The sequence below is a fragment of the Carassius auratus genome, chromosome 44, assembly GCF_003368295.1.
Source record: "Carassius auratus strain Wakin chromosome 44, ASM336829v1, whole genome shotgun sequence".
NCBI classification, from domain to species: Eukaryota; Metazoa; Chordata; class Actinopteri; order Cypriniformes; family Cyprinidae; genus Carassius; species Carassius auratus.
Genome location: NC_039286.1, coordinates 14,075,034 through 14,147,122, shown reverse-complemented (window position 1 = coordinate 14,147,122; position 72,089 = coordinate 14,075,034). Strand labels below are relative to the sequence as shown.

The 72,089-nt window shown below is 37.1% G+C and overlaps 4 protein-coding genes and 1 pseudogene across 10 annotated transcripts in view; 2 read left to right on the top strand and 3 right to left on the bottom strand.

Moving 5' to 3' along the window:
• Positions 1 to 16,178, bottom strand: part of LOC113062611 (dolichyl-diphosphooligosaccharide--protein glycosyltransferase subunit STT3B-like) — a 20,427-nt gene extending 4,249 nt beyond the window's left edge. Inside the window, exons 1-10 of the mRNA XM_026232584.1 lie at positions 15,744 to 16,178; positions 3,959 to 4,067; positions 3,591 to 3,878; positions 3,449 to 3,514; positions 1,767 to 1,866; positions 1,582 to 1,680; positions 1,341 to 1,487; positions 1,209 to 1,257; positions 440 to 594; positions 148 to 359 (exon numbers count right to left, since the gene is read on the bottom strand). Of these exons, the coding sequence (XP_026088369.1) occupies positions 148 to 359; positions 440 to 594; positions 1,209 to 1,257; positions 1,341 to 1,487; positions 1,582 to 1,680; positions 1,767 to 1,866; positions 3,449 to 3,514; positions 3,591 to 3,878; positions 3,959 to 4,067; positions 15,744 to 15,973 (1,455 nt within the window). The 5' untranslated portion in view covers positions 15,974 to 16,178. The remainder of the gene's footprint in view (positions 1 to 147; positions 360 to 439; positions 595 to 1,208; positions 1,258 to 1,340; positions 1,488 to 1,581; positions 1,681 to 1,766; positions 1,867 to 3,448; positions 3,515 to 3,590; positions 3,879 to 3,958; positions 4,068 to 15,743) is intronic.
• Positions 16,179 to 26,626: 10,448 nt separating this feature from the next.
• Positions 26,627 to 27,524, bottom strand: LOC113062015 (coiled-coil domain-containing protein 127-like; annotated as a pseudogene).
• Positions 27,525 to 34,578: 7,054 nt separating this feature from the next.
• ccdc127b (coiled-coil domain containing 127b) lies at positions 34,579 to 36,105 on the bottom strand. The gene is made up of 3 exons (XM_026232583.1): positions 35,891 to 36,105; positions 35,430 to 35,564; positions 34,579 to 35,336 (listed from the first exon to the last, which is right to left on the bottom strand). Exons 2-3 carry the CDS (start codon positions 35,551 to 35,553, stop codon positions 34,639 to 34,641), a joined length of 822 nt encoding a protein of 273 aa, XP_026088368.1. The 5' UTR covers positions 35,554 to 35,564; positions 35,891 to 36,105; the 3' UTR covers positions 34,579 to 34,638.
• A 450-nt stretch (positions 36,106 to 36,555) lies between these two features.
• On the top strand, positions 36,556 to 45,335 carry sdha (succinate dehydrogenase complex, subunit A, flavoprotein (Fp)). Its single transcript, XM_026232582.1, has 15 exons — positions 36,556 to 36,667; positions 37,503 to 37,586; positions 37,776 to 37,937; positions 38,295 to 38,438; positions 38,552 to 38,716; positions 38,856 to 39,004; positions 39,940 to 40,064; positions 40,355 to 40,523; positions 40,828 to 41,023; positions 42,427 to 42,598; positions 42,709 to 42,827; positions 42,916 to 43,027; positions 43,629 to 43,759; positions 44,461 to 44,574; positions 44,724 to 45,335. Exons 1-15 carry the CDS (start codon positions 36,608 to 36,610, stop codon positions 44,808 to 44,810), a joined length of 1,989 nt encoding a protein of 662 aa, XP_026088367.1. The 5' UTR covers positions 36,556 to 36,607; the 3' UTR covers positions 44,811 to 45,335.
• Positions 45,336 to 45,987: 652 nt separating this feature from the next.
• On the top strand, positions 45,988 to 67,717 carry rxrba (retinoid x receptor, beta a). Of its 7 annotated transcripts, XM_026232574.1 has the most exons (14): positions 45,988 to 46,145; positions 46,707 to 46,841; positions 47,793 to 48,022; positions 48,847 to 48,873; positions 49,339 to 49,492; positions 50,060 to 50,239; positions 53,299 to 53,322; positions 55,519 to 55,679; positions 57,301 to 57,430; positions 57,584 to 57,716; positions 60,459 to 60,500; positions 61,309 to 61,400; positions 63,745 to 63,850; positions 64,013 to 67,717. In XM_026232574.1, the coding sequence occupies exons 2-14, from the start codon at positions 46,826 to 46,828 to the stop codon at positions 64,158 to 64,160; spliced, it is 1,443 nt and encodes a 480-aa protein (XP_026088359.1). In that variant the 5' UTR covers positions 45,988 to 46,145; positions 46,707 to 46,825; the 3' UTR covers positions 64,161 to 67,717. The 7 variants fall into 7 exon arrangements, with proteins under 7 accessions (XP_026088359.1, XP_026088362.1, XP_026088360.1 ...); XM_026232577.1 differs by lacking the exon at positions 48,847 to 48,873; XM_026232575.1 differs by lacking the exon at positions 53,299 to 53,322.
• The last annotated feature ends 4,372 nt before the right edge of the window (positions 67,718 to 72,089 follow it).

The following is a 72,089-nucleotide window of genomic DNA, read 5'->3' as shown; positions in this document are numbered from 1 at the left end:
CACTCAAACAAATGAGACATCTACAAAATTCATGTTAAAGTTGTTTTTGCTGATCTGAAGTGTTTCAGATGTTCTCAAATATTTCTTGAATGTTTGTCTGTAGTGAATCATTGATCTTCTGTAGATTCATGCAGGTTCTTGTCGCACCTTATCATAGAGACTCCCAGGGTTCCTCCTGTCGTCCTCGTCAGAGGTGTCTTCAGCCGGAGGATCGTCCTGCTTGAGCTCGTCGCTCAGATAGCGTTCAAACACGCTGGAGAAACACACGGCCGACAGAACGCACACCACAGGCGTCAGAGTCAGCATGAGCCGCACCATCACACCGGCGAAATACACCGCGCTGATGCCATACAGAACCACTGCAGGACAAACACAGACACACACACCTGAGACACGCAGCACTGGACCTGAAGGAAAGCACTCACAGCACGGCACGTACCGAACACGCGCTCGGCGTTGATGTTTCTGATGCAGAACCACAGGCCTGCTGGGAAGGTGCAGACCAGGATGTGAAGATCAAAGAAGAAGGAAACCCAGGTGGTCGGCTGGTGCTCCGACACCGATGCGATGATCGGAATATGAATCTTAGCATAGCTGCACAAAAAATATCAGACGGCGTGAAAATATCTCCTGAAATTAACACAAACTCTGATTTAAAATGACATTTTTGTGTTGTTTGCCTGTAAAGAAAAGGCCAAAAAGAGCTGCTGTGCAGATGTTAGGGTTTCAGTTGCAAGGGTGTTTTGAGTGGAGTTTAGCTTGTTGCTAAAACATGAGTTTTTGAATGTAAATGATGTACCATATTTTCCAGACTATAGGACTTATTTATAGTCCCACCTGAGTTTAAGTCACATCAGTCAAAAAATACGTCATGACGATTAAAAAAACATATACAAGTCGCACTGGACTATAAGTTGCATTTATTTAGAACCAAGAGAAAACATTACCGTCTACAGCCACGAGAGGGCGCTCTATGCTGCCAGAGATGCTGCTCAGTGCTCCTGTAGTCTACACTGAGCAGCATAGAGCGCCCTCTCGTGGCTGTAGACGGTAATGTTTTCTCTTGGTTCTAAATAAATGCAACTTATAGTCCAGGGCGACTTGTATATGTTTTTTTCCTCGTCATGACGTATTTTTTGACTGATGTGACTTAAACTCAGGTGCGACTTATAGTCTGAAAAACACAGTAATTGTCAGTGTATTTTTACCCCGTGTCCCAGAGTGAATAAAAGCGTCCGCTCCACGGAGCGATCCAACCTGAACACACAAACATACACCAACATGAACAGACGCTCATGTCATCATATATATCACATGATCATGTACCGCGGTAAACTGACCGATGCAGCTGAGGTAAACAACACACACAAACAGCAGCAGCGCAGCGACACAAACGCAGACAGAAAACAGAGTCTGTTTGTCCTGCCGCGTCAGTCTGTCCCGCAGGAACTGCAGGAACGAGTAGAGCTGCACGAGCACGAACACACCTGCACACACACACACACACACTGAATCAACATTAAATCAACACTCAATCAACGTTTGTGTTTGTGACTCAGTAGCCAATGAGGAGAGACTCACCAGCTGCTGCCATGTGTTCGCTGGTTCTGATTGGCTGAAACCCAACGAAAGGAATCTGCATAGACAGAATCAGACCAATGATGTAGAACGTGCTGTACGCTGAGAGAGAGAGAGACGGCCAATCAGAATCAACGCTGGAATGAATCAAAGGGCAGCTTCTGCTGTGAATCTTGACTGAGACTCACCGATGTAAACTCTCTTACTGAAGCGGCGCATCAACAGCAGAACGAACACGTGAAGAGGAATCAGATTAATGATGAAGACGTAACCGCCCCACGCCGACACCTCAAACACAAACACACACACAAACACTCTGTACGTCCGAAGTCATTTCTAGATTATTTCCTATTTGGTCAAAAAACAAAACAACAACATTAATTTCCCCCTGTGAGAAAAACTCTGATTGTCTGAATCGTTTTTACTGTGAGCAGAAACACAGAATCGATCAGCTTTAACAGTTCAGAAGAAAAACAGACTGAATGTGATGAACACATTTGTGAACGAACAAAGAGATTTAGTCTTGTTATTTGAGAGTGTTTGTTATCAGATCTCACTAATGTGATGGAAACACCTCCAATACCCTTAATAAAAAGAATTACATTTTAACATACTTAGTAAGGAAATAGTATACTTAAGAATTTACGGGTGAGGAAAGGTTCATATTTTGGTTTTGGGAGTCCCCAACAATAGGTTGACACTTTCATTGTCTTATAATATGCATTTATTTTTACCTTACACGCACAACTACTTCCAAACTATTTGTATAATGATGAATTTTTCCAAACCCCTCCTTTGCGTGATGCTAATCTGCGGTGATTGGTCTGATTTTCATTACATCATGCCTGTAACGCCTGATAAAGCAGTGTTTGTGAGCGCAGTGCTGCTTTGTGTACAGTGTTAAAAGAAGCACCTAGTGGCAAAGAATGAATTTGCTTTTTCATTCAGACCAATGCGAAAAGACCAACATGTGGGTGGGAAATATGCTAATATTTAATGTTGACGTCAACATGAAACGGCCTGGGATTCGGTTTAAAAATGACTTGTTTCGACTCTTTCTTTGAGAGACACTACCTTTACACTTTGCAGGATGTTTTCATTCAGAGCTGTGTTACTCACTGCATAAAATGTCATTTTCAACAATCTGCAGTGATTGGTCTGATTTTCATTACATCATGCCTGTAATGCCTGATAAAGCAGTGTTTGTGAGCACAGTGCTGCTTTGTTTACAGTGTTACCGGGGAAACCAATATTTTTACTGTTCCGACAGAAGCACCTAGTGGCAAAGAATGAATTTGCTTTTTCATTCAAACAAACGCAAAAAGACCAACAAGTGGGTGGGAAATATGCTAATATTTCATCCTGTCGTCAACATAAAACAGATTTTTATTCTTTTTTAAAAATGACTTGTTTCAATGATTCAGAGTCTACTCTTTCTTTGAGAGGCAATAACTTTATACAAGGTGCACTTTCAGATTTAAAACTTTGCAGGATGCTTTCATTCACTTAGAGCTGTGTTACACACTGCATGAAAGGTCATTTTTCAAAAATCCATAATAGAGGCACTTAGGAAATGGTAGCAATGGTTTCACTTAAATCCATGTTATTTGCAATTAAATAAAAATGTATTATAGTTCACTTTTATATTAAATACCACTAGTTTTTTCAACCCACTTAAAGAGGACTTAAGTTTTTTTATATGAAGTTTCATAATTAATGTCTTTGAAATAAGTGTACTGTCCAATGTACTAACAAGCATTTATGCAAGTATTTAAAAAATGCATAGTACAAGTTAACATTCAGTACACTTAATGCATCTCTTCTTCCCTATAGATATACAGTCTGAATTGAGTAAATTTTTAACACTCACCATGTAGAAGTACGAGAGGCAACATCCGACGGTCCAGAACACTGATCCAGTTTTGATTGACTTCACCTGAACGAACACAGAAAACTCACTTCCAGTTCAATTCAAAAAGCCAAGCCAAACTTCCTCCAGAGCTTCCTCTTACCCACAGGAAGTAGGTGAACTGCAGGGCGAATATGGCGATGGCCTCGTTATCGAAGGATCCAGCCACCGAGCGTGAGATGTATCCGGGCACGATGGCCATGAAGCAGGCGGACAGAAGCCCCGCCCCCTGATTCCACAGCTCACGTGTCAGCAGGAAGGTGGCCACGGCCGTCAGAGCGCTGAAGACGGGTGCCAGGAACACGCAGACGTCCCGGATGTGGACGGTCAGGTGGACGAGGTTCAAGATGTAGTGAATCAGACCTGCAGTCACCATCAGACCAGGATAGACCTGCAGGAACACAGAAACCGGTCTGAAGCTCCTCAGATGAATCAAGTTTTCATACGTGAATGAACTGAATCTCGACTCACTGTTCCTCCAACGATTCGCCCCAGAGGATACCAGGCTCTCTCATCAAACCAGTTGAGGAACTCGTAGAAACCGTTGGTGGTCAGATGATGGGTGGATCTGTAGTTAAACCTGTTCATAAACACACATGAATATTCACAGACTGCTGCATATGCAAATGAGACTCAGCAGAGGTTGTGCTGATGTCCAACATGAACGTAACGTCATTTGTGCGGTGTGTTGTTTCTGCCCTTCTTTACAGAACAGCTGAACTGGAATCAGTCCACCATCACATTTGTGACCCTGGAGCACAAAAACAGTTTTAAGTCACTGGGGTATATTTGTAGCAATAGCCAAAAAAACATTTTATGGGTGAAAATTATAGATTTTTCTTTTATGCCAAAAATCATTATGATAAAAAGTCAAGATACATGAAGATATCTTCCATGAAGATATTATGTAAATTTCCTACCGTAAATATATTGAAACGTATTTTTTGATAAGTAATATGCATTGCTAAGAAATTCATTTGGACAATTTTAAAGGTGATTTGCTCAAAATTTTGACTTTTTTTTTTTTTTTTTTCACCCTCAGATTCCAGATTTTCAAATAATTTCTTGGCCAAATATTGTCCTATCATAACAAACCATACATCAATGGAAATCTTATCTATTCCGCTTTCAGATGATGCATAAATATAAATTTTGAAAAATGTACCCTTATGACTGGTTTTGTGGTCTAGGGTCACATATATATGCTATGAATTATGACAGACTTTACATTCTGATGATGAAGCTATAACAAGCTCACAACATAAACAAATAAACAACGTGCTCATGACATATAAATGATAAATAAATAAATAAAATGAGCTCATGACAAATACATAAATGAATAAAGACAGAGAGTGAAGAAAGTACATGTAAAGCATCATTCAGTTCCAGATGAATGAAAATACAAATAAATGTTTGAAATAAATAGATGAACTTGTGACAAATAAATACATAAATAAATGAAGACAGTCGAAAGACAGAAAGTTAAGCAAAGAGTCCAGAGTCCAGACGAATGCATGCATGAATGAAAAATAAACTGCTTATAAATAAATAAATAACAAGCAATAGCAAAACAAATATAAATATACTGTATGAATCTTCTGAAGGTATGAGCTGTAAACAATGACACTGAGCTTCCTCAGACTCTGAGTGAACATGAACATCATCTGCATCTGTCTGTCTGGATCAGACCAGCATCTGTGAGCACAATATGAGAGAAACTCACACACACACACACACACATCCAAACACACAACAGACAGTCTGAGCGGATGACAGGCTGAATGTGTATGTGAGCTGATCTCAGAGAACCCATATTTCTCTGCTCTAGAGGTCGTGAAGCCAGTGCTGGTAATCCATCAAAGATGACACACACACACACACACACACACACACACACACAGAGAGAGAGAGAGACATTGTTTTAGGAAAGTCAGTCCTCAATAATCAGTTTTCTCCAGTTTTCTGTGTTTATGACAGATTCTGTTGTACAGTTAAAAGTATTGGAATTTGACTCTATACAAGAACACAATCTGAATTAAAAATCAAAGTGATATTGATGACAAACACACCTGATCTGATTTTTTTTTTTTTTAAAGAACTGAACTTCTTTAAAACACAATTCATCTGAATTGAAAACAAACAGATATGATGATTTAAAACGCAAATGACATTACTTAAAAATCCCATGGATTAAACATGGATTAAAAACACAACAGGTCTGAATATCAAAACCAAATTAAAATACAAAATAAAAAACTGATCTGAAATAAAATGTCAACATTAATGGATTACAAACAGTTTACATGAATTAAAAGCAGAACCAAATTTATCGAAATACAATTGATCTCAACTAATAATTAAACTGAAATAGATTGCAATCACAACTGATCTGAATTCAAACGAGAACCAAATGTATTAAATAAACACAATTGATCTGAATTAAAAACATAACTGATGAGTAAATCAAGAAGGTTTATTTTGAGAATAAATACTGAGAGATGACTGTAAGTGTTTTATTTCTAAATGCAGAATATCCAGATCAGACCAAGTTCACATTTTCATATTTATTCCACATATTCAATATCACCTGAACTAAATGCCATTATGGACAAACCACAAGCAACAACCACAATAAAAATGACTGATCTGATCTCTGTGACAAACCCTAGTCAAACATCAGCAGCTCGTAACAATATTCATCGCAATCTCAGGATTACCCAACTCAGATTGAGTGTTTGTTTACACACGTGAAGCTCAAAATCAAAAGGTAACACTGAAACAGGAGACTGAAGGAGGAGGAGGAGGAGGAAGAGGAAGAGTCATGCGATTACAGAACAGAAGAAAAGTGGTCATGTTGTCTCCAACACTGGATGGATGAAGGTTTACAGACAGATGTTTCCAGCTCAGCATGAGTCCTCTCACTTCACACACAAAAACTCACAAAGAACAGAGTTTAGAGAGACATAGGAGCCTGAATTCACCATCAACAAAGAGAAAAATGAAAGAGAGACAGACAAAGAGAGAGAGAGACAGGTGGAGGTGAAATAAATGTGATGGATAACAGCTTCTTTTTTTGGGACAATGGACAACATACACACATAAAGAGTGACCCATTTCTACCTTCTGGCCAGCTCTGAATCTAGAATTACAATGAACAAAAACCTCAATAACTCACCAACCCAAAAACATGTTAATCTGGCATGGATTTCATCATAAATGACAGTATTTAAGCTATTGTTTAGGTTTAAGAACGACCGACAGACAGACATCAATAAGACATGAAAGTGTCTCTGAGAAGAAGAGTCTATCACAAACGACTCCAGGACGGTTGATCCATTCAAAACTCAATAAAACACCAGTGAAAGATCGACGGCAGAACAGAGAACAAACACAGACGTCTGGCTGAATCTCCTGCGTCTCAGATGTACAAAGACCCCTGTAATCACACACGTCTCCTCATCGTTTGAGTCAGCTAAGCTTTAACGACTCTAGATCAACAAACACAAACCTGCCATGACTAAATGAGCTTTGGATTCATTCAAATGATTAAAAGCGGCCACGCATTGAAACATCCTGATCACAGTTTCTGTATTCAGACTCTGATCAGATCAGACGTTTCATGAGGATTTACATGAAAATAAAGCAGGTGGAGCATTACCAGAGCTTCATGCTGAAGATAACCACCATCTGTTAGAGAATAATCTGATTCGTCTGACGTGGAGAGATTCAATGATGGAGCGGGATCTCTGCTCACTTCATGGCACGATCAGAAGAAAACAGCACCGGTTTCATCCTGATCAGAGATTCAGAGCTGGTCTGAGATCAGTCAGAAACCATTCAGATCTCACAGGGAAATGCTTCGGCTCTTATTAGACTCCAAAAAGATTCAATTCATCCAGTTTGATTCATTTTACAGTCAAACATGACCTGATCTTACACGTCCAGAGCACTGAACACACTACATCAATATCAGGAATTATTTAGGTTTATTAAGGGACAATATTTCCCCCCTAGAATTAAATTCTGACAATCATTTATGTTTCTTAATGGGGGCATGTTCTTCCTACCAAATAAACACAGAGAAAATGCTGTCTATGCAAAAACTAATGTATTAATATGAATTGCCAATCTGAACAGTTATGTCAATACATCTTACCAGATCCTAAATGAAAACTACAGTCAGAATGAACTTGAATTTAAGGATGCAAGCTCATTATTTCACATGTAACATCCCTCAAGCACATGAACTCGTAAACCGCACACAATGACCCCTCGTATCACAACAGACACACAAGAAAAAAAATGCTGTTTTCAGCCAGGGAAAAATAATCAGTGACACCATTTTATTGTGCAATGCAGTAAAACCCAAGGACGAAAGAGCCGTTTAGTGCATTATTATATGTTTAAAACAGAATAATTTGTGCATGCCAGTGAACAAATGAAGCAGAAATCATATTTAAAAATCACATCATACTTCAGAGCAGAAATATTAATCAAGCTGAGGCTTGAAACAAGAGCTATAGGATTACTGTGGAATCAGTCAATACAGCTAATACAACTATTAAATTGACTCAATGTGAACCCAACAAGCTCTCTGCAAACAGCTGATGTTGGATCTTGTCTTTTGTGCATTTATAGATCATAAAAACTGTCAAGGTCGAGTTCAAACTTTATATTAGAAGATATATATGTGGACTAGGAGGTGTGAGACGCTGGTGTTGGATAACTGTACATCACAAGGTCACAGACAGACGTATAAAACTCTATAGATGAGCTTGAGTTTACAAGAAAACAGAGACATTGTAAAAAACAGCCTTTAAATCAAACTAAATTACTGTGATATGGGAGAAGTCACAAGTTACGAGTCTGAACAGGCACTCTAAAGAATCTGATCTATCTTCAGTAGAATTCAACCTTTAGAACAAAATCAACAGAAAAAAAACATTCATTATTTTTCTGCATGGGAAAAACAAACATACACTTTTTTAGGACTACGTAAGTGATCGTGAAATCTAACTTGGTTTACTTTCTCAGTTGCATGCACATCAATAGGAAGTGGTGATAGCGACAATAGGAAGTTCAGGGCTGCTGAAAAGAAATGTAGGATATCGATTGTCTTTTGAGAAATGGCCTCCAGAACAGAGAGTCAAGGACAAACTGAGAGTGCAAAATAAACGAGCTCTCATTTATTACCGACCGCACAGAGAAAAAGAGAAAAACAGAGAGTGAAGAGAGAGGAGAAGAGATAAAACATACTACTATACATATAAAAATAAAAAACAAACATGAAAATGAATATATAAAACAGTGCACAGAACATATCATGGCACGTGTGAGTGGTGTGTAGATAACATCTCAGCAATACGTTATTTAGCAGTTTAGGTTTTGGGTAAAAATGTCTTTTGACAGTTCGACAATGAGTCACAGAAAATGATGAAGATGATTTGATAATGGAAAAAAGAAGAAAAGACTAAAATTGTGGATCATAATTGCTTCTGATTCACTTGGGCATTTACAAAGATGCACAAAAAGGAAATGTATTTATTTATTTGCATGCATGCATGTATTATCATTTGCAGAAATGCTATTTGGCAAACTAAATATTAGTAAAAAATATATATATATATAATAATAACAATAAAATTTCACTAAATAAAGATAATTATAGACAATACTTTAACAGCAACATTTTTCTTACAACAACATAAAAAATACAGACATTATATAAACTCTTCCACTTTGATATTTGACAGAAAAGCTTATAATTTTCCCAGTACAAACTCTTTCTGAAAATATTACTTTCCATTATTGATTGTCTTTTTTTTATTTTTTTTATAAAATCCTTGTCTAATACAATTTAAATCAGAACATTCAAATAAAATATGCTGTATAGTCTGTCATATTCTCAAAGCAGAGCATGAAATGAAGACTATTGTCAAATCAATATGTGTGTGATGATGATTGCTCAGGACCTAAAGCCAGTTAGAAGATGACATGACAGCATTTGAAGTCATCGCAAGCAAGCAAGCGTCCAATGCGAATGGCCGGGCAGTTATATCATGCTCCCTGTGCAGACAGCTCACTACACACCTAACAAACGTTCTTTATTGGAATCAATGGTTCCATGAAGACCATTTAAGATCCATGGAACCCTTGCATTCCACAAAAGGTTCTTTCTAAAAGGTTCTTTAGATCAACACAATGAAAAAAAAATGTACACTTAAAGGTTATCAGGGATACAAAAAAAGGTTTATTCCATGGCATTGCTGAGAAAAAAAAGGGTTATTTTTAATATTGTGGGTTTGGAGACAGCTACTGTCTTACCAGCACCTCCCTGACACAAATGCATGCAACAAACCACCGCAAGACAGAAAGAGAGAGAGAGAGAACTGCAAAACAACATGAACATGCCAGAGGCGATCACAAATGAAGAAATGAACAACAGCGGGAGAAGAAGAAAGCGAGAGAAAGGAGGAATACTCGGACTGAATTTCACCTCACTGATGATCTTCAGCGGCTGAAGGAGAATGTGAAATACTGAAACACCTGCAAAACAAACCCAGGTGAAGACAAACTTCTAATGCAGCGGCTTTAGCTATTGATTTCCTGTATCAGATGTAACACAAAACCTCTGGACACAGTCATTACCTGATTCCTTTAGAGCCCAACACAGATATAACATCAAATATTGATTATAGTTGAAAACAGGAAGAGTGAAAGTAGACATGAGACTCAATTATACAGTGAGACACAAATATTTAGCCTCAAAATAATACTATCAACGTCGAGTATTCTAAAGAGATACGTAATTATTAGTGTCAATGACTAGGAATGGCATTATATTAAAATAATTAAAATAATTGTTATAATTAAACTGATTAAATTCTTTAATTCCAGTTTCTTTAAAAACTGAACTTTTTTTTTTATCAAGTTATTTTATTAAATAATTTTTACTCACAAATAGTAATTTACACTCAGTCAATTATAATGTACGAAGTCCCACACATCGCAGGAAAAAATTAGTAGGCATGATTTTGTGCGCATGATTTACTATTTTGTTCCCTTAGTAATTAGTAAATTCTGCGCACAGTTTAGCAAATTGAGGGAATGAATTGAGTGAAGAAATTAGTAAATCGTGCACATGATTTATTAATTTTTTCTTGCATGTCATGTACACGGTTCCATTATTTTAACACTTGACATAACTAGCAAAATTTGAATAGGTTATAAAAAACTTTGAGGATTTAAGATTTTATTGACTTTTCAAAGTCTACAAATCAGACTTTTAAAATGACCTTATTCATCTACGTTTTACAAGACCCTGGTTCTTGGCGGTTTTTGAGGGAATTAATTAAAATAATAAATATTTTATTTATTTTTTTAGCTTACTTAAATGTTTTTTTTTTTTTTTATTGTTGTTGTTATTATTTAAGTTGAGAACATTTGAATTGAGTGAGATATGTTGAGATTTATTTGCTGGAGAACATTGCACATTATGTATTCTCACCGAGTCGCTCAAGTTAGAAAGAAAAAACTTCAAAGAGCTTCTGTGACATTAAGTGATTTACAGTGAAATCTCTTCAAAACGTCTGAATATGCCGACTAAATAGATCCTTTGAAATGTATGCATCTGAAAACCTGAGGAATGACAAATGAGTTAGCGTGTGGTGATGCTCTAAAATAATACTTCTCAAAGCATTTCCCATTGCATGAGGAAAACGCTTTCAGCGATTCCTTTTAGCGCTTCTTCTTAGAGAGAAAAAGAGTCATTGAATCTCTTCAGATGCCCTCTGCTGTCATGATCAGTCTCTAAGCATTTACATTCATGCACTCACCAGACTGCATTCCAGACATGATTGCATTCAAGGTTGATAATTTGAACAGGTTATACATTCACATCCATGACCTTGTCATCAGGACACCATGATCATACAGGAAATATGTCTTCCATCCATGCATTCATCATCAATGAATTATAAAATAAAATCAACAGTAAACACTTTTTTATCATATGTTAAAAACCATGATTTACATTAATGAGATTTCATTGGACCCTCCATTCTGTTCTCCATCAGCAATCATCCATTCCAACTCAGCATGCACTGACTGACTTTACTCCAGGAATCTCCACTGTCTGTTTTCTTGTTTGTGCGGATCTGATCCGGCTCTGTGTCTGACTGACAGTCTGCCAACCAGCAACACATGGCACTGACAAAACACACAGTGTGTGAGCCACCAGAGATGAGGATGATGATGTCATTATAGTCACAAACCCACACACACTCACCAGAGCATCATCGATATAAAAAGTGCCAGCCGCCTGACTTAGACGAGTGTTTATGCCAGAAAAAAGACTAATGTCTCTGCCAAAGAGAGACAAACAAACGCTCACAAAACATAGAAAATCTAGTTTATGACTTAATTCTTTCTCCTGGACAGCAATGAGATTAAATGGAGAGCAAATGTAGAAAAGACTCCAGTAATCTCACACGAAGCTCCTCTAGAGTCTCAACTCTCTTCAAATGAGCTGAGCTGCTCAACATGTTCCTTTTATAGCTCTAGACTCTCTCATTTGTGGATGTTTTAACAGACAATGATACTTGACCTGATGACTTTTATGCTGTTGTTTGTTTCAGCAAATACAAACATAAGAGGATTCAGTCAAAGAGTGATTCATTTCCCTGCAGAATGAGCGACCGGCTCTTCAGACACACTTGAGAAGCTCTGGAGGAGTGAATCCATCGCTGAAGCACCGGAGGGTTTCTGTTAACAGAGACTAATGAAGCTGTTTATCATCCACTCACAGACAAACAAACACGAGGGTTTTACCCTCAGTGTGAGTCTACACGCTCCAAACCCTTTAAAAGAAGCTGCTCACAATACAACAGAGCAGCAGATGATTTCTGAGAGATTGACTTCTGCTGGAACTTTGGAATTCTGGATCCGGAATTTAAATCTGAGTTAGATCCAGAATTCCAAAGTCAAACTCTAATTTTTTACATTTCAAACTCAGTTTAAATTAAAATTGTGATGTTGAAAGAGGGCAGTAAACAAGTCTGTTTCTGAATGGTAATTAATTTCCAATGTTATTTTTGTATATTCAGTGATGTAATAATGATTGTGTCATTTTTTTTTTTTTTTTTTTTTTTTTAATCAAAATATTTTTTTTATACCATGCACAAAAAAGCAACTTCTGTGAAAAGAAAAAGGTACATTATATTTTTAAAAATTTAATGAAATTGACATAAAAAATTAGATTTGTTTTTAATTTGTATTAAATTGTGCGTGTATATTTTTTTCAAACATGAAAAACTATGCACTGCTCAGATTCTAAAAACTGCTGAATAATAAAACTAATTCATGAAGCACTCAGCAAAAAAACAAAACAGTGATCTAATAAATATTTATATTTTCATCAAATAATATGCACTGGATTATGCAAGAACACTGTGTGCTGTTTTGAAGGAGCCAAAACAACAAACAAACAGACTTGAGGTGCGCTGTCAATCACGACCCACGTCCCATGATGCATAGTGCAAGATCGCACAATCAGAATGAGTTTTAGACTACAGTCTGTACTGCCATTAACGGTCTATACCTCACAATAAACCTGTTTTAGTTTGTCATAAAAGAGCCGCCGGGATCGTAACGGTTAGATGTTTCTATAAAGACCGTGACAAGACATAATTCATCTTTTGTGCACCACACCTGCTCCATGATGAAACCTCATTTATGAAATGCAGCCAAAACAAGTGCTTATTCTATTACTGAGGAGAAACATGCACTAAATACTTCGACAATTATACACAAAAATGTATCTTATAAACAGGTCTTTTACATTCTGACCTGATTTATTTTATTAATCAACTATTTGAATTGAATCCAACCACTCACTGGATTAAATGATGGAGAAAATCCATATGTGTGTGTTATCAGGCAGAGCAGACCGCACCGCTGTTTCTAACAGCTACTTAATCAATACTGCTTAACTATCTGTGTCTCGCCGAGCAGCAGGAGGAACTGGATGTTTGGCAAACAAACCACAAGATCGAGCCAGAGCGCTTTCTCCATCTGTCTACGTCTCGTTCTGTCTCCTCTACTCGTGTGTGAACACAAACACCAGAATCTGACCAGAATTCGTTTTCCTCTCAGTCAATCATGATCATTAGGTGCGAGATGAATGCAGTAATGATGCACCATTTTTGAGAAAGATAAGATGCTCCAAAAAGCCAACATGATATCAGACTTACACTCTTAATGCATGTTCCTGGAATTATTGCAAATGATTCAATGCCTTCTTTGATCGAATTGTAATAACTTTTCAGCTCTGAGACACTGAACACCTTCAATTAGTTTAGACAATAACAGCAGACAATCTGTTCCACTTCACTTCATCTCATTACAGGATCTATTAAGAACATCTGGTAATGAATATGAGCTCAATCAGACTGAATTTTAAAAGATGTAAACATTAAAATGAACATGTAAATCCTCTCTAGATATACACAGATATGAGCAGACGTCTGGTGTGCTGCAGCATAAATATAAATAAATACATTTATCAGTTATCATCTCTCAGTATTTCAAGCAAAACACCGGCTACGGTTTCTTAGTTAACATTACCTAAAATCCCATGTGAAAAAAAAATGATTTAGTAAATCCATCAAATCATTTTCAGAGTGCATGTATGATGAACAGAAAGACAAGATCTCTCCATCCTGACAGACGGATGCTGAATCTGACATGAACCTGATCACCAGCCCATGGAAGCTTATTATGAGTTTACATCTCGCAACGTTGACCTTTTTTGCTCAGAATTAGGAGTTTACATCGTGAAATATTAACTTTTTCCTTAGAATTCTATTTACGTCTCACAATTCAATTAAAAATATATATAAAAAGGTCTGCAACTTTCTATCTAATAAATCTAATGCGAGTTTATATCTTACAATAGCTAGATTTTGAAAAACTACAATTTCTTTTACGTGCACACACACACACACACACACACACACACATATATATATATATAGTTTATATATGTGTGACCCTGGAGCACAAAAGCAGTCTTATATTTTTAGCAATAGCCAAAAAACACTTTATGGTGTATGGGTCAACATTATCAATTGTCTTTTATGCCCAAAATCATTAGGATATTAAGTGAAGATCATGTTCCTATCGTAAAATACATACAAGCTTATTTTTGGATTAGTAATATGCATTGCAAGAACTTAATTTGGACAATTTTAAAGGTGATTTTCTCAGTATTTCTATTTTTTTTTTTTTTTTTTTTTGCACCCTCAGATTCCAGATTTTCAAGTAGATGTATCTCAGTCAAATATTGTCCGATCCTAATAGACCTATTTCAATTAAATTAAATTCAAGTTTATTTGTATATCGCTTTTAACGATACAAATCATTACAAAGCAACTTTATAGAAAATTATGTTTCTACAATATTTAGTAGTAGCTTATAAGTTGCGACTGTCAGTTTGTGCATGTATGACAGGATTTCTCTGAAAAATGAATACAAGATGTAGTCAGCCAGACGATGAACATTATTAACAGCAATTATTATATGATGCAATCACACTTCTAGCAATGCATCAATGTAAAGCTTATTTATTCAGCTTTCAGATTACGTATAAATTTCAATTTCCATGTCCTTCCACACAAACCATGTCAACATCTCCTCAACTAGTTCACCTGCTAAGATTACATCCGACGTACAAATAAATAAATCAGTAAAACCACAAAATAAAATAAAACCTTTACTAAGAAATTATGTGATATTAATAGCTGACATTTTCAATGTTGGGAAAAACATCTTTAAAACATCCAGAATGCCCTGTGCTTCAAACACACCTGAGACCTCAGGTACACCTGCAGAAAACTGCCATTTTTGTGTGTGTTGCAGGTCAACTCAGAAAAGCTGATATCACATAATCAGAGATCACAAGACAAAAATAACGTCTTGGAAGAGCTTACACTCAAAACTGTAAGTCATGGGCAGAGAGACAGCCACTGCTCTCTGAAAGCTGCTGAACTAAAACTAAAAGAGCTGTTTGTTTTAATGTGCTGCTCTGAAACATCAGCTGTCTGGATCTGTGGCAGAAACAGAGTTCGTCTCTAAACACTCTCTGTACTGCAGCTCTGACAGTTAAAGCAAGATGTCAAACACAAGATGACTTTCACAGTTATCAAGAGATTTAAGTGCGTTTAAAGCGATCAAGTCAAGGCGGAAAGTTCCTCACCACGGATCAAACTCATGAATGAGGCTCTCGAAGCGGATCACCGCGAACAGTCTGGAGATGAATCCACACACACACGCCAGGAACAGGATGGTGAAGGACAGCAGACAGCGCCATCCAGCCGGCTGAGATAATCCGCCTTTTCTTCCACCTCCACCCGCGGCGCTGGAGCGGCTGATCCCGGGCGGAGAGCCTCCGGTACCGGCTGAGGATCTGCGACGACGCTCCATCATAATCTGTCAAGATGATAGTCTGATTAATAGCTAATATTCACCAGTCTGTCCGGTGAATCGGTTCATCATCGGATCCTCACATCATCTTCATCCCGCACCTGCAGACTGTCAGAGCGAATCGGCTCCGAATGAGAACAAGATACGCATCCAGCTTGTGATGTCCAGAACGAATCGTTCATTTGAACCGGTTCTTTATAATGATTCAGTTCAACCGACTCGCATTTCCCCATTTAAATCCATCCGTTAATTCCAAAAGCATATAGTCTAGACAATCAAATTTCATGTAAAGGATAAAAAATTACAGTAACATTTTACTGTATTTAGAGGAGTGAGTGCATTCTTAATTCCTGATTACAGTTTTTTTATTTAGAAATGTAAGATGTCTTTATAATCTTAAAAAAAAAAAAATTGGCCATATATACATGCTTGTTTTCGTAGAGTTTAATTTGCACATTTGTTTAGAGGACGACATTGGACAGGATGTGGGAGTTTTATTTATTTATTTCTTATACAATTATAATTTAACCTAATCTCACGCCTTCTGTCATAGGACAATACTTATCACCAACAATAAGACCCTATATGGACAACAAAGCATTTATTATATCATGTTGGAGTATTCAAGGTCTGAGATCATCTAGCTTTGGCCTCAAAGGCAGAAAGCCAGACTTCAACTCAGAAATCAAAAATTCAGACATCATGTCCTACAGGAGACACGAAGCAGAAGGTGTTGCCAGAGACCTCATCATCCCATCCATTAAACTGGAAGCAAGCTGATTCAGCCTTCTCTAGTTATTTATTTTATTATTTAATACTTATTTGAGTTAACTGCTTCTTGTAAATATGCATTCATTAGATTATTTTATTAAGTGCATTTGTATATTGTTGTTTTTGTATATAGTTAATGCAATATCAAGCAGCCCTAGTTCCAGAAATAAATCACTCTGCTTCTAAAATGAGTGACGGTGCTCTAGTCTTAATGCACATTTTCACATATTTTGTCCAATCCATTGCTATAGTTATCATGATGTCAATCACTGCTATGTCAAGAGTAAATCCTGCATAAATATGAAAATGTCATTCCCAAAACTTTGCAACGTGCATGTGTCCGAAAACAAAAGTTGTGCATTTTGAATGGATATGCAATCAATCTATTATTTACATTGTGTATACACTCTGTATGTTATAATGAGAGGATTTGACTGCATGGAAGATACTGTGGAACTGAATTGTGGTTATATCTTCCACTCCTAGTGTGATATTTGCCTGTCTGTGAATATCTTTTAAAGAAATCTTAAGATGATTTAGGCTTATGTCAGTACACCTACTCTAGCATGAAAACAGCTCATGAGAAATCAGTTGGATTGATCTCTGTTTTGTAATCTTTGAGAAGTCGAGTAGCGTCAGAAATAGACACACAGCACTCATTGATCATTTTGTCTGAGCTCTGCACAGATTCCACTTCATTAGATGCACCAAAGAGAACAAGAACGAAACCTCTGATGAAAACATTCGTTAAATTGAACTCTATTAAAGAATTCATTAAAGGTCTCTGAGGACAACAATCACAAACTACTGAGGTCTGAAACCCAAATATTAAATATCAAATATTAAATGGGAGGTGAATGATGTTTCACAATGTTTTGTGATATCTATAGTGTGGAGTAAATACTCTTTGCTATTTTATTCTTAAATAAACAGTGGTTCTTTGATTCAACACCTTTCTGCATATCTATTGAAAGCTCAATTTCATTTTATTTATTTATTTCTCTGACGAACACATGAGCTGAGAAAAAATCTGATATCAGTGAAGATCTTTTATGCCCAAACATCATGCCAAATATTTAAAAACGAAAACATAAAACATTTATTTTGTACAGTGCAAATTGTCCAAAATGCTACAAAGAGGCATATTTGTGCAGCTCCTATAGACACTTTAATTATGCATTCATGTTATACATTCTATCCCCTAATCCTCCCAAAATCAAATACATTGGAGAAAACTAAATATTGTAATTCAACATAGAACATTATTCATAACAATACAATTATTACATTATAATTGTTTAGTACAAATGTGACTCCCAATTGATTTCACAATGTTGACAGCTTCAGTGAGTTTTTTGAGTACACTGTAATAACGACAACTCAAAATTGTTCTCCTTACTAAGACAGGGTTTCCAAGGATTTTCCCAGGAGCTCCCTTCGAAAGATTGAAAGTTTGCGTCCACCATCTTGTCACGATGCCATCGGGAACTTTCCCTGACGTCTTTGTCAAAGAGAAACATTTCTTCTAATTCTAGTTCAGATGATTCGGAAAGTTCAGATAATTTGGCTGTTTCAGCCGAGGATTTTCCCATTTCTGAATTAATACTTAGGCACCATACAACTGTTTATTGGTCATCTTTGGCAATACTGCATTATTTAAGGTCTCAACGTAAACTCACGCTGAAGTCAGTAATAATGTTCTTCGATAATGTAAAGGTTCTTTTGCTATCTTTCTGTTTATAATATATCTTGTTTGAATCGAAAGCATTATAATTAGTAACTTACCATATTTTTATTAAATTGTGATCAACTTAAATACAATTAATTTGCATTAAAAATTATTTTGTGACATGACACCATTGGCTAAAAAGATGTTTTTCATTGTGTTTACACTGACATCACAATCACATTTAAACACAGTACCACTATTATTAATGCACTACTTTCCACAGTCTGATAATATTCATTTGAACAAGAAGCCTCTTCATAATTTATTTGTGATTCCCACATGAGAGACCACAGCTTATCTTATGTGAGTACAATCCACTTACAGACTCCTACACACAGTCAGATACACACGTTTCAAACAGTCGACAACAGTGGAATAACTTCTGCTATATGTTTTTATTGCCTATACTTGATATTCTGATTAATAGAATCCCTATATAAAAATCACTTTCCCACTTTTCTTATGATCTGTTACACACACACACACACACACAAGTAAACAACAAGAACAACAACATTTCTAGTTAATAGCACTGTGATCATTATCACATTAAAATTAATTTGTTTTGGTATATTTATAACAGGAAAGCCCTTGTCTGAACCCTACGGGAGCCACACAAGGAAAGAAAAACTGCTTTGGTAAATAATTTCAATAATTCAATAATTCAATAATTAAATTCAATCATTTCCTTTTGTCATTAATTTCAACTGTGTATCTCATAATTGACTTCTATTTACACTTTGTGCCTCATAATCTTTTTGATATCACATAAGAGCTGTTAATCCCAAGATTCTGCTGCTCTTTTAGAACCAACAAGGAATGGATCTACTGGATCTACCCCAGTTGGCAGCAACGAATTAAAGGTTATGGCCAATTTGAAAATTTACAAGAGCGAATCTTTCGTGATTCTTGATCCCGCTCCGAACTCCTGAACTGATTCAAATGATTTGCGATCCCCAAACTGACTCAAATGATTCGCGAACTCGCTTTGAATTCCCGAACTGACTCAAACGATTCGCGAACCCGCTATGAACTCCCGAACTGATTCAAATGATTCGTGATCCCGCTCCGAACTCCCGAACTGATTCAAATGATTTGCGATCCCCAAACTGACTCAAATGATTCGCGAACCCGCTTTGAACTCCCGAACTGATTCAAATGATTCGCGATCCCGCTCCGAACTCCCGAAATGACTCAAATGATTCGCGAACCCGCTCCGAACTCTCGAAATGATTCAAATGATTCGCGATCCCCATAACTGATTCAAATGATTCGCGATCCCGCTACGAACACCCGAACTGACTCAAATGATTCGCGATCCCCATAACTGATTCAAATGATTCGCGATCCCGCTACGAACACCCGAATTGATTCAAATGATTCGCGATCCCGCTCCGAACTCCCAAACTGACTCAAATGATTTGCGATCCCCATAACTAATTCAAATGATTCGCGATCCCGCTCCAAACTCCCAAACTGACTCAAATGATTCGCGATCCCCATAACTGATTCAAATGGTTCGCGATCCCGCTACGAACACCCGAACTGATTCAAATGATTCGCGATCCCCAAACTGACTCAAATGATTCGCGAACCCGCTTTGAACTCCCGAACTGATTCAAATGGTTTGCGATCCCCAAACTGACTCAAATGATTCGCGAACCCGCTTTGAACTCTCGAACTGACTCAAATGATTCGCGATCCCGCTCCGAACTCCCAAACTGACTCAAATGATTCGCGATCCCCATAACTGACTCAAATGATTCGCGATCCCACTACGAACTCCCGAACTGATTCAAATGATTTGCCATCCCTAAACTCTAATAATTAACAAAAGTATTAATATACTGAAATATTTTTTTGTTGTTGTTGTTGCTATAAAAACAAACCTAAGCCATCAATAGCCTTTTGCATTATATAAAAAATAATGATGCAATAATGATTGGTTAATAATAACACTGTTAAAATACATAATGTAGGCAAATACAAAATAAACAATTTATGTACATGTTATTAGGCTACAAATGTCATGTGATTGCTGCTGTTACACTAACAGGACAATCAAATCCTTGTTTAGGCTACTGACCAAACATTTCATTCAAATATTCACTTAATCTTTCATTTTTGGCCACCTTTTTGCTATAGATGACAAAGGCTTTATAATTTCTTCAACAAAAAAAACTTGCATATCACAACCCTTACAAAAATAATCCATGGTTTTATCATAGTAAAACTGCTTAATTTCCTTTTGCATGATTTCTGAATGCTTGAGACTATAAATTAGAGAAAATAAATTAGAGTCATAATAAAGTTATAGCCATAGGTAAATGTCGAGAGCTACAATTGTGATTTGTAAATAATATAATTTATTCATTTAGTTTTTTATTTGATTAAAGTTATTTTTTCACCCCAATAGTAGGTGTTTTTTTCATAATCATATTTGAGGAAGGGGGACACAACAATAAATTCTGCTTATGGGAACCCTTAAGGTGTAGTTATACACATCTCTGGGAATGTGTGCTCTACTACACACACACACACACACACACACACTGAAGCACGCGTGGTGTTTTCGGCTCTTCACATTGTCACATGATGTATGCTACACATGTGCACGTCAGCGCGCTATGAGAGGATTTCACCATTTCATTTGTTAAAACTATCGTCATTCATTCGTATCGTATATACACAGACTGACAGAAACTGCAATGTCTTTATGACAACCTGTCAGAATAAAATTTCGGTATAACTTGGAGAAATTTAAACAGAAATATAGTACTATTGCACAGTAGAGTATGCTATACTTCAAGTAGGCCTAATAGCTAATAATAATAGTTTATTAAAAAACACAGAAACTCTGTCTACAACTCACTAAAATAAAAGTTTGGTCTAACTCGAAGAAATTATGTAAGAAATTGCTTAGTAAAATATACTTAAAAAAGATATACTAAAACATTATTTTAAAGGAATATCAAAAAAGCTTTCATAGAAGTTTTAATTTAAACTTGCCAAAACAATAACACCATATTTTTCAAAAACAATTTCTAAAAGTACATTTGTATTTGTGCCTATAATGTTTATTTGTTTATTATTAATGTCAGCTAATAAAACCTATGCTTCAGGGACAGTGATGGGAATAACGGCGTTATAAATAACGGCGTTACTAACGGCATTACTTTTTCCAGTAACGAGTAATCTAATTGATTACTCTTCTCATCTTAATAACGCCGTTACCGTTACTGCCAAAAAAATGCGGCGCGTTACTATAACTGATGATGAAGCTGTTTTTTTTTTTTTCATCAGACCAACTAGATCTCTGAGCGAGAGGCAAATACTTTTTTTTACCGTTCTTCCTTGGTTAGTGGGCAGAGCACGAGACAAGAGCATAAATGCTGACGATTGGCTGAGGTAGAGTAAAATTTCATTGTAAGCCAATCAGAGGTAGAGTTGGGCGGGTTTTCGAAAGCACGCATAGTAGTGATGGGAATTCGGCTCTTTTAACTCAGCTCACTGAAAAGAGCCGGCTCTTTGGCTCACAAACGGCTCTTTAAATGACTTTGACTATAATATTTCAATTTTTATTACATAATTATTTAATTTCTATAGGCTAAATTTGAAAAAATAGAGTTGGCTCTTCAGATATGCGAGCCAGCTCCCGAAGTTCAACTAAAAAAGCCGGCTCTTAGAGTCGGCTCATTCGCGAATCGCGAACGACTCATCAAAAGCTCATTCGCGAACGAGTCGATCCATCATCACTAACGCTCATTCGCGAACGACCCATCATCGGACAGGACAGGACACACAACGAACAACACAAGCCAGTCAGTCAACGAGAGACAGGTATGGCGACGAGCCCAAATAATCCAAAAGTAGCCTTCTCTAAATAGAAGTATATACATTACTTTTTCCTTCAAGAAATTAAAGAAACAATAAAAGGAAATATCAAAAGTTCCCAAAAATCTATCGTGTTATTTGCATTGATCCACTATATAAACATAATATCTACATACATGCCATTTGATTGGAGGCTAGTCTCACTTTGTCCCACAGCAACTTTTTTTTTTTAGATGTGTGTACAATGTTTCATGTTTCTGTTAATAATGTATTGTATTAAGTGTCCATTTCATTATAATATTCAGATTTATCATAAATAATTGAACATGCACATGTATTTTAAGTTCCTTTAAAGAGGGGTAGAGGTGGGGTCACGTTTGAGCATTTAAAATTTAATTTTACTTGAAAGTAACGCAATAGTTACTTTCTTAAGTAACTAGTTACTTTAAAAATTTGTAACTGAGTTACTAATTTAGTTACTTTTTGGAAGAAGTAACTAGTAACTGTAACTAATTACTTTTTAAAAGTAACTTGCCCAACACTGTTCAGGGACCATATTCATATAAAATCTAAGGCTAAATGTAGCTCTGGTTGAGTTAGATGATGATTAACACTAAACAGTATAAAAATCAGTTGAGTCTCCCCAGCTGGAAATGTCATTGGCTGTTAAAGTCTTGTGTTTCTTATAATAAATTGACATATTGATAACACTGAATCTTTTATAATGCTCTTAATGACATGTCGATGCATACTGTATGCATTAGTGAGTGTGGTGGTGTTCATGGGGTATGTTCACTTATTCCTTATGAACTGTTTCAAATGCAAGACATTGATTGCATGAGATTAAGTTTGTAAATGACAGCCTGTGTCCTTTTGTAGTGTGCACATATATTTATCATCAAACTGTGAAAACTGTGACTAAATTCAGTATATATACTTCTGCCATATGTTACCACCCCTCAAAAATTCTGGCCCCCTTCTCACCACCCCATCAATATTTTTGTAGATCCGCCCCTGGAGCCAACCTACTAATTAGTAATTAATTAGCAATACGGTGCAAGTCAATCTGTCACTTATCACTTTATATACAACACAATTCTTAAATACAAGGCAATTTTGCCTCATTTTCTTTTCTTTTTTTCATTTTCTCTGATTAAAATCATCAACTCACATATTACTTGCATATTTATCCTATTTTATAGTTTGTATTTTACACTGGTGTTTTGTCTTATTAATATTCTTTACTGCATAATTACATTGTTGTACGAAGAGTAATTCATAAACTTGAGTAATGTGTAAGTATATGTATGTGTTCCACAGTTATTGTCAGTTATATGAGGCCCATCCGAAGACAATCAGGGAGCACAAGCAATGGCTGTACATCACTTTGGACCACGCAGAACTGTAAAGTGTAGATATGATCATTCAGATGACAAAGTAACACAGTGGATCTTTGGTCGGTGCTTTGAATCTCCTCTCCACCATAAACAACAAGCTTTATATGGCTTGACAGCCTTTTAACAGATGTGTCTTTTACTTGAGATGCAGGAGTTCAGACAACCTACTGGCACCAATGTAACAAAGTTCATGGATGGGAAAGAAAGAGGTGCAACTGGCGAACATTTAAAAACACTAAGAATCAAATAAACAAACAGAAAACTAAAGTAAAAGTGGGAGCCCCTCATGGACGTCTGCTGCATACAACATAATGAAACAACAGTATAAATAGTGTAGGCCTGGTCCTCTCTCGTCCTTCACTGTCGTTACTCTTCCTTTTATCCTTCCGGAGCTCCTCCGTGGGGCTCCTCAGTGGGTATAACTGCAGACTGGAGATCTCCAAAATTGGGCGTGAACTCCAAAATTGGGCAGAACCTCCAAAATGGGGTGGGGTCTCCTTTCGCAAAGACTGTCACCATTGGCTGTGGCTTCAGCCAATTGTTATGGTTTCAGCCAATTATTACTGTTTCATTTATAAAACTTTATAAAATAAACATTGTTTCTAGTTCATCTAAAATAAAATATGCTATATAAATAAATGTTCTCCATGAGAGCAGAGACCAAAGCTGGTGGCCAGTTTGGACCCAAGTCTGAACCTCTGCTTCACGATGTAAACGGGAATCACTCAGGAGACGTCCCAGCGGATGGGAAAGATTTTCATATATCGCTTTATTCCAAGCTACGGGGCCGTCCCGGGTCACGACATTCGCAGGCTAGGAGGGGGTAGTGATGCTGGGTGTAACTAAAAAGGTGCCATTGTCCTGTGAGTCTCATATCACATGATCTTATTAACTGTTTATCTCCTGAACTGCAACTTTCTTTACCATGCTATTCAGCGCCAATCCCGCCATTCAGTCAATTTCAATGGTTAAGGTAAAGTGTGGGGTAGGTTTAGGGGTTAGCATTTTTTGTTGCATAGTTTAGAAAACACTTTAACTGACACAACCAATAAAAGCTTCAGGATCAGCTGTGGGGCGGAGTTTGAACTGAAGTGGATTGGTGGAAAAATTGTGCATGCGTGTCATGCACCTGTCTCTCAATGGGATGAAGCCACGTCCTATTTTGAAGTGTCCGCCCCTTTTTGGAGTTCCCTCCCCTATTTGGAGATCTCCAGGATGCAGTTATACCCTTCTCACCTGAGAGCCTTCAGAAGGATGCAGAACTATTCTAAGATCTTTTAGAGCTGCTTGGATTAAACTCACTTTTAAGCTCTCGTGCAGAAATTCATACCAGGAAACTCCTAATATGGACAAAAGCGTCCAGCTATGCTGTGTGAAAACAGTTGTTGTTAGGCAAAACGTGATTGGTTGGAGAGCGAGCGTGCTGCGATTGGTCACACGGGCGTTATCTGATTGGGTTAATTGCATTCACAAATGAATTCAGGCAGAATTTTGTTTGTGACATAAAAACATATTTGTGAATATGTTTTTTACTAGCAAATCAATTTTTTATCTATTTGTGAATTTGATTATTTTTTTTGTTTAAATCCTAACATTTGTGGATATCATTCTATTCATTTGTGGATCATAATCTATTTATTTGGAATATTGCTGCAATCCTACCCCCATACTATTCTGCCTTATAATGTGATAAAAAAGTGTTTGTAGTGTATATAAACAAATCATTATTTTTTTTTGTCCTGCAGTTATAGATTTCTTAGCCAATTAAAAGCCTGAAGTTAGAGAAAAATTTAAGTTGCCTATACACTACCAATCAAAGTTTTTTGAACAGTAAGCTTGTTAATGTTTTTAAAGACGTCTCTTCTGTTCACCAAGCCTGCATTTATTTGATCCAAAGTACAGCAAAACAATAACTGATTTCTATTTGAATATATTTCAAAATGTAATTTATTGAAATTTCAAAGCTGAATTTTTAGCATCATTACTCCATTCACACGATCCTCCAGAAATAATTCTGATATTCTGATTTGCTGTTAAGAAAAAAAAAAACAACAACAACAACAACAACAACAAAAAACACTTATTATGATAATGTTGAAAACATTATTTTTAAGATTTCTTTGGTGAATAGAAAGGTCAGGAGGACAGCATTTATATGAAATATAAATCTTTTGTAAATTATGTCTTTATCATTACTTTTGATCAATTAAAAAAATTATTGCTAAAAGTATTAATTTCCATATTTTGTTTTCCAAATTTTTCTTTTCTTTTGAATGATAGAGTGTATAATGTTGCAAAAGCTTTTTATTTCAAATAAATGCTGATCTTTGGATCCTTCTATTCATCAAATAAAACTGAAAAAATGTACTCATATGTTTTAAATAATGATAATCAGGAAATCAGCATATTTGAATGATTTCTGAAGGATGAGACACTGAAGACTGGAGGAATGATGCTGAAAATACAGCTTGGATCACAGGAATAAATAGCATTTTAAAATATATTCAAATAGAAAACAGTTATTTTAAATAGTAAAAATATTTCACAATATTACTGCTTTTGCTGTACTTTGGATCAAATAAATGCAGGCTTGGTGAGCAGAAGAGACTTCTTTAAAAACATTAAAAATCTTACTGTTCAAGAACTGTTGACTGGCAGGCTATATAGATAAAATACATTTTATTTTGTAATGTTTTGTATTATATTGTAATAGTTATTATATATATTATATATATATATATATATATATATATATATATATATATATATATATATATATATATATATATATATATATATATATATATATATGCGTGTGTTTGTGTGTGTGTGTGTGTGTGTGTGTGTGTGTAATTTCTGTCCCCCTCACTTCTGAATAGATGGCTACCTCCCTGACTCGACTCGTCACATTTGTATTTTATTGTGTATAGGCCTACTTGTACAAATCTGAATTTGCTCTTCCCACAAAGAATCAATAGAACACAAAATTGGATCTAATTATCTATATTGACAATATTTTAAAACACACCATTTTAATGATATAGATTAATTTCTGCCCTCTCACTTTTGTGTGTTGAGTACAGCAGCCTCAGCTTTCTGGTGTGATTGAAGAGTGAGCTGCAGCCGCCAGTATCTGAGATACAGCCACATCAGACTGCCATTCTTCTGGGGATCTTTGTTGAGATACTCGGCACAGCTGCAATCATTCTGAAAAATGTCCTTGAGACCGTTTTCAATCTTCAGATCTGCAAGAAGTGGCTTCTTGGCTATATAAGCCAATAGTTCATTCTCCATCACCACCCTCCATGAAGAAGGCACCATATTACTGCAAAACATCTCTTGCCTTTTCACCAGCCTGTACTCTACGTCCTCCAGAAGGCTTAAAGCTCTTTCTTCTTCCTCTTTTTCCATTTCCAGGGTGTTTCCATCTTTGCCTCCTCAATTTCCTCTTTCTGGTTACCCAAGTCCTTCTTGATCATGACCTTGGCCTCTTCAATTTGCTTTTGAAACTGCTTGGACCAGATCCATCCTTAGATAGCACAGGAGAAAGAAAAAGTTAAATCAATCACAACATAAACACTAGTAAAGCACCCTAAGGGTAGTACATACGAAAGGCAGCGAGTCCCAGCATTGGCACCAGGAGGGCATAGTTCCATCTGCTGTCCCCATCACCATCACCCTGTCTCTCTGGCCTTATATTCCAGTCCTGAGGATCATTCAGGTTATTCATGTTGACTGCAGCTGAAAAAAAAAAAAACATACTTCTATATCAAACTAGTGCCCAATATAATATAATGAGTAAGCTATATACAGAGTTCTGATGATGCGGTCCAATAGGTTTAACTTAATCTGGTGCAATGACATCATTATCACATGGCACAGCTGACTGGTTCTCTCTTGTATAGCCAATGAGCTCGCTTCTTCTGCAGCTTGCTTCAGAAACCCCTTCATCTTTGCCAGCACCACCTGTATAGATCTGCTATGAGGTATTCATGTATGCCCAGGGGTTATTTCATGTATGTTATATTTGCAGCAGCAATATTTCTTACATGCTCACAGCAGCATGTTGTGGATGTGTTGACAGTAGCAAGTCTCTGTACTTGCTCTGCCACAGCAGCAGCACCTTAGTAGATCTTTTTCGCCAAGACCAAATACATTAACATTGTTATGCACATTACCATGCCAATCCCTCCAAGAGTTGTCATGACAGAAATACGACTCTGTAATTTTCAGAAATCAAACTGAATAAGTGAAAGAAATAATCGAGTAAACAACCAACTCTTAAGGTATGAGCATTTGAAGTAAAGTGAGTAATGATGTGAAAAGTTCCATGACTTAATGATTATTTTTTTTACATTGATGATTCAAGTTTACATACAGTGTGTAAAACCTGTGATATGTGGTACATTTATGATCACATATTGTCTGTGTAGGTCATTATCAGGCTTCATTAATATTTAATTCTGTACATATAACAATTATTTTAGAATTACAGATGAGCTTCAGAAAATAGTTGTATCTTTTACAGCATAATATTGACATCACATCATCATGATATAACATCTAAGTAGATTCAAAGAATACTACATATAGAGAGGTTAAAGGCCTTTTTGATAGAGAGCACGTCAGTGTAAACATGGAAAGTCCACCTACTTTGTCATCCAATCAATTCAGTATTAGACTAGATCAAAGGTTTGCACCCTTTTTTGATGTCACAACTAATTGTTCAGTAGCCTAAATAAATGAATCAAAATTCTTTGATCATTTGTTTTACAATGTTGTGCAATTGATTAAATAACAGTAATTCAAAGATTGCTTTAAAAAAAACAAATAAAGCAGTGAAGACTACATCGATGTACAATGGTGAAGAGAGACTAAATATTAATTTTGTTAACTGTAAAGCAAAATTGATCATATTTAAACCTGATTTAAATGTGCTGTTGTCAAAAAAACAAAAAAACTAGAAACCTAATTCTTGAAATAGGTTCCTACATAAGTGTGGTGGTTTTATATATATATATTTTTTTTAAATCCTACACTTCAATTATGTTAGATCTACAAAACAAACAGTAGCTTACCTTCTATTTAAGGATCAGACTAGACTGATGGTAAAAAGTACATGCTATTATTCCTCTTAAATCTCCACCTTCGACTGTTTATACAGCACTGGTTTAACTGGTTTTGCAAATCAAATCAAATTTAAATCCCCACTTCCTATTGGAGATAGAGATGGCTTGATTTCTCTTTGCTCCAGTCACCAGCACCTCACTGCCTATCTGGTCTTTTATTACAAGCCTAAATCAAAGGCTTGCACACTTATTTTGACATCACAACTAATGCTAAATATTTTTTCTGATAAATTTCTGTGATAATTTGTTTTACAATATTGTGAACACAGTATCCAGAACCTTTATACTGAATAACTGCAATTCATAGATTGCTTAACTAAAGCACTTAAAGCAGTGAAATTTACACCTATAAACAACACTTAACAGATACTCAGTATTTATTTGGTAACACTAAAATACAAATGTTACCACTAAACAAGAATATTCTGTTGTTCTTGACTTGGTTCTACTCTTGTATAGTTCAACATATAATATATCATTAAACAAATTAATTGTTTGAATATCGTATATTTAATCACTTAAGAAATCATGCCTAAATTATATTAAGATTAAATAGTGAAATTATTTTAGCACAGACAGTAAATATCAAGTTAGTTAAGAACAAAAATCAAACATTGCAGAAGAGAACAAATCAGTTAGAAAATATAATCAGCTCCATGATTTTGTTTGTTGGTTTCAAGAAAGAAAAACAGAAGCAGCTTCTTGCAATATGTTCCTACACAGGTGTGGTCGTTTCATTTTTACATTACCCACTCATATTGGTATATATTTTTATATATTACACCTAAATCAGTTTAGGTAAAATATGCTTACCTTCTCTTCAAGGATCAGAATAGACTGACAGATATAATGCTGATATTCTTTTTAAATCTTTTTCTTGGGGGCTGTCTTCCCTCAACTATATATATATTCAATGTTGGTTAAACTGGTTCTGCAAATACAAAGCTTATGTAAATTCCCACTCCTTTTGGAGCTATGGATAGCCTGATTTGTTCTATTTTATTTGCTAAAGATGTGTGTTTACAATTCAATGCTAAGTGAAAGTGAAAGTGAAAGTGAAGTGACATTCAGCCAAGTATGGTGACCCATACTCAGAATTTGTGCTCTGCATTTAACCCATCCGAAATGCACACACACAGAGCAGTGAACACACACACACACACTGTGAGCACACACCCGGAGCAGTGGGCAGCCATTTATGCTGCGGCGCCCGGGGAGCAGTTGGGGGTTCGATGCCTTGCTCAAGGGCACCTAAGTCGTGGTATTGAAGGTGGAGAGAGAGCTGTTCATGCACTCCCCCCACCCACAATTCCGTCCGGCGCGAGACTAGAACTTACAACCCTTCGATTGGGAGTCCTACCCTCTAACCATTAGGCCACGACTTCCCACAAAAAACACATTCACACACCGACTGCGGTGTCTGCCATTCAAGGCGCCATCCAGCTCGTCGGGAGCAGCTGGGGTTAGGTGTCTTGCTCAAGAACACCTCGACACTTGGTCAGGTGGACCCAGGGATTGAACCAGCAACCTTCTGGTTTGTAGACAACCTACATGAACCACTGAGCCACTGCCGCCTAAGGTATTTGAAAGATTTGCTTCTTTTAAAAAGTGGGCCTTATTCTGAGAAATTAAAAATGTGATTAACATTTTGTACTCTCAGATTACAATACTGGAATATAAAATGTAAGTATTTCTATCCACACAAAAAACAGGTCACACTAAGATAGGCAGCTGTTGTCCTTCTTGCATCAATATACCAACAATCTCAGAATTTGGATCTAGATCCACTAGAATCCACTACATCCAGACGTACCGATCACCTGCACCTCATGGGTCCTGATAACATATATTAAAACTGTAAAATAATGGGTATGTTACTGTGCACATGGTATTTTGATTTTCTGTATATACAAAATTTAAAGAAATAGTTTTTATATGGAGAAATTAAGCATTAAATCACTTACTAATTGATCATCTGCAGTAAATGGATGCCATTTGATGCAGAAACAATTATTTGAATTTGAATCTTAAAATTTTATTTATTTTTTACAAACACATTGCATTTCACTTCACAAATCATTAACTGATGGACTGGAGTGGTGTGGATTACTTGTGGATTATTGTGATGTTTTTATCAGCTGTTTAGACATTCACTGCATAGGATCCACTGGTGAACAAGTGATGAAATGCTGCATTTCTCCAAATCTGATGAAGAAACAAACTCATCTACATCTTGAATGACGTGAGGGTAAATATGTTTTCAGCAAATTTAGGTTTTTGGCCGAACTATTCCTTTAAATTTCTCTTCCAACAAAAAATAAAATAATAAAATGAATAAATAAATACAAAATAATGATAAAATAATATATAAAACATAAAATTGAATCTCGTTATCTTTATTGATACTGAGATCTCATTTCATTATACATGTTCATTATAGAAAATGTTGTGTGCATTTATTCAATTTGCATTTGCACAATTTCTGCAGCAATGTATTTGCTATTCAAATTGGTTTTTAAATGACACATAGTCCAAAGATATGTGCATGCATAATTTATCTTCTTTGTTTGGTGCTATTTTCTTCCAAGTTGTAAGTGATGTGGATGAATATTTAACTAAATAGTCCAAATTCTGACCTTATTTATATATTGATGCCAGAAGGACCGCAGCAGCCAATGTCAGCGGGACCTTTTTCTGGTGTGGATGAAAATACTTTATATTTTACATTCCAATATGTTATGTTAATCACATATTTTATTTGATTGATTTCGTTAAAATGTATTTGAATAAGTTTATTGATTTTCATTATGTAATGTATTGAATGCAATTCTTACAGCATTGTTAGTGTCAAATTATTTTGTAATATTTTCTTTGTATGTACTGAAGTTGCAAATGGTTTGAAATGTACAATTATTCTTAACACTAATAAACCAGTTTAACTGCAAATTAAACAAAGTGATAACAATGTTATCTGCAACTTCTGCTTTGTCAGTGCGTCTTTACAGGTGAGGTTTTCTTTATTTGATCTCTGGAAAACAGGCTTGTTAAAATAAAGTTATTCAAAAATGAATTCTATAAAAAAATTAATCCTGTACACTGAATGATATTAACTGTAGATTTGTCCAAGGGAATCATATTAAACTATAGGCTACATTGATAAACAATTTTGAACAGAGAGGCATTTATTTTTTAGTCCAGATTTTCCTAAAATATTCCTTATAAAACTGTGTGGCAATCTATTTTTTCTCATTTTCAAGTAACTCCTTAAGTTTCCTCTGCCAGTCTTCAACACATGTGTTTATTGTGGCTCTTGAGCAGGGTTCAGGATGCTGGAAGATCTTGAGGAGATCAGTTTTTATATTGAGTTGATGTGCGATAGGGTCACTGGAGACCATGCTGGTTAACTCTAAGTATTGCTGCAAATGATGTCTTGTCTAGCATATAACAACCTGTGGACCTCGTGAATCACAAGCATTGCTTTGTCCTCCCTTCTGTCTTTCTCAATGCTTCTCCTCAAGCAATCCATTTCATTTCTTATTCTGCTTTGCATGAACCATTCTGTAAAGAAGCAAAGAATATGCAGGAAGCTGATAGTCTTTCTTTACATGCAAAGCTTATTTAAATTCCCACCCTCTTTTTGCAGACATGAGCTGGCATGATTTTATTTTTTTAAAGAATGTTTTGCAGTGCATTGCTTTTAATTCATTGAGGGATTTTCTTTCTTTTAATTTAAGTTGTACTTTCTTTCTTCTTTTATTTGCATTTCACCTCTTACAATAAACCCGGTGTTGTGCATTGCTATAAATGTTGTTGTGTCCATGACAAACTGTGTGTGTTGCTATGTTTTATGTCATTTTTTAATAAATAATCTACATGGATAACTGTAAATATGAATTAAATCTGTGATAAACATGTAACAACCTCTTAGTATAAAATGTGAGGATTTCCATCCACACCAGGAAAAGGTCACATTCAGATCTCCCCACGAAGAAACCAATATAACAAAATTGAATGGTTAAAAATAATTTTTTTAGAGCTATAGATTCATTTCTGATCTCCCAGTGTTACTTCTTTGTCTGTATGCCGAGTATAGCCGCTGAAGATGAAGCGTTGTCTGCAGACGCTAGTATTTAAGATACAGCCACATCAGACGCCCATTCCTGTGCTTTTCTGCATTGAGTAAATTGGCACAAATGTGACCATTCTTAAAAATATCTCTGAGACCTTCCTCCATTATCAGATGTGCAACAAGGGACTCTCTGGCTGTATAAACCAACATTTCCTTCTCTCTCTCTCTCAAAATAACTACAAAAATCCCAATGCCTTTCCATCAGCCTGTTGTTTTTTGTTTTGTTTTTAAACTTCATGGGATAAGATTGTTCCTCATGTTTCTGATCTGGGAATCCAGGGCATGATGATGGATCTTGATTTTGGTATCCCTGAATTTAAATGGAATCAGTGTGGACTTGACTTTTACATGCAATTTTTTCACAGTGTCCGTACACACTATTAAAGCCCCCTTAAAGGGTTAGTTCCAACCAAAAATGATAGTGTCGTGTAGTACATACCAAAGGCAACGACTGCCAACAAGAACCTAATTCAGCTTTCTGCCGTCACCACCCTCCTCTCTGGATCATTCATGCTTTGTGGACTGCAGCTGAATCAATATGTAAAAGAGAAAGACTATTCTAAGTACAGACAGACAGACAATTGTTTGAATATTATATTAGGCCATAGAACTGATGAATATTACAAAAGATATCAAGTCAGTAACAGAATGACATCAGCTCAATGCTTTTTTTCATTAATGAATTCAGGACTAATGTGGATCAGAGGTAAAAAAAAAAAAAAAAAAAAAAAAAGTACATAAATACTGTTCAGTTTTTTTGCACAGACCGATCGTTTCGTGTATCGTCACGAGCTGCAGGGTTTAATTTGGTTTTGTCTGTGTGGTTTTTTTTTTACTCTCAAAGCCATGGCCCATTGACTGCCATTATAAGACTGATAAGTTAAAAATCTTAATTTGTGTTCTACTGAAGAAACAAAGTCACCTACATCTTGGATCCCTTGGAGGTACGCAGATAAACATAATATTTACATTTTTGGGTGAACTATCCCTTTAAAGGTGCCGTATGTAATATTGACAGCTTGCAGGGGAAATGGGTGCTGCAGTCCAAATTCTTCAGACTCGATGCTTATGCTCACATGGGTTACCAGATTGATGATAAGTTGATCATTTTATGTATCCGCATTTTAATATACAAGAGATTTAAGTTATTTTAACACAGAAAGTAATGCAAAGGTAGTTTAAGTGGCAGATCAGGTCAAACATTGGAAAAGAGAACAAATCGGTTAGAAAGTAACTCCATCTTAATAATTTTTTTGTTGGTTGTATGAAGGAAGAAAGACATCAAAAGCAGGTGTGATTATATTTAGCAATGGTTTGAAGTTAAAATGTCTTGATGGATTTGTTTCTTACAAACACGCAGCTTTTCTCTTCATGAGGTGTTAATTGCTGTATTGGGGTGGTGCTGGTTACTTGTGGATTATTGTGATGTTTCAATCGGCTGTCTGGACTCTCATTCTGACGGCACCCTGAGCATCTATTAGTGAGGAAGTGATGTAATACTAAATTTCTCCAAATCTGATGAACAAACAAACTCATCTACATCTTTTCAGCAAATTTTCATTTCTGAGTAAAATACTCCTTTAAGTTACTCTTCCCACCAAGAAAAGAATATTACAAAATTGAGTCTCATTAACTTTATTGACAACGAGCTCTTAATACATCATTTTAGTGATACAGATTCATTTCTGATCTCCCAGTGTCACTTTTTTTGTCTGGAGCATAGCCTCCTCAGCTCTCTGGTGTGACTGAAGCGTGAGCTGCAGACGCCAGTATTTGAGATACAGCCACATCAGACTGCCATTCCTGCGCTCATCTGTGTTGAGATACTGAGCACAACTGTGATCATTCTTAAAAATATCCCTGAGACCGTCCTCCATCTCCAGATGTGCAAGAAGGGGCTCTTTAACCGTACGAACCAGAAGGTCTTTCTCCACCTCCACCCTCCTCGCACGGGGCACCAAAATACTGCAAAAGGCCCTCTGCCTTTCCACCAGCCGGTACTCTACATCTTTCAGAGCCAGTGAAGCACTCCGCTCTCGCTCTTTCTCCTTTTCCAGGGCCTCGTGGAAGAGGGCGCCACCAGGTCCTGCGTAACGCAATCTAGATTTTTCGTTTTCTAGAGCTTCACGTTCCAACCTCAAGCCTCGACGTTCCTCCTCGAGCTGCTGACTCTGGGAAGCCAGGGCTTGTCGGTAGCCATGCACTCGCAGCTTTTCCTTTTCTAGATCAAGCTGGAGCTGAGCTGTTTCTTTGTGGTTTTCAGAGAGCGTCTGTCTGTATTTCACATCCAGGTCCTTCTGGGTCGTCTCTAAGGTCTTTTCGTACTTGACCTTGGCCTCCTCGATTTCCTTTTGAGATTCTTTTGACCAGATCCATCCTAAGGCATAACACAAGACAAAAATAAGTAAAATATGAAATGCAATTGATCACAATTTACACGCTACTGAAGCAAGTGTTGTGTATTACATACGAAAGGCAGCGAGTCCCAGCATGGGCACCAGGAGGGCATAGTTCCACTTGCTGCTGTCCCCATCACCATCACCCTGCCTCTCTGGCCTTATATTCCAGTCCTGAGGATCATTCAGGTTATTCATGTGGACTGCAGCTGGAAAATAAATGCATACTTCTATATCAAACATTTGACCAATATAATATAAAAAGGGAAACTGTAAATTCCGACATTAAATTACTGAAAAAAATCAAATGCCTAATTTTAATTTATAGTGATGCATTACTATCCTTATGCAAACTGAAAGTTGCATTCTCATTCGAAGCGCAAGACCTAAGTTGAAGAATATGACACTTCCTGTTTGCACGACATCCATGTGTGATTTGGCTAGTAACTACTCTTTTAACAAAGAACATTTACTACTAGTCATGCAAGCACAATACATGTTGGCAATCCAAAAACACATCAAATGTCTGAGTTACCTTGCAAGTATTCAAAAGCTCTCGTCCTTTATCAAAAAGGGTCAAATAGTCGCTTCCATACATAGGTAGAGCTGAAGCCTGCGTCACTGTTCTTGGACAAAAAATATCGCTTGTTTATAAGTATGAGGATTATATTATATACAGTGGAATTTACAGTAAACAACTCCACTCAGCTTCAAAGGATGTTTTCTTTAGTTTTTTGGGACAACACTAACCGACAAATCCCCCCACTATGGACAAACATTGGTACGGTCCTCATCGAAGCTGCGAATCGGGCTTCTGATTCATTTGAACCGAATCGTTCGGATATTTTCAATCAGTTGGTTGAGCCTGCGCGTTTGCATTTGGCCGACATTTTTCGTGTTAAATTGTGGGAAATTCTTAAATATTTTATTTATACAAATTACTACCCGAATAAACTGAGAACGAAAGTAGGAGTTGTTCAAGTGAACCGAGGATTCGGGTGATGGAACGAAAAGTTAAATGAATCTTTTTATGAGCTGAATCATTGCTACAACAAATTGACCTACATATGCGATTACAATAAACAACATATTACTAGAACCTAATCAAGTCAATGCGCCGCGCCGTGAAGCCGGACGAAAGAATCAATCACTGAATCATTTGAACTGTTCGAAAGAACCGATTCGTGGAAATGACGATCCCATCACAAGCGCTTGCGTGTTCAATGTTGTTCATCAGTCAGAATCGAGCAACATGGCCGCAGTGTGCGCTGCCTCCCGTGTCCTCGGAAGAAAGATTGTGTCATCTACAGCTGTAAGCCCTCTCATATATTCTTATATTCTTACTATTTAATGTAATTCGGCCAGTGCAGGCCGACAGTTGAACTGCTGTATACTCGGATGTCGCTGTAGTCTATTGTAGCCTGTTGTGTGCTGGTTTTGTAACCATCATCTGCTGGGTTAAGTAACAGCGTTACGTAGTATCAGTTTGTTACATACGTTTACGTTTTATGTGATGCTGTTTTATTAACAGAGCTTGCCTTTTAGCAGTAATGCTTGAGGGTTTTTCCACCTAATGTATTGTGGCATTTCACAGGAGTGAAGTTTGATAGGAATCCATTGAAGGTCAAACAGGCAGCATTAGCATTAGCCATGTGATGATAAATCATCATGCCATTATATGAGATATTATCTCTTTTTAAAGTGTTTGGATGCATTTTTAGTCGATCCTCTAACAGTGTCCAATGTAATCGCACAGCCTATATTTGATCTATCTATTACAATGAAGCATTAACTAGACGCCTCACTGTTATGTCACCAGAAAAGACCAGAATGCATTTGTTGTTGTCACTACGCATTGTTGCAATGATGTTTTCTTACTAAAAATGAAACCCATTTGTCATTTACTTAAAGATGGTTTGACTTATTAATTCCAGATTTTTGAATAAGAATGCAAAAAAATTCAAACAGAAAGAAATTTAAATTAACTTTGAATTGAAATGTTTAAACATTCATTTTCTTTGAAGCTGCCTTGCAACAATATGGTTGTCTATACAGATAAATGTGCATTGAATAAATACTTAATCACAGATGTGATTTTGTGTAGATGTTTAACTATTAAAATTAATAATTTTTGCTGTTTTATTCAGCTGCCAGCAGTGTGCCAGACGAGCAACCGCAAGTTGCATTTCTCCATCTATGGAAAAAGGGGAGATGCAAAAGTCTCAGATGCTGTAAGTATATATGCTACTCCTTCATATGGTTTCAGTAGTATTCATTTTGCATGTAGTATTGACAGTTATACTTGTACATGCATCACCATCGCAGGTTATTTAGGTAGTTGTCACTTTAAAGAACAACATTAGATGTCGCAGGCTACTGGTCTTGTGTGATCAGTGTGTTTTTGGTGTTTGTCCCCTCAGATCTCCACTCAGTATCCAGTAGTAGACCACGAGTTTGATGCTGTCGTGGTGGGAGCGGGAGGCGCAGGTCTGCGTGCAGCTTTCGGTCTGTCAGAGGCGGGTTTTAACACCGCCTGTGTCACCAAACTTTTCCCCACCCGCTCACACACAGTGGCCGCACAGGTTTGGAGACTTCCTCTTGCATTTTTCCTTGTTATCATTAAGCAACAACACAACCTGCTCTCTTACACCCTCTCATATACTGCAACAGCTTTCTCTGTCATCTGGATTTATACTAGTTTTTTACTGATCAGGAACAGATCGAATGGGAATCAGTTCTTCAGAGCGTCTAATATATATATATATATATAATATATAATATATATAATATATATATATATATATATATATATATATATATATAATTCAAAAAGTGAAGTTTAAATCTAATTTATTTATTTAAACTGTATTTAATTACTATATTTATTTGTAATTATCTAAAATGAATCATAACTTTATTGTTTTTTGTTTATAAAATAGGGTGGGATTAATGCTGCATTGGGCAACATGGAGGAGGACGACTGGCGTTGGCACTTTTATGACACAGTGAAGGGATCTGATTGGCTGGGAGACCAGGATGCCATTCACTACATGACGGAGCAGGCTCCTGCTGCAGTGGTGGAGGTGAGAGACGCTCACAGAAACACTGTCAGGAGACTGACACTGGATGAGAAGAAGAAGAGTTTCCCTGTCTCTAACTCAAGCATTACTTTCTCTCAACATGATCGTGTTTTCAGCTGGAGAACTTCGGTATGCCGTTCAGCCGTACTGAGGAAGGGAGGATCTATCAGCGTGCCTTCGGAGGACAGAGTCTGAAGTTCGGTAAAGGAGGTCAGGCTCACAGATGCTGCTGTGTGGCGGACAGGACGGGTCACTCTCTTCTTCACACGCTCTATGGACGGGTGAGTGAGAGTCTGTGCAAGTGATCGGGCTGGGGTTTATTAAACCGTCTAGATTTAAAATCCTAGCCGAAATGACAGACATTATGTTGACTCTGCCAAACTGGGACAGGCCTGTCTGATTGTGTGTGTTGGTGTCTAGTCTCTAAGGTATGACACCAGTTATTTTGTGGAGTATTTTGCCCTGGATCTGCTGATGGAGGATGGCGAGTGTAAGGGAGTCATTGCGTTGTGCATGGAGGATGGATCCATCCACCGATTCAGAGCCAAGAACACAGTCATTGCCACTGGGTGAGAGAAATGATGTCTTAAAAGTATATTTAACTGAAAAAGGAAAATTCTGGCATTTACGAACCCTTAATTTATTCCAAACCTGTATGAGTTTCTTTTTTCTGATTAACACAAAAAAAGACAATTTAAAGAAAGCGAGTAGCCAAGTCGTTGCTGGCCTACACTTGTATGGGGAAAAAACAGGAAGTCAAAGGGAAACAGTAACAGTTTGGATGCCCACATTCTTCAAATTCTCACTTTTATCTTGTGTGTTCAGCAAAAGAAAGAAATTCATATGGGTTTGGAAAAACATGAGGGTGAATAATAACAATAATAATAATAATAATAACAGAATTTACCCTTTTGGGTGAGCTATCCCTTTAAGCATTCGGCAGTGTTATTTAAGTATTGTTTGTATACTATTAAAGTGTTTCATTAATATTTTTCAATAAGGTTTTATATATTAACTTGTATATAGTTTTCACTCTTAATTTGATGTGCTTTTGTAGTGTTATTAGTGCTGTTTTTGTTTCAGTAAGTGTTTTAGTACACATTTTATTAGTTATTTTAGTTTCCAATACTACATTTATTTTTTTTAAGCTGTTCATCTAATATTTAGATTCTATTTTATTTCAGCTTTATTTGTATTTAATCATAGAGTTTTTATATTTTTAGTTTAGTTTTAGTTAAAAGTATAAAAAAAAATATTTTTCTTAAAATAGTTTTACTTGGATCATTAAAAGTTAGTTTGTTTCTGTTTGAAATAAATTAATTGAATTTTAATATATATATATATATATATATATATATATATATATATATATATATATATATATATAATTAATTTAGTTTTTAAAATAACAAAAACTGACATTATTTATTTAAAAAAAATAGCTAAAAAAAAAAGCATTATTAGAAGCATGCAAATAAAACTATGAATTGTGTTTTCTCTGCAGAGGTTATGGCCGTACATTCTTCAGTTGTACATCAGCCCACACCAGCACCGGAGACGGTAATGCCATGGTGACCCGTGCCGGTCTGCCCTGTCAGGATCTCGAATTTGTTCAGTTCCACCCCACAGGTGAGCTCCTTCTTTCATTAGCCTGGAGGAGTCCTTTAGAAGGCCTTCACTGTCTTCTAAAGCATCTTTGCCACTGTTTGTGAGGGAATGAATGTCTGTCTTAGTTTACAGCATGATTCTGTCTCATGTCACAGCAGCAATGTCTAACAGTTATATATACTGGCCGTGGGTATACGGTTTCTTTGCAGCGTTCATGTGTGTCTGTGTTGATACTCGATCACCTGTGTTATAAATATCCAGCTCAGCCACCCTATGGCTGGTTTCAAATGACCTCTGACCTATTCTCTCAGGAATCTATGGAGCCGGATGCCTGATCACAGAGGGCTGTCGTGGAGAGGGAGGAATCCTGATCAACAGTGAAGGAGAGAGGTTCATGGAGCGTTACGCACCCAATGCTAAAGATCTGGCCTCTAGAGACGTGGTCTCACGGTCCATGACCATCGAGATCCGGGAAGGAAGGTATAATATACTTACTTTTTACTATAATATTAATCTGCTATTTTGTGCCCAGAACACAGTCACCAGCTTAGACTTAAAATCACCCCCAAAAGAACATGCCATTATTGTTTCAGATGAGAAAAGCATTGAACAGACATTACAAAAAGTAGCTTTATAAAGAAATATTTTGTATTAAGATATTCTCTCAATATGAAACTGCCAGGGAAGTACCTGTCTTTAATAAGTGAGTGATTGAGTCATTCATTCAGCTGATTTGAAGCAAGTGACTGTGGTTATGAATGAGTTTCCACCCTGTTTCCTGCAGAGGTGTTGGTCCAGATAAAGACCACGTCTACCTGCAGCTCCATCATCTTCCTCCTCAGCAGCTCGCTGCTCACCTGCCCGGCATCTCTGAGACCGCCATGATCTTTGCTGGAGTGGACGTCACAAAAGAGCCCATCCCAGTGTTACCCACCGTCCACTACAACATGGGCGGAATCCCCACCAACTACAAGGGACAGGTATTCTCATCTCTTTGAATATTGCTAGGGTATTAAAAAATACCATATGGAGTGTTATTTGTCCCACAATGTTTGGTGTAGCACCAGTTATTATTACAGTTTTGTGTTAGAACTGTATTTGTAAAAAAAAATTGGTACGAGTATATTGTTTTATTTTAAAGAAATTACCACTTTTAATCAGTAAGGATCTATTCAATTGCAATAAAATTAAATTCCAAGACTCCAAAAAAAATTTTTTTTTTAATGAGATATCCATTATTTTTTATGAGATATATTTTTAAGAAAATTATTTTTGTAAAATGATCTATGAAGTTATAAATTGTGTTAAACATATTTATCCTTTTCCCCAATGATGAGCCAATGCAGCTTGAAAAATTAATCACTTTTTTCATCTGAAAGTTTATGCTAGTAAAATGAATTTATTTTGTATTAACTTTTTCACACACACTTATGTTGTTTCTTGAGAACTAAATATGCAGGTTTCATAAATTTGGACATTTTTTTTGAACAATCAAGAGTCCCAAATTTGATGGGATTTAATTAAATTCCATTATTTCCAATGGGGATAATACTGGTAATAGTAATTCTCAGATTATCACTAATTAAAATTATTATATTGTTTATACAGTATTGTTTTTTAGTGTGGGTCATGTGTAATTAGAAATGAAGTTATTTCTTATTTTTGTTTTATTAATAACATATTGGTAAAAAAAAATGTATAGCCTGAATGCAGTGTAGGTTGCTTTGGATAAAAGCATCTGCTAAATGCATAAATATAAATGCAGTAATAACATGGTAACATTTAAAGCACATTCACTCTTTAATAAGAATTTGCTGATCAGATAAAATATGGTTTTAGTTTAAAACAAAAATTATGTTTTTAAGTTATGACTTTTTTATAAAAAAGTTTGGTAACACTTTAGAATAAGGTTCCATTAGTTAATATTAGTTAACTACTTTAGTTAACATGAACTAAGCAAGAACAATCCGTCTACAGCATTTATAAGTCTTAGTTGATGTTAATTTCAACATTTACTAATGCATTATTTAAATCAAAAGTTGTGCTTGTTAACATTAGTTAATGCACTGTGAATTACCATGAACTAACAATGAATAACTGTATTTTCATTAACTAACATTAACGAAGATGAATAAATACAGTAATAAATGTATTATTCATTGTTTGTTCATGTTAATTAATACATTAACTAACATTAACTAATGGAACCTTATTCTAAAGTGTTACCAAAAGTTTCCTTGTATCCAAAACTGACCCAGAATGTGAAAATGGTATACAGGTTTTGAATGCATTGTGATAGTTACATCATAACGTAAATGTTCATATCACTGTGTGGAAGTGGTTCTCTGGAGAGCGTGACACTAATATCCTCTGATCCTCGCAGGTCATCACTCATAAGGATGGAGAGGACATGGTGGTGCCAGGCCTGTACGCCTGCGGTGAGGCCGGCTGTGCATCAGTGCACGGGGCCAACCGCCTGGGCGCAAACTCACTGCTGGATCTGGTTGTGTTTGGACGCGCTTGTGCCCTGACCATTGCTGAGATAAACACTCCAGGTAGCTTCACTGCATTTAAGGAATGCTCTAGTTGCAATGGCATCAAAGGTTATTTGTTCATATATTTCATATATAAAACAGCCGTGTAATGGTTTCATCCTGTCTCACAGGAGAGAAGCTTTCCCCTCTGAAACCCAATGCAGGAGAGGCGTCTGTCGCCAATCTGGACAAGATCCGCTTTGCTGACGGCAGTACCAGAACCTCAGAGATCAGACTGAATATGCAGAAGGTCCGGCGAGAGAATCATAAAGTTCTAGACTGATCATTATAAGATCATAATTGAATCTGGTGTTTTGTGTTGTTCTTCTGAACCTCAGACCATGCAGAGTCACGCTGCTGTGTTCCGCACCGGAGACGTCCTGAAGGAAGGCTGTGACAAGATGGACTCGGTCTACAAGTCTCTGGATGACATCAAGACGTTTGACAGAGGTCAGACTAGAAATAAAAGACCAGAGCAAATACCTTAAATACCTCCACACTCACGCACACTATTGTTCAAATGTTTGGAGTCAGTACTAATAAATACTTTATTTCAGCAGTTATGCATTTAATTTATTAAAAGTGACAGACTGGACCGTTCAAAATATTTGTGTTAAAAAAGGTGATCTTTCTATTCATTAAAGAATCCTAAAAGATAAAATAAAAGGATGGTTTCCACAAATATATGAAACAGCAACTGTTTTCAACACTGATAATAATCGGAAATGTTTCTTGAGCAGCAAATCAGCATATTAGAATGATTTCTGAAGATCGTGTGACACTGAAGACTGGAGGAATGATGCTGAAAATACAGCTTTGATCCTAGATTACATTTTACAATATATTTAAGTAAAAACAGCTCATTTAAATTATAATTATATTTCACCATATTTCAGCTTTTACTGTGTTTTTTAATAATGTAGACTTGGTGAGCATAAGAGAAAAGTGTTGCTCTTTGTTTTCTTGATCTGCACCACTGTATTAAAAAGGTTGTGTTGTTGCTGCAGTGTGGTGGTTCTTATGGTACTTTGTGCTGCTGTTATGTCTCCAGGCATCGTGTGGAACACTGATCTGGTGGAGACTCTGGAGCTGCAGAATCTGATGTTGAACGCGGTGCAGACAATCGTCGGCGCTGAGGCCCGTAAAGAGAGCAGAGGTGCTCACGCACGCGAGGACTTCAAGGTCAACTTTCTGAAACCAGCATGCTTTTTTAAGGACAACATTTTGAAAATTTATCTGAAAAGTTATACAAAAAGTAATCTGAATTTTTAGTGTTCAGTATGTTTTTTTTTACCTAGTAAAAATGACATCTTGGCTATAGAAAATGGAGATGTTTTGTGTATTTTACAAATAAAAATGAGCTGAAAACCTACTCTCCTTAAAGCTATCCAAGATTAGGATGAGTTTGTTTCTTCATCAGATTTGGAAAAATGTAGCATTATATCAATTGCTCACCAAAGGATCCTCTGCAGTGAATGGGTGCCGTCAGAATGAGAATCTAAACAGCTGATTAAAAACATCACAATAATCCACAGCACTCCAGTCCATCAGTTAACATCTTGTGAAGTTTAAACGTCTTGATAGATTAGTTTTTTGTTCAAGACATTAACTGATGGACTGAAGCGGTGTAAGTTGTGGATTATTGTGATGTTTTTATCAGCTGTTTGGACTCTCATTCTGATGGCACCCATTCACTGCAAACAATCCAGAACAAAGTAATGCAATGCTTAATTTTTCCAAAACTGTTCTGATGAACAAACAAACTCATCTACATCTTAGATGGCCTGAGGGTGAGAAAATGTAAAAAAAAAAAAAAAAAAAAGCTGTCATGTTGGTAATACGTTTGCATCATTAATGGTTTTGTTACCCTGTGTTGTTTACAGGACCGTGTGGATGAGTACGATTACACCAAGCCTCTGCAGGGACAAGTGAAGAAGCCTTTGGAACAGCACTGGAGGAAACACACACTGTCCTATGTGGATCCCAAGACAGGAAAGGTAAATATATTATGAATCCTCTGGTAATTTGTGAGAATTTTTTCGTATTGTTAGCTTTCAGTTCATTTGTTTACCTTTGAAATCTTTCTTGATAGTCTGCATACGAGAAAAAGCATTATGTTAGTATAACATACAAACTTGTGTTTCAGGTGACTCTGGAGTACAGACCTGTGATTGACAACTCTCTGAACGCAGAGGACTGCGCTGCCATTCCCCCTGCGATCCGCTCCTATTAAACACATCCTGGCCCGCACCAGCTGACTCCGCCCTTTTGCTTATTTATAATCAGCCAATGAATTAATGAATATCTTGCATTTGACAAGCTACACTTCACTGAAATAAGACCACAATAAAACTCACTTCAAAAATATATATAAGAGCAAATCATAAAGCTGCAGTAGTCAGACTCCGTGTTAAAGATCCAACTGTGTGATATATTGGTGTATCTTCTCTAAAACACATCCATCACATTTGCTCTAAACCATGCTGGCAAGTAAATCATTAAATATTTAATATTTAAATGTTGAATGATTGTCATTACACTGTCAAGAAGCTATTCGCACCTTGTGAAAAATTTAATAAACTAGTAAACAACTTGACAGTTTGGGATGCTAATGCAGTGGTTTCACATGTATTTGACCTGGTGGCCTTTCGTTCTCAAACACCCTCACAACTCATTAGATGTAAAGTTCTGTATATCTTGCATGTTTTGTATTGTAGGTTCTGTTTAAGCTCAATAAAAATGATCTGGGTGATAATAATTGGGTCTGTGATATTGACTCTAATTTATTTGTGTTTGCTGCAGAGAGAAAATCTGCTGGAAAGTACAGTGGGTTAAATGTTTACAATGTTAAGTGTGCAGTGGTAATCAAAAAAAAAAAAAAAAGAGTTAAATCCAACTGCTGGAATGGGTAGCTGTTATAAAGTAATCTTACCCGTAGATGGCAGAGAAATTCACAAAAAAAAAACTTCAGGCCTTCGTGTCAACTATTGTGTTTTTAAAACAGTTTCTGAGGCTCACCAAGGCTGCATTTTTTAAATAAAAAATACTGTCAAAACAGTGGTATTGTGAAATATAGCAATTGAAAATATCAAATTAGAATTTTATATTTTAATGAAATATTCTAATGAAAAAAGAATGAAACCAAGACATTTTATATATATGGATCATGTGCAATGACAATACAGTTGAATCTAATATAATATAACTTTATACAACATTTGATGTAATTGTTATGGCATTATGTAAACATACTAATGCGACACACATTTGTAGAATCGCCCAGAAGCACTTATGTAATGTACTTCCAAAGAAGAAAATAACTTTATTTGGAGACATTTTGGCTCAAGTGATCCTTTACTCGAGCCAAAATGGCGTCAGTTTCTACGCTCGGACGTAAACAGCTTCGGTTTCCTCCTCAGAAAGGAAGATCAAGAAGGCAACTGTGAGAATCACACAGAGGAAATGGGAACGAAGAGTCGCGGCCCTAATTGAGCCATTTTAAAACATAAATATTTCTGGTATTTACGTAACTCGGGTGAATGCTGTTGTTGTTTACATTTATTGACAGGTACGTGTTGCTTTACACTTGTCATAATAACATTAAGTGCGATTTTCCGCTGTTGGTTAGTAAACAGTAAATTGTGCCTGCAGTTATTAGCGTGCTAGCTAACATGCTAGTTGAGTCGATTAGCTGTACACAAATATAAATGAATGTGTTTACACACAATAACTGTAAATTAAACCAGTGCCGTTCACTTACACGACATTAATTAATATGCGCATACTTTTAGAGCAGTTTTATAATGTGAATTGCTGCTCGTTTTGTTAGTAACGTTAAATTAAAGCTTTCCATCGAGCTAATCTACTAGCCGCTACTGGAAATTTCGTTTTGGCTGCTTGCACGAGATTAATCTTGTTTTATCGAACTAAATCCTCTTAAAATACATTGAAGCTATTGAATCTGTCAAGTTCCTATGCGTGCTAAAATTACGTAAGTTAGCTTCAAAAATAAAATTTCTGTCATTTTTAGAAAGACGTGTTATAACTCGCTTTGGCGCATAGTGACCATTTATCTGTCGCGCGAGATTGTAGTTTAAGTGTCATTCACGCAGTGTTTTGTAATCTGCAGTGATAACGTAGGTTATTGAAAGATCCAGGCCCGGGCTTCAGTCCGCGGTCTTGAGTTGAACAGCCATCCGACATCAGAGCGATTGAGCCGGTGTGATCAGCAGAGCTCGGCTGCACATCATGGGTGACAGCAGAGGTGAGAGTTTTGATTTTATATCCACATTTGTGAAATAAAAATTACACTTAGAGCTGTGAAGCTGCCCCTCTTCAAGTTTGTGTTTGACACTGTTTTGTGTATTACTAGAGCATGGATAAGATGTTATGGTTATCTGTAGACCTCAGTTTATCATTGTTTTATGAATGTTTCTTCATAAGTTTAAATTGCTTGGTTTCAGTATCAGTTTCTTTTTACCTAGCATGTATGTAAAATTGGTTGTTCGTTTTCTCCCTTTAAAGGGTTAGTTCTGCCAAAAATGAAAATCATGTCATTAATGACTCACTCTCATGCCGTTCCAAACTTGTAAGAACTCCGTTTATCTTCAGAACAGAGTTTAAGATATTTTAGATTTAGTCCGAGAGCTCTCAGTCCCTCCATTGAAGCTGTGTGAACGGTCTACTGTCCATGTCCAGAAAGGTAAGAAAAACATCATCAAAGTAGTGCATGTGACATCAGAGGGTCCGTTAGACTTTGTTGAAGAATCAAAAATACATTTTGGTCCAAAAAAAAAATTCAGCATTGTCTTCTCTTCCGGGTCTATTGTAAGTGTGACTGCTGTAACTGTTGACGTATGACGCTGCTGACGTGTTTTCTGGTGCGGCCAATAACAAAGATAACAAGTCGTTCAAAATAAAGTCGTCATTTGGTTATTTTTGGACCAAAATGTATTTTTGATTCTTCAACAAATTCTAACTGACCCTCTGATGTCACATGGACTACTTTGATGATGTTTTTCTTACCTTTCTGGACATGGACAGTAGTCCGTACATACATTTTCAATGGAGGGACTGAGAGCTCTCGGACTAAATCTAAAATATCTTAAACTGTGTTCCGAAGATGAGGTCTTACAAAAAAAAAAACCTTCTATATTCTTTTTAAATGAATGGCCTCCCTGAATGTGACTGTATAATTTTTCCTCTTTCCTAACAGATTCTCGTAGTCCAGACAGCTCATCCGTTTCCTCACCACCATCAGGTCAGCGTTCGCCCCCGTTGGCCCCTTCAGCTGCCGCCATGACTTCCCTGCCACCCATGACTTCAGCCGTGAACAGTCCCATCAGCAGCATGGGCTCACCCTTCTCCGTCATCAGTTCTTCTCTGGGTTCTCCTTGCCTTCCAGGAACACCCTCTGTAGGCTACGGCCCCATCAGCAGCCCACAGGTGAGCATCACCGTGTTAACACTTCTGACTTTCCACTGGACTCCGCATGTTTCATTTAAGACCTGAGTTTGTGCTACAAGACAATCCGTCCATCTCGTTTGATTTCCAGGTCTGCCTACTAATTGGAGCCTTATGAAATCCAATTATTTATTTATTTTTTTTATTTTATTGTACAAATTCCATTTTTCCCATTTACATTTTTCTGGAATATGTTTTTTTTTTTCTAGACTGGCAAGTAAATTCTTTTTACATTTTTAATAAAATGTTATTAATGTATCAGTAAGCACGTCTAATTTATTGGAATCATGAAGCTTGAAATATTTCATATCAATTTATTAAAAGTGTAACAAAAATTACATTATTACGTTAAAAATGGTTATTTCAAGTTGTACTAATATTTCACAATATTAATGTTTTTACAGTATTTATAATTAAATAAATTTGCCTTGGTGAGCATTAGAGACATCTTTCCAAAACATTAAAATATCTTTTGAACAGTATTGTATAATGACTAGCAACATGTAATTGAACCTGAGAAATCTGAAGTTAAATCACTGTTTATTCACTGAGATCATTTGAGGTTTTCCCTCTAAAACCGTTAATGTTTAACAGACCATCTGGTATTTTGACCTTAATTTCCAAAGTCTCTCGGGTAGGTTTCTGTCGATCTAAGCCTGATTTTATGTAATTTTTTCCATAGTCTAAATTTGAGTTTAGCCAAAACAAAAGAGCATGGTCGATTTAGTAATTATTTAGTAGCACCTCCCTCACGCCACAAGCTTTTTTTTTGCGCTCCACCTCATCACTGCATTTCTGCTTCACAGATGAACATGTTTGCCAGAAACACAGAGGTGAGACCTTGTACCCTCTCTCACTTTCTGACTCCCTCCTCATTGTCTAGTAGCTTCTCTCATGCATATGTCTTCTTCTCTTTACTGTTGCTCTTAGCTTTTGAAATCTAGTTCTGTTTGGATGATTAAATGCCATGTGTTGAGGGGTTGTGTTCATTAGAATTCAACCAAAATAAGATTATTAATGATTGATCATCTTCCAGCTGTGGACAAAGGATTGGATTTGGGATGAAACGGTGTTTGAATGATTTGGGGTGATTTATGATCACTTGTTGTGATCAGTTAAGGGTTGAGAGCTAACCAGGCATGTGATATTGATCATAAGAAATTAACATGTATTTTTCCATTATCTTGTGATTTGATTTTTGTGCATCTCTAACAAAAATGAGGAAGTGTTCATTTTATTCAGCTTTTTTCTATCACTTCTATCTCTTTCTCTATCTCTCACCTCATCGCCCGTCTCAGATCAACTCCACCGTGTCCATGTCAGGACTGCACGCCGTCAGCAGCTCTGATGATGTCAAACCGCCCTTCGGATTGAAGCCGATGTCCGCCCACAGCCCAGGGCCCATGGTCTCTCAGAAACGCTTGTGTGCAATCTGTGGAGATCGCTCCTCTGGTACATCACTGATAAACACTAACCCTAACCCGTTTCAAGGAAACACTGAAACTATATATATATATATATATATATAAAAACGTTTAAATGTTATAATGGTAAATATACTATATTTACACTTTTTCGGTAAGATTTAAAAAAAAATGTTTTAGTCCCCTGTGCTCCCTAAGGCAGCATTTATTTAATCAAAAATACACTTAAACTGTAATATAATTGTATTTTTTTGTATTTTATTTTTTATTAATTTTAAAATTGAATTTATTCCTGTGATGGCAAAGCTTTTTCTCCAGTTTTCAGTGTTAAATGATCCTTCAGAAATCATATGCTGCAAACATTTGTTTTTGGAAAACAGTCCATTTTCTTAGGATTCTCTTGTTAAATAGAAAGTATATATTTGAAACTTGAAAATTTTCTTGATAAATGAACAAAAACAGCTTTTCATTTTGTGACACTTATGTAACAACAACATTATGAGATAACGTTATGAAACCTTCAAATTTAGGATCACCTGTTTATTGACACAAATCTTTCACCTCCATGAATTCACCTCGTGTCTCTTTTCTCCAGGAAAGCACTACGGCGTGTACAGCTGCGAGGGCTGCAAGGGCTTTTTCAAGCGCACTGTGAGGAAGGACTTGAGCTACACATGCAGAGACAATAAGGACTGTCTGGTGGACAAACGCCAGAGGAACCGCTGCCAGTACTGCCGCTACCAGAAGTGCCTGGCCATGGGGATGAAGAGAGAGGGTAAGACCTACCTAGCACAAACACATACCACAAACCCAACCTTACCTTGTAAATAGTGGTCGACCGATAATGTTTTTTGACAGCCGATGTTGATGCTGATATGTTGGAAAGTAGGGGGGCCGATATAATTTTTTGTAAACAAACATTTTTTTAAATAAAAATTATATTTAAAGGTCCCGTTTTACGCGCTTTTTTGAAGCTTTGTTTACACAGTGTGCAATATAACGTGTTCATGTTTCGCGTTTTTCACACAATTCACCTATCTGTATACCGCTGTTTTCACTGTCATAAAAACGGGCTGATGTCTTCCTTGTTCTATAAAGTCCCTCCTTCAGAAATGCGTAACGAGTTCTGATTGGGCCAGCGGTTCCTGTGTTTTGATTCGACATCAGCTTAGAGCACGCTGCCCTCCTGCAAACGCGATTAGACTAGTTTTGGAGTAGTTTTGAGAAGCAAGTGGGCAGGAGCATGTGCTGGAGATGTATTTATAGTCACAGGAGCGTTTTTACTGATGAGATGTGCATGAAAATCGCATTTGTTTTTTTGCACAGCCCTAACATCTAGTTAACAAAGCTAAACAGCGTTGCCCTTTGTGTAATAAGTTACAGAAACTGTTAAACGCACCAACTTAAATAATAAAATACACTTACCGGTTGTGGTCCATAAACAACGCCTTCTCCAGACAAAGAGGGAACTGCTCCATCTTTCAAGAATAATCTTTGTGCGGATCCGGCATTAAACTGATTGAGATTGAGGAAGTTATCCTCAGCAAGCTGTCCTCAGCAAAATTTGCTGCGCATAGTTTTACATGTGGGTTATAATTTTCCGGAAACGAGTTAAACATAAATTGTAAAACATTAATCTCCAAGTACAGCGTCCCTGGAAAGCCCAAACAAAGGTGATTGGACTCCGAAATGATGATAACAGCGTTTCAACGACATGGCGACAAACACAAACGCAGCTCTTCTTTCTTCTCCGTCAGGACAAGGCCACGCCCCCTGTTTGTGAATTCATGTGGGCGGTGGTTAGTCAAAAAACTGTTTTAGTGACGTCATTCCTGCAGGAACTAGAGGGATGTAGTCCAAATGGGTTGTTTTTTGTAGGCAAATTCTGTTAAATAAAATATCTTGCTTGGCATTGAACTTTGAGCTTTAGAATTTTACAGATATTATTTATATCTGTAACAACAACATTACACACCAACTAAAGTTTAAAACATGGAATCACGAAGAATGGGACCTTTAAGAAATTAAATAATTTGACAATGGATTAAAGATAAATGTGTAAAATAAACATACTTATGCTTTAGATGACAAAGTATTTTTCACAAATAAATAAATTTATCAAATAAAGCCAGGGTAACACTCATTTGTATATACAGCAAGCACACAGAGAACATGACATGAATGCGACAGTGGGCAAATGCTTAATTTAAAATCACAAGTTTAAAGCATTCAATTCACACGGACTGATCATCACGCAGACAACACGTGATCATGCTGGATAAAAATGCACATTTCACAAGATCTCACAGCTGGATTTAACGAAGTTTGCAAGGTTTGTGAAATGAAATGTTCATTAGTCATTCGAAGGTTTGTTTAAATTATATAATTGCTTAATTCTGACGGCAAACGAGAAATTATTATAATTTTTGCCAATTACTAATTCTATTCTTAAAGGAATTAATGTTGCAATGCTTTTTGTATACATTAATTCCTTTAACCATTCTCTCTGATTATTAGACTGACTTTTATCAGTATTAGACAGAACTGTTAACGACGACGACAAACAAGATGAAGATGAAGAGTGTGAGCACTGTCAGAATAAAAGTCCTGTCTCGAACACATCGGCCAAGCAGAAAAACTTATCGGCCGATATTTGAGAAAAAAAAATCTCAGCCTTGTCGATATATCGGTTGACCACTACTCATAAATGCAACTATGTTTAATACTCAATTGTTTTTAAATCTGACTACATTGGTCACAGTGTGTATTTTTATGTATTTAAAGCTAATGCAATAGAAAGACTGATCTACATCTTGAAATGTTCAGTGCTGTGGTGCTATTCATTTAGTGGTGCAAGAAATACAAACTGAAGCTAGTGTCTAGAGAGCAGAGTGGGTTATAGACAATTAAGCATTTAAAGGAATAGTTCACCCAAAAATGAAAATGACTGATTATTTACTCACCCCACAGGCCACCCGAGATGCATATGACTGACTGACTTCAGCTGAAGAAAAATGAAGGTAATGGAGGAAAACATTCCAGGATCTAATGCAAGTGAACTGGGCTCACCAAAGCAGCCAAAATCCATATTTAAGCAGCTTTAAAGAAATCCACACGACCCCAGCTGACAAATAAGGGTCTTCTCTTCCGAACCCATCAGTCAGAAAAAAATACTTTACTTTTTAACGACATATGCTCACCTTGGTCCATCTTTGCGATGCACGATCACGAGACTGTTTAGTTAATGACCTCTTGCGTGACACATGCATGTTGGGAAAGTCATGTGTGACGTAGGAGACAAAAAACAGCCTTATTATATACACGTTCACTTGCATTAGATGGAGAAAAATCCTGAAATGTTTCCCTTCAAAACCTTAATTTCTCTTCAGCTGGAAAAAGAAAAAAAATCATCTACATTTTGGATAAGCTAGTGTTGAATTTTGGGTGAAGTAATCCTTTAAATAATATGTGCAGTTTAATGGCATTTAAGAAATGTAATAAATAATTGCAGAAATGTATTTTTTATATTTTGTATTTAATTTACTTAATGATGGATTTGCTTGGCCAACTGAGGAGAGAGCAAGTGTTTTCTAGAATCAAGCCAGACAGAAAGATCGCAGTGACAGGAGTAGGTGTAGCAGATACATGTAGATTTCATAAGATTGTTGACACTGAATGTAAAGAAGGTATTGTGGCTAAGTCATAGTCATCACAGCACAGACCAGAGAGGAGAGCAGAAGGGGAGGGAGGGCTGTTGTCACCACTAACACCTGTCCCCCTCTCTCCCTCTTTTGTTTCCTCTCGTTCTCTCTCTTCCTCCCTCTCCTTCTGTAGTGGTCCAAGATGAACGACAACGATGTAAGGAGAAAACAGGGAGGGAGGGAGGGAGTGGTGGTTGTGTGTGAGTGAGTGAATGTGGGAATGGTGAAAGAATTGCTCTGTAGGATATTAGTCACCGCTATTAAAGGGGTCATTTCCTTGAGGTCTACTTAATGGAACTATTTTGCATTTTATTTTATAAGATCATTTATTCACCATGGTTCTTTGAAAATATATTCTTAAAGTGATATGTTATTTAGAAAAAAAAAATATTAATGTTGGGCTGCAACCCAACAATTATTTTGATAATCGATTAGTTGGCCGATAATTATTTTTGGGATTAATCTGATTAAACCCCTATTTTCTTTATTTGAATTTTACTGACAAAAGCACACTATTCCACATTCTGCCCAATGTCCTTAAAACAAATGTGTCAACTGAATGCTTTGAAAACATACAGCGCTTAATTTATTAGACCACCTGTCATAAGAGAAAACACAAATATTTAAGGAATCTGTCAAAAAAAAAAAAAATCTAAAAATGTTATTGTAACTAAAAAGTGTTTATTGACATTATAACAAAAAATGCATCCTTTTTTCCCTTTGATAACATTTCACATAATTGCTGTTATTATGTACTTTTTGACTTTTTGGGTATATGTATATAAAAACACTAAAGCACTTTTTTCACAGAAAACAGCAATAATTATATTACAGCATAAAAAAATAGCTTACTTCTGTTACTAAAAGGCTTACATATGTTGGCGGTCTAACCAATACAGAAAACTAAAACAATATTTTGGTAATTACCAATAGTGTTAGTTAAGAGCAGCAGTGGCACAAACCTTACAAAATTGGTTAAAAACCTTTCATAAATTTGTTTTAATAAATTTGATGTAGGCTATATAGTGAATATTATTTAAATATCTAGATTAAAAATTAAAGATGAATAAAATCACAGTAATGCTCTGCAGGAACACGTTCAACAATCTCACTATATTATTATTATTATTATTAAAATTAATGGCAAAATGAATGTTTGGAAATGTAAACTGATATTTCCTACTGACATACTAAAGCAAAAGATAACCCTTTTTTGGGGTGAAAATACTACTGTGCCTAAGACTGTACTTTAAAAAGACATTGTTGCTACTTTATTAAGAATGAGCATACAGGAACACACAGAGCTGATTAAAGACAGTGACAGACAGCACTCATCTTAACTAAATATCAGAGTGATTGACAGAGATACAGTAGAAACATGATGTGTGGTTTTCTATGAAACAATGACCCAGATCATGAAATACATTTATTAGTCTTAGAGTAAAGGAAGCTTGGGAAATGAAAGCATCCAATGAGCGTGTGAATGCTATGGATTTATTGTAAACATTTGTATTGTTCTGTAATGTTATCCTTTTTAGGCTTTATTTTTATTTGATTTTTTATAGAAGTATCGGTTCAGGCACCGTTTAGGCACCGATACCATTTTAAAAGTATCTTAATGGCACCGGTATCGTATAAAACTCAATCGATACCCAACCCTACTCCAATTTTTTATAGATGCATTTTGTCAATAGAAATGCGTTATTCAGTTCTGTAACTTGATGCATCAGGCCTCAGTTGCAGGATTTCCCCGTTTACACCACCAGATACAGCACCAAAATTTGCTCTTATTATTAGTTTTTCTGGTGTTTCAAAGTAAAAGTAAATGGTGTCGTCCCACTTTCTCTGTATTTCTTTACCAAGACTGGATGTACCAAGTTTCTGTTAACTATTAGTCATTGTATAAATGTGGACAATCATGTGTCTGGTGTGACATGCAGAAGTTTTTTTGAACTGGGAACTGAAAGTTTTCAAAGTGCATCAAACTGTTGTCAAAGGTCAAGGAAAATAAGTTTCCTCATGATATGACCCCTTTAAATAACATGATGCTGCAAAAATATATTAGTCATGTGAGAATGTTGTTTTGGATATGTGCAATAAGGGTCACTGAAGAAGCAATGTTGCTGGGAGACTTCAGTGTGTGAATGAATGTTGAAAACTAACCAGGAACTACATGTATCTGTATATCTCTGTGTCTCTCTACTCCTGTTTACATCTTTACCGCTTTCCCTATTCACTACCCTTCTGTCTGTTCATTTTCCTTTTCCCATCCTGTTGATCTGTCCTCTGCCCTATCCTTCCTCTCTATTTCCCCATCTTGTCCCTCTTCCTCACTTCCCTGTGTGGGATGCAGCCGTTCAAGAGGAGCGTCAGAGGAACAAGGAGCGAGAGGGAGAGGTGGAGTCCACCAGCGCAGCGAATGAAGAGATGCCCGTGGAGAAGATTCTGGAAGCAGAGATGGCCGTGGAGCAGAAGACTGAGCTGCATGCGGATGGCAGCTCAGGGGGAAGCTCTGTAAGTTACAGATAAGCATGTTAAAGAGGATTTATGATCTTTAGTGTCAGGATTATTTGTTACGTGATCCAGAACTTCAAGGTAATTGGGCTCTAATTTTAGCTTGTGGGCTGATTAAAAGCAGGAAGTTGCGTATTATGGCACTTTTGCATTGCGTGGTACGACTCGGCTCGCTTTACTTTGGCTCTGTTTGCTGTTCCACTGCAGTTTAGTAACACTTCAAAGTGAGTGGGATTATAGACTGATTGTTATAGTTGCTCTGCCACCTCATCCACTGACCATGAAACAGCCATTTCTTAATTTTTTTCAAGTTGCAAGTGATGGTTGCTAAACTCAAACAAAATTTGAGAACCAATGATACTGCAGTGGCTGTTGCTGACTGTTTAAATCTACTGGGTTTGGTGTTTCATGTCACAAATCATATGTTTCCATATGTTTGTTAGACCTTGAGATTGAAGTTAAAAAAAGACTTCTTGTTTCAATCAAACTCCAAAGAATAGCTACTTTTATACAAATGTATTATCAAAAATGGTGTCTAATGAAATTAATAAAACATTAACACCTTAATAAATCCTTGTAATCAAATGAAAACTGATAATTTTTATATTGTCAAATAAATATCTCTAACAACAGAACTGTGTAAATTAAAACAAGGATGAAAATATTTCTTGGAAAATGTAATACTGTCCTGTCATTATTACTTCAAGCTAAACCAAATTTTTTTTTTTTCAAATGAAATGGTGAGATTAAGTTTGTGTGTCCTCATATATTGAGATATCGGACGCTGAAAACAGTGAGCGTCACATGTGTTTGACTTTAGCCCCTTTCACACTGCCATTCCGGCAAATACAGGGGTAAAGTGTTCCTGTAATTGTTCCCTGGTCGCTAGATTTGGCACTTTCACACTGCCTGTGATGACCCCGGTATATGTGCGTGCTTTCACACACAACCCTTGAAGATCCCGTAACGTCACGTGACATCAGCGCGTGACGTGTAATGTACGAGTCGACAACGCTAGGCACGTTATACTTTAACTGAAGCAAGCAAACGATCTCGGCGTCAGCGCTGAAAGTGAGGAACTAACTGATCTCTGCTTCATTACAGTTTGCGCATATGTTTTCGTCGCGAACGTTGATCTTCCTTCAAAACAGCCGGTAAAAGTGTCATCGCGCATCATCACTTCGACACGGAATTAGATCTGGCTTTTGTTCACACAGCGTTCGTCCCGGGTCGAACCCCGCAATGATACTAGGTCCCCGACCCGGGTTCAATTCGGTAATCAATTCCGGGACGTGGTTGCTTTCACACAGAAGGCGACCCGGCAATGTTCCGGAAATATTGCGGGTCCGACGTGCAGTGTGAAAGGGGCTTTAGTGTAATAGACAAAACCACGCCATTCATTCATACAGAGACACGAACTGATTGGCTGTTAGATTAATGAGTACAGATGTGCAGAGCTTATCGTTATCAACATAAATTGAATTGCAATCTTAATATGATATCATTGAAATGCAAATTCCTACTGCTAAATTACAAAAAGCCTTCCATGATGTTATTTTCAAGTTTTTTGCATTACCTCTCCTTACGAATTACCCACAATACTTTTGTTTCCTCTCCTCAGCCGAACGACCCAGTCACAAATATCTGCCAGGCGGCTGATAAGCAGCTGTTCACTTTGGTGGAGTGGGCAAAACGGATCCCTCACTTCAGTGAGCTGTCTCTGGATGACCAGGTCATCCTGCTGCGAGCTGGTAAACCTGTTCGCCTTTGTCCTTCTTGACTCTGAACGTGAACTGGAAACTGCAAACAGTATTTTTTGATGCTTCCCTTAGCAAAACCTTAATAAAGCTTTTTTCTCAGTAATGATCCCCTCTCATCTTTTGCTGCTTTCATCTGTCCATCAGGCTGGAATGAGCTACTGATCGCGTCATTCTCCCATCGCTCCATCACGGTGAAGGATGGCATTCTGCTGGCCACCGGCCTCCACGTGCACAGGAACAGTGCTCACAGCGCAGGGGTGGGAGCCATCTTTGACAGGTAATAGTCATGTCACATGACTCCAGATGGGATAGCCTTGTATTGATCTTCGTCAGGTCTTGGCTTTATTAGTTTTACTCGCTATAGGTTTCGAATCGATATGCATGTGACCTGCTGTGCTTATGTGTGGAAAGGATTAGGCAAGAAATATCATATCATGATTTGTGCTCATGAACCTTAACAGCTTTGCTTCTCGACACATATAAGGCTGCAAAGGTGGTTGGATCTTCCTGTGTCATGACAAAGAAAAATACCTCCTGACAGCCTGCTGCCTTGACGCTGCTGTGTATATATAGTGTGCTTTTATAGACTGACACTGCACGAACACACAGGACACACACACACATGCAGACACCTATATGTGCACCAATGCTCTCCTCTGCTTCTAGTCTCCACACACTCCCATTTACATGATCAATACATGTATGAAGCGTACTCTGGTATTCACTCTCGATCTGCTGGTAATTACAGCGATTGTTTACAAACTTATTACGTTTCTCTCCGTAAATTCTCAAGACTCCATATTTGATCTTTGTCTTCTGCAAATCCGGGAATAATGAGCTACAGGCTGTTGTTTTAAATGAGCTCATTCTAGATGTTCTGTGCTACAGTTTGTTGTGATGTTCATATCAAATTGTCTTTTGTTGCCATTCATCATAATGTCTCTGCTTCAGAAATGAGCCTCCATGTCCTTGTGCTTCACTGTCCAACTCACCTGAATTTGCAGTGCTTCATTGTCCTCCTGTCTGTGCCGTGTGATGTGTGCACTTGCTTCCCGCTTTGCTTTATTGGCTTTAAATGCTATTTAACCCTCTGAGCAAAATCTGCTGCATGGTCAGTCATTTTATGCATTTTGAGCAATTTAGGACATTCAGATGTTAACGTACATAATTGTACATTAAGTCACTGAGCAGATATATTCTACAACAACAAAAATAATAATAACATCTTCAGGACTCAACAATATAATGCAAAAATTAATATAATGCATTGGAAAAGTAGTTTAAATGCATTAATTATGCCTTGTAATGCACCTTATGCATTGTATGCCCTCATGCCATAGTTAAAGGGGGGGTGAAATGCTCGTTTTCACTCAATATCCTGTTAATCTTGAGTACCTATAGAGTAGTACTGCATCCTTCATAACTCCAAAAAGTCTTTAGTTTTATTATATTCATAAGAGAAAGATAGTCTGTACCGGTTATTTCCTGGAAAAACAACACCCGACTGGAGGCGTGACGTGTGGGCGGAGCTAAAGAATCACGAGCGCGAGTAAGCTTTTGCGTCGAGAGCGTTTGGAAGCTGTGACATTACCTTGAGGAAAAAACCATCATCCAAAACAAACCATGGCTAACAGTCAGATTCAGCCGTTTATTTATGATCCAGAATCAGATCCAGAGGCTGAAACTGAACGAGAGCAGCAGCAGCAACGACTCGCTCCGAGCGGGGCTCGAACCCGGGTCTCCGGCATGGGAGGGGACGCACTAACAAGGAGGCAGAGATATTTGAAGCAGTTTTACTCACCGCCTGTGGTTCCAACACACGATCGTGACCCTTTTTCGCTGGGATTGCATCATCCTTAAGAAATAAACGATGTGCAAATCCGTCGTCAAACTGGGCCTTGTTTGTAAAACAAGCATCTTCGAAATGCAGGGAACAAACACAAACACTTGCACAACTCCGTTGATGCTCTGTAAAAATAAACTCCATCCACTGGTCCCTTAATGCTGTTTTTTTTTGTAATCTGTGCAGGGTTGTCTTGCCCTGGCAACCAAAAACACACTTCTTTTGTGACATTTCGCGACGCTCTCGCTCTGATCAGTGAATGTCTGTTGTGCTCTCAGTGCTCTGCTATACGGGAGCGCGCGCTCTTCCGGCAGAAGTGCCTCAGGACCCATATAAGGAAATTCCGCTCCATCTAATGTAACACAGACCCATACTCAAAAAAAACTTTCCGAAACTTGTGACAAACCGGAAGGAGTATTTTTGGAACAGAAATACTCCTTTAAACGTACAACTTAATTTTTGAAACTTTGTCCATGTTTAGCATGGGAATCCAACTCTTTAACAGTGTAAAAAACTAAGTATGCATGAAATAGCATTTCACCCCCCCCCCCCCCTTTAAAATTGATTATTAAACTTATCTATTCATAGTTACACTTTTAGAAAGTGTAATGCATCAAATCACTTGACAAGCAAACCTTCAAATATTATAATGCATTTTAAATTAGGCTACAATTTATAATTTAAAGATATGAGTATGATTTCATTACAAGGCAATTTATGAATACATTTATTATGCATTGTACATAAATGCATTTTTCATATAAAATTAGCTAGAAATGAAGTTAAACTAACATTTAATTACATTTAATTTCAGTTTTAACTGATTCTCAACAGATTTCCAAAACAGTGTGCATGGTTCGAATTTATATCAATTAATTAAAGCATCCATTCTTATTGTTGAGCCCTGGTATTATCTGTTAAAGATTTCTTTCTTCATGTTATATTGTATTTGTTTTGTGCTGGGAATTGTAATTTCAAGCTTTGCTGCTGCCAAGCCATGATTGTCTGCCTTCCTTTCAACAAGAGCCTGTAGCTTGTTACTCTTTGAACTGGGCCTACCGCCATCATACGTGGAGTCTTAACGTCTCTGCCTGGGCCTTTCTGGAGCGGGGAGACATTATATAACATTGAAATGTGAAATGACATTTTAATAACACATTGTGATTGAACACACAGGGAGAGTGCGCACAATGCAGAGGTTGGGGCCATATTCGACAGGTAATGACACTCCGCCACACGCCATAAACAAACAGCAGCAGTCAGGGAAGCCTGTAGCTTGAGACAGTTTATTTTGGATTAAATTATGTCTGGGGCTGTTTGGGGCAGGTAAAGACCAAACTGAATTTGTGTACGAATGTCTGTGTGATTGAATGTGTTGCCTGGACTCACAATAGCTGTGTTTCCATTGTCGGGCCAGTGCGAGCCAGGGCTAACATCGAGCCTCGGACCTCAAGCCACAAAGTCAAAAACGAGCTGTGTTTCCACTGTCGGACCAGAGCTCTCTTCTCTCTCTCACTGTACTGTTATCCTTTCATCCGGAGCAACAGAGGGCGCTCACAAACAGCCAATCAGAGTTACACAGAGTATATGAAATTTATGTGTATCAACAAAGAGACAGAACAAATATGATCCCAAAAATCCCTGGGTATTGGCCCTGAGGAAGCCCAGATGATGCAGAGATCAAGCCCCAGAAGTGACAATGGAAACGCACCTGGCACGCACTAGCACGCTCGCTTTTGGCCCGACAGTGACTAATGTTAACACGAGTGACTGATATCTTATGTGGCATGCTCTGTTTCTAAAACATTCATTTCTGATTGTTCTGATTGTTTGTCTGAATATGAAGGCTGTTATATATTACAGGTGATTTATGATTGTGTTTTGAATATATTTTGAAGCTATTTTTGTAGTGTGTAAATGCGAATTGTTGTACTTCGGATTTTAACCCGAGACTTCTCTTTTTCCCACCATTGCTGTCCTGCTTTTCATCCCTTGCTCCTTCCTACCATGATTTTAATGGCGTCAGGGTTCTGACGGAGCTGGTGAGCAAGATGAGGGACATGCAGATGGATAAAACAGAGTTGGGCTGCCTGAGAGCCATCATCCTCTTCAACCCAGGTCAGACACCTTCGATTCACATTCATTTATGCTAGGGATGTTCCGATACCACTTTTTCCCAGAAGAAAACACAATACACATACTTACATTTTTTGTTCTTGCTGCATTTTTAGTGCATAAAATGTGGGTTGTATTTTTTTTGTATGCGATTAAAACCGGTAACACTTTAAATATAGAGTCATTTTACTCAATAGTCCTTCAAAGGAGCTACCAAACATGAGCGTAAGTGTAGTCTGTCTCATATGCAGATTGGTATCTAAAAGTTTTTTTTTTCCTTTTACTTCTCACTAACTTCAAAATGGAAAAAAAATGGCAACAATAAAGACAACTAGCTAGGTGAGGTGAGAATGAGACGACAATAAATGAAAGATGTTAACGCTGTGCCGCTCGTGTCCATTAGACAGGGTGTCTTTAACTTTCTTATTCAGGCTACTTTCTTGTTTAACTGTATTTCTTACTGATATATGTTTTAGTGCTTTGCAGGCTCTGTATTCACTGATGGAAGTGCTAAAATAAACACGAGCCGACGAGTTAAATCGGGTGTGTGAGATGAGAGAGTGCTGGGCTGATTTCAGAGACGTGTTTATAAATATACATATGATATATTAATATCTAAAATATATTACACGCATGCAGTTTTAAAGGGTACATAACATACACAGTTTCACCTAATCTCATGTTAATCTTGAGTACCTATAGAGTAGTACTTCATCCTTCATAACTCCAAAAAGTCTTTAGTTTTATCATAATTTTTAAAAGAAAAATACAGCTTTCCAATTCTCTCCGGAAAAAGCCAAGCTCCTGGAGGCGTGCCATGAGCTGAGCTATAATACTGGTGTTTTGTGTTGTTTTCATTAACATATATTCTTATGTGCTGATTTCCAAATAAAGACAGAAATCTGATGCAGTTGTACTTGCATGAATGGGTTTTTTTATCACTGGGACCACTCCATGTTTTAATAGCAAACGATGTGCAAATCCAGCGTCGACCTGGGCCTTCTTTATAAAACATTTGTCACTGAAATGACCAGAACACACAATAGCACTTGCTACACTCCGTTGCTACCCCGGAAAAACAAACTGCATCCACTGTTTGTGTAACGCTGGGTTCTTGGGGAAACTGAACACAGTAAACTTTCCCTCACATCCAAAAACACACTTATTTGGAGACATTCTCGAACAAATCCAATGCAGAGCTTCTGACGATTCTGACCAAGTGCGTTGATGCACACGGTCTCGCTCTCTTCTGGTCAACGTGTGCACGGGCGCGCTTTTCTGAGAGAAATGCTCGTATAAGGAGTTCCACCATCGTCTATGTCATTAAATCTGCAATCAAATAAGTTATTTCTTTGTTCTTTGTTTTATCTCAAGTGCATATGAATATATGTATGTGTATGTGAATAAAACTACTTCTTCTTCAATCGCAAAAAAAAAACAGCCGAAACTTGTACCAACCCGGAAGTAAGATTTTTGGCGCACAAATTCTGTCATTCTTCCTAATTATTTTTTACAACTTCGGCCATGTTTAACATGAGAATCTCTTTGACACTGTGAACAACTCTGAATACATGAAACACCAATGTACCCCCACTTTAAGGCAGCTTTAATAATAATTGTGGTTTGATATAAAATGATACACACACATGCAGCGTGCACCGGTGCCTTTGAGCATGGAACTGAAGAGCACGCACTGCGAGCACAGTACTATATCCACGGCAGGCACCGAAGTGAAGTGTGTGTCTGAAATGTCTTCCATTCTCAGTCGTTCTGCGACTGAATAAATTCACTTCTTGTCAAGAGAAAAAGTGACAGAACAGCAGTCGTGAGTGAGTGAACGTAAATTGCGTTAAATATGTTACCGCGCTCATTTTGATACCACAGATATATTTTTTACTACATTTTATATGAATAATAAATACATTTTATATATATATAAAATAATTATTTGATCATTTTATTTCCCATTCCTCACCTTCGATTAATATTAGAAAGTATGTTAATCTTTTAACATTCATTGGCATTAAAATATCTGAATTAACAATTTAACTACAAACTTTACAGATGTGTTTGTGTGATGGGACTGATACTGTTGCATTATTCGTGCATTCATAGTTTGTACACTGCGTTTCTATTCAACCACAGTCTAAACTCAGATTTAGCTAAGAATATAATGGTGCAAAGCGCCAAAAGAGACATGCAATAAAACATTGCAATATCTCACAATTTTAAACCGCTACACATCCAGAGACCAATATATTGTTACACTGAAAGTCCCTGCTGACTTCCACCCCTGCTGTTCTGTCATAAAGTAAGCTTTACATTTTATTTGTTGTTTTATGTGCAGATGCAAAGGGATTGTCAAGCCCGAGTGAAGTGGAGTTACTGAGAGAGAAGGTCTATGCATCGCTGGAGGCTTATTGTAAACAGAGATATCCTGACCAGCAGGGCAGGTAGAGTACATGTGTTTGTTTTCTCTCTTCTGTCACTCAATTGATTGCAACAGTGTGGTTATTGACGTAAAAATCCCATCTAGAATTTCCATAGAGGGAAGAAAGATATGCCAATTGGGTTACAGTTCATTGTATTTTCTCTTTATTTAACTTGGCTTTCAGGTTTGCCAAACTGCTCCTCCGACTGCCAGCGCTGCGCTCTATTGGCCTAAAGTGCCTGGAGCACCTGTTCTTCTTCAAGCTGATTGGAGACACCCCTATCGACACCTTCTTAATGGAAATGCTTGAAGCTCCACATCAGCTGACCTAACCTGGACCAGTCTCCGATCCAGTTCAGTCCGGTTTGCACCAGGGTATCGCACCCACCCTGGACTCTGGGTCTTTGCGGTCTCACTTCACATTAATACCTTCCCCCAACAATTCTCTCCTAAATATTCTTCATGCCGCACCTTCAAACCAGTACAGCCCAGAGAAAAAGACTCTAAGCTGTCTGAAAAAAAAAAAAAGTACACTTGTTTTCCATGTAATGTTTTACACAGTCTGAGCTGTCCAGAGAGATTCCCTGGGTGTTCTAAATCAAGAGCATTGGTTTAAAGACTTTGGCTTCCAGTTTTAGAACTCTCATATTGATTCTAGAGATCTGTGTATCGTTTTGGTTTGTATGTTACTCTGAATGCACGAACTGTACTTTTTTCTCATTTGTCACTGCAGTTAGACAGCCCGTCGGCTGAATTTACAGTGCATGTGTGACCGGGGTGAGAATCTGCCGAGCCCTTTGGCTGGTACGAATCAAGTGACGGCAGACCAGCCGGTTCGTTTCTGACTGTGGAATACTGCTAACGTGCTATCTTTGGGATTTTTACCTTGAAATCCTACTTTGTACTGTACCCATGAAATGAGTCTGACTTATAAACGGCATTGGAAATTCTCTGCCTGCTGCATCTGGCCCTATTAAAAATGCAGGCTAGAGTTTAACGTTTGTGAATAAATGTATGCATGGACATGAGTTTTTTGATCATGTTCCAAGGAGAGCCTAAAGGCACAGATTAAATCTCGCAGGAGAATCCTGCTTTTTTTGGTGGCAATAGGATGGTCGACCTTGTTTTTCTTGATTTGTGTTGTTTTTAAATGAACAAATAGATTGGTTTTGGTACCTTCTAGAGGACCTTGTACCTTTACCATTTCATAATTCCCCCAAGTTTTGATTTATTTCGTCACCAATTCCATAAATGGGAACCAAATCCACACCATGCCCCCCAAAAGACAAATATTTATAAAGTGTGTATGTGTGCTGTGAAGTATGTTCAACCACTCTTGTCCTTTCCACACGATCAGTGTAGCAGGCCTTTTTCTTTTGTGTTGATGAAATCAGCTTGTCATTAGGCTTGTTTGGATTTAACTGGTACTAACTTTGGCGTAGTGAAAAACAAAGGTGGTTCTGGTCTGTGTAAAGGCTGGAATACACTACACAATTTATATACCAGTCTTGTTCCCAAAAGTTGGCGCCAATCAGCAGTTTTTGGACACTTAGGCACGACTGATATCATAGTGTTTGAAGGTCCCGGACTCGAGTTGTTTTGAGCTCCAGACTATGATTCCATCCAGTCAAAGAATATCAAATGTTTGATATTTTAAGCCGATTTTTAGAACACATTTTGCCACAGTAGAATCCTCTTCTACATTCCATCTGCACAGGTTGCTTTCCTTCATAGTGACTCACTAAATCTGGCAAGAATGTATTCTGGAACACATCCGTCTTATTCAACAGAGACTAGGGTCATGTAAGAATTGTGCGTTCAATCTGAAAGGTCGACGTGTCAAAACCAGCATCCATCACAATCTCTATGCATTTATGTGAGAGTGGTATAGTATAGTCTTTGAGAAAGACTGAATATGCCATCAGGGAAGAATTCAGGCTATTAAACAGTCCAGCAAATGCACCAGTATTAATGGTGGGTACCATTTTCTGTACTTTTGTTGCTCCAACCAAGGAATTTTAGGCAGGGACTTGAGATCAAATACTGAAAGTATTTGATGTTTTTATAAAGAAGTATAGCTAGAGATCGCAAGAGGTCCCACCTGTTTTGGTGCTAACGGTTAGACATAAATGTTGATACCAAAACAGAGAGAACAGATGCACAGCAGTGGTCAAAATATGCAATTTCTCCAATAAGCTTGAATTTGATATGCCAACTTCTGCATAGCAGTTTCAATTATAGTATCAAACTTAATGCAGATTATTAGTATCTGAACTGTATCTGTACAAGTGTTTTACACATTCACGAGGTGCTTAATCAGAGTATAATCATGTCAGAAAGACAGATTGAGCATCAGATGAGATGGTTCTCTAGGATTGATGGATTTACTGTAATGCAGAATACATTAGCCATTGACATGTGACTGAATCCAGAGCTCTGGTTGTCCTAGCTTAACTTCCCCGTGTGTTTTTGTTAAGGCTAGTGGTTGGAAGAATCCTGTTTTTAAGTCTTTTTAATGTGATCAACATCTGACCTCTGGTCCTTAAATTTGGCTTCCAAGCAGTTTCGAGTTTTCTGTATTTTCTTGCATGTTTTGTCTACCAGTTTCCATTTATCCAGGTATCGAAGCTAATGGGGTTGGTGTTGATGGTCTGCTCTATATCTGAACGGTGGGTGGGAAGGCTTATTTGATGGTGTACTGTAAGTTTGTGTTTCCCGTGGGCGACTCGAGTCTTGTCAGAGTTGTCATTCAGCCTATGGGTGTGTGTGTGTGTGTGTGTGTGTGCGTGCAGCAATACATAGGAAGTCCTGTGTGAAAGATACATACAAGAGTGCAATGGCCCCGTCTCCTTTTACTTGATTGCAGTTTGCCATAATTGCTTGAATGCATGTTAATCCAGACATACGCTGTGAGCTTGTGTTCGTGTGGCCGACCCTCCTTGTCTTTTGGGGTCCACTTTTCTTTTCTTTTTTTCTCTTTCTCTCTTCCCCATAATTGTTACTTTTTCATAAGCTCTCTAAGGTTGCAAAGCGTTCATAAAAACGAATAATATAAGGCTTGCACAGGTTTTGTACCATTTTCAGTCTCATAACAATGAACTGTAACCTCTGAATTACCCATGATGCACCTGAACTGATTCAGCACTGCCAAACAGGTGTGAGGGGAGTGTGTTCCTGACTAACCAGTAGTGGTGGACTGTGTACTGTGATGTTCACTAAAGAGAGCCCTTATTGCAACTGTTAATGGAGAATGGAGTCGGGGATCCGGAGGGTTCTGTTAGTGCTTTTTTCTAAGGCCTTGTTGCTGCAATTTTGGTCACGCGTGGGAAAGCCCTCCTGTATGTGTATCTGAAGCCGAGCGGCGCTCTGAAATATGCACAGTGCAAACTTGAACTAATCTCTGCCTGAGAACGAAGTGGTTATGCACGCTACAGTCTGAGAGCGGATTCACTTTTATCTGCGTTTGTGCTTTATTGTTGAATGTTTGCTTCTGTAAAGAGAGAAATATGCATAAGATACGAGTGAAGTCATTTGAGAAGGTGAAGTGGGTTCATACCTGTGAATCACAAAAAAAACTGTGTTTGCGTCATACATCACCACAAAATCGAAAGAAGGAAATTTATAATTAAATCAATTTTTAGGACCTTTTTAATGCACATTTTCATTTTTCATCAGTGTATCACAAGCAAGCGATGTGTCATTTAAATTGTACACTTTTTCTGCTTTTTTAAATCCAAATCACTGAACTGCAGTAATAAAAATCATTATTTAGAATAATTGGAATTTTTGCATGGAATTGCATTTTTAATAGAATTTATTTTCTTTTTCCATAATGATTTTGAGGTGTAATGTTTTTTGTGCGATTCACTTCATTCAGGATCCTGTTGGATGGATGTAAAGCTGAAGGAGGGCTATATGATGATAATTTTAATATTTGTGAGTGTGTGTGGGCCGGTGAAAACGGTGATTGTTTAATGGGAGGCTTTAAGAGATTACGGACTTGATATGAAAGAGCTTTCTTATTTTTCTCCAAACAAAAGGAAAAAAAAAAACTATTCTCACAATGTTTTCTGACTGGTCTTTTCTTATGCTTTACATCTTTGTGTATCCTGACGTATTAGTGCAAAACTGTCATGTTATTTGGGGGGGGGGGGGGGGGGGGGGGTTTCCCCACACACCCTTCCCCACACCCTTCCCCACACACCCTTCCCTCTTCATTTTTCTTGTCTAGTTTTAATTTGTCTCCAGCAGTTGTGGAAATGATCAAGTGTGGAGAAAGGAAAATGTCTTTCTTTTTGCTTTCTTGTCATTAATTCAGAATCTGTTTTTGTTGGATGTATCATGTGTAAGTAAAGGTTTTAATACAGCACAGGTGTGTGAACTTTTTATCTTCTCCTCACAAGCTATATAGTCTGTGTATGATTGTTTATGATTAGTTACAACATCTAAAGTATACAATATTTAATATTAAAATAAATCTTACAAAATAACTTAATAGGCATGTGAATTACTTAAATCACTTTTATATTAGTATTTAGATATTAGTTTTTGTTAATATTTTGAATTATACTTTTTTTCTGCTTTCATGTAAATTTTACAGTTTTAATATTTTTTTGTAGTTTGTTTTAAATATCTAGCTTTTGTTTTTTTATTTCAATTTAGTTTGAGTTATTGGTAACACTTTAAAATAAGGTTCCATTTATTAATGTATTAACTAACATGAACAAACAATGAACAACACATTTATTACAGAATTTATTCAATTGTTGTTCATGTTTGTTAATAAAAAGTCAAAATATTGTTAGTTCATGTTAATACACAGTGCATTAACTCTTAACAAGCACAACTTTTGATTTTATTAATGGATTAGTAAATGTTAAAATTAACTTTACGATTAATAAATGCTGTAGAAGTTTATGCAATTAAGTAATGAACCTTAATGTAAAGTGTTACAGCGTTATTGTAGTACATACTTTAAATGGAAATGAAAATTGTTGCCTTTTTCTCTTTTCTTTTTTCAGTTAACATTTATTAATTAACATTTTTATGGTTTTAGTTCAGAATCAGAATGAGCTTTATTGGCAGGTATGTTTACACATACGAGGAATTTGTTTTCGTGATAGAAGCTCCGCAGTGCAACAGAATGACAGTGACAGAACAAAAAACACTTAATAAAAGAATTTAAAAAAATTAAATACAAATAAGTAGGTAAGGAATTACAATATACAAATTGACAATTGTATGGCAGGAATATTACAAAAAGCAGTTATGTATGTACAGGTATATTATGTGCAAAATTTAAGTGTATGCTAAGTATGTGTGTTTAGTTAACTAAAATAACCTTGGCTCCAATTCTGAGTCACTCCCTATATTTATTCTATTGTTTTTTTATTTTTATTTGCTCCTTCCTTAAAAGCAGCTGTTGATTGTGAGGTGGTCCTGGGGTCCCTCGGGTGAGCAGGTGAGTTGGTCCTCTCTTCAGTCCAGCAGGACCCCCGGGCCCCGAGCCGCTGCTGGCGCTGCAGTGTCGCGCTGCGGCCTCTAGAGGGAGCCTCACTGCAACGTCACTCCTGGAACGAACCAATGATATTCTGCCTCGACTGTAACTCCTCCTCCACTTTAACTGTAACTCCACTCCCTTTTCTAAATTCCAAGCCACGCATGCAAGGAAAAAAAGCAGAATCTATATATAAGAAATTGTATTCCCAATGTCCAGATTCAGATGTTTATTGCATGCCTTTGACATGAAAATGCATCTATTAAGACAGACAAATAGGCCTAGTAGGTGCCTCAACCTGTCTTACTGTCCGTTTATCTTAATAACTCCCCACTGATGTATCTGAATAAAACGTAGTATCTGTATTACAAGACTGAAAGATGTTTAATATTCGATCTGATGCTGCGCGTGAGATGCGCCTGCAGTTCCTCTGTCCGCCGTCAGGTGGCGCACTTACAATGACTCCCCTGTACTGGAAAGGTGAGGGCAGTATATTTGCGCAGTAGAATTTCTGCCAAATCCTAGTGCTTGACCATTTTTGAGTTTTGTTTGCAACAGCAGCTATTTATGTCACATTTCCCAAATAGATTAAGGCACGGGATGACTTATTTACTCTTCCTTTAATCCAGTCATTTGATTGAAACGATGGTTTATTGCTGAGAATGATGAGGTGATGTGGTGACATTACCTGTTCGGCAAAAAGAGGACTTTCTTTTGTTATTGCTGTTTTAATGTACAGGTTCTTTGAGCACAGCTTGACATTAAATCCACAGTAAATTGTGACAGTGCAGCGAAGTACACAATATGTTGTGCTGGTTATATGGCACAGTAGTTTAGCTAATGAGCATTTGGTAAATGAGAGCTGCAGTGATGAGGGTTTTTGAGAAATGATCAGTATCAGCCATAAGAGGTTTGCAAATTAGCACTTTGAGTTTAAACGGCAACATAAGGCAAGTCAATTCTTCAGAGACAGACTTTAGTGTATTGGACACAAATTTATAAGTACAATCCAAAACCAGGACATTTATGTTCATCTCCACCTCCTTCATCCTTTAAACTAATTATTTTTCTTGAATAGTGATGAATTAAATTTGACTGTGTATCTGCTACGATGACAAAGGTCCTCATTAGCATGTTTGTTTGTGTGTAGTATTTTGTTTATATTTTTCTCATTCAAATCTGTGCAGAATAATGATCTTTTTATAGTTGTTGACATTTGTAATGGTTTTGCTTCTGGTTTGGATTGTGTTGCAGTGAGGAATGCATATTTACTGTTGACTAAATTATAGAAAAATTGCAGTCTGGAGACACTGTGTGGCAGAGCGGATGTCCAAAGGCTTCTGTTCTCTTAAAAACATACTTCTACTTATAGGTCTTTTTTTTTCTCTTCATCTTGTGTGAGCACACTGGAGAGCCAAAGTTAGTCTCTAAAATAAATATTTCATGTGCTTATTGATGCAAAATATAGAACTTTATTTATTTTGCAATTAAAATATATTGTAATTGATCAAGATTTTCCCAAATAATGAATTTAGTTTTGCTTCCTGCTATTACAATTTGATCAAACAGAAAAGTAAATCAGAGTGGATCAGAAAGATTGTAGAAGGAAAGAGATGAGGTTGTTTATTCATGAAGTCACTAAATGCTGTTGTCAGCTGTTGAAATTATATATTTGAGTCCATTCATAACAAAACATGTCTGATTTGGTTTGTTCAGTATAGACCTACATATATTGTCTTGTGAAGGCCTCACTCACTCTTCTCGTCTTTCTCTACCTCTCCATCTGTTCTTCTCTCTTCACTCCCATCAGGCTTGTACTGTACCTACGGCTCGCTGGGTGTCTCTCCCTTCCTGCCTCACAAAAGACCCCTCTGTTCTTTAACCCCCCCCCCCCCCCCCCAACACTCAAGTGGTACATTCCCTCTCCTCCTCGTCTTGCCCTGCAGTGCGTGTCTCATTATGAGGGTCTTCTCCTCACCTTTAGCTGTAGTCCGGCTACAAAGCTGCATTATTACGGTAGTGTGTGGATGGCCTGTGCCACAAACACCTCAAGCTGATGTGTTAGATCAGGCTCGACAAACAGACCTGTTGTGTCACACGTGCTGCAGAGACGCTTGTCTTCTTCAGCTCTGCAGATACAGAAATACTAAGAATGTTTCATCATTGTGCTTGACTGGAGCATGCAGCTCTAGGTTGATCCTGGAGGGTTTTCCTGCAATTAGTGTTCTGGAAATTGCATGTTTTTTTGTTAAACTTTCTGCTAAATGACATGTAAGCTCTGTTCAAACTCCTGTCATCTGTCTTGCTGTCTACTACCTAAATCAGCAGCTAAAAAAAACCCACAACAAACTCCTTGTGTGTTACCTGGCAGATAAAGCTGATTCTGATTCTGAGCTAACTTCAAAGGTGGCGTCCCAACCGCAATAAAACCCCATAAGCAGACCCACGTGGATCTGAACCCACAGACACTCTACTGATTTCTGCTGCATCAGAAAACTAATCATTCACAAGGGTCCTAAATGAACAAAACATCAAGATATTTTAACTTTAAAACGAGAACGTAATCCATAATCACATTTCCTCCAGTGAAAAAAGTCCATGCTCTGATGTCCTCTCACATCAAAATCTACCAACATATTTATTTAGAACGGTTTTGGCTTGTAAACGTTGCTTGATCTGTGCAGATTTCTCTCCTGACAAAGATGAATTGACTTATTCACTAAAGCAATTTTACGGTTAGAGGACTTGTATTTTAGCCAGAAGT

What these genes read in the sequence shown, in the direction of transcription:
- ccdc127b (XM_026232583.1), bottom strand. Translation starts at nt 35,553, where the DNA reads ATGAATAACCTGAATGATCCTCAGGACTGGAATATAAGGCCAGAGAGG. An exon ending in GCTGGGACTCGCTGCCTTTC is followed by an intron (nt 35,337 to 35,429) that starts GTATGTAATACA and finishes GTTATGCCTTAG; the next exon opens with GATGGATCTGGTCAAAAGAA.
- sdha (XM_026232582.1), top strand. Translation starts at nt 36,608, where the DNA reads ATGGCCGCAGTGTGCGCTGCCTCCCGTGTCCTCGGAAGAAAGATTGTG. An exon ending in CACACACAGTGGCCGCACAG is followed by an intron (nt 37,938 to 38,294) that starts GTTTGGAGACTT and finishes TTTATAAAATAG; the next exon opens with GGTGGGATTAATGCTGCATT. An exon ending in CTCCTGCTGCAGTGGTGGAG is followed by an intron (nt 38,439 to 38,551) that starts GTGAGAGACGCT and finishes TCGTGTTTTCAG; the next exon opens with CTGGAGAACTTCGGTATGCC.
- rxrba (XM_026232574.1), top strand. An exon ending in GCAGCTCAGGGGGAAGCTCT is followed by an intron (nt 55,680 to 57,300) that starts GTAAGTTACAGA and finishes TCCTCTCCTCAG; the next exon opens with CCGAACGACCCAGTCACAAA. An exon ending in GGTCATCCTGCTGCGAGCTG is followed by an intron (nt 57,431 to 57,583) that starts GTAAACCTGTTC and finishes TCTGTCCATCAG; the next exon opens with GCTGGAATGAGCTACTGATC.